Source organism: Thamnophis sirtalis, unplaced genomic scaffold, assembly GCF_051295495.1.
Source record: "Thamnophis sirtalis isolate CommonGarterSnake01/CBP01778 unplaced genomic scaffold, rThaSir2_p1.2 scaffold_9, whole genome shotgun sequence".
Classification (NCBI taxonomy): Eukaryota; Metazoa; Chordata; class Lepidosauria; order Squamata; family Natricidae; genus Thamnophis; species Thamnophis sirtalis.
In genome coordinates, this window is record NW_028261389.1 from 19,678,711 (window position 1) to 19,750,799 (window position 72,089).

General features: G+C 40.4%; 1 long non-coding RNA gene across 1 annotated transcript; it reads right to left on the reverse strand.

The window, feature by feature from the left end:
- Positions 1-10,993: 10,993 nt before the first annotated feature.
- LOC106545806 (uncharacterized) lies at positions 10,994-14,842 on the reverse strand. Its single transcript, XR_001313330.2, has 3 exons — positions 14,395-14,842; positions 11,946-12,204; positions 10,994-11,860 (listed from the first exon to the last, which is right to left on the reverse strand). It is a non-coding gene; the product is annotated as an uncharacterized LOC106545806 (long non-coding RNA).
- Positions 14,843-72,089: the final 57,247 nt, after the last annotated feature.

Consider the following 72,089-nt stretch of genomic DNA (forward strand, 5'->3'; position numbering starts at 1 on the left):
AGGAGTTGTTCCCCCAACTTCCAGCTTCCAGGTCTGCTTTAAAGAGCCAATTATACTTCCACAACAGCCTCATATTGGCTGCCAATCCATTATGGCCAAACTGTCAGAGTTTGCAGCAGCAATCACATCCAGAAAGTACACACAGGTAACTGATTCAGCAGGATTCATTAACTTCTCTTTATATATAATATAACACATGAAGTAAGTATACAATACCAAAAGCAGGCTTTCCAATAGTGGTAGTAAATGCAAGCAAACACAAGCAGAGGAGAGAACCATTTCTGTTTTAGTTCTAGTTTCAGTTCAGAACTGCAGACTAGTTTAGAGCTCAGCACAGCAGGCAGGTTTAGTACAAAAGTTAAGTTAAACCATGCCCTGGCTCCTTGCTGTCTCCTTGTTACTCACACAGCAAATACTGTTTCAGTTTCTAAACAGCCCTCATTGAATGACTCAGTTGCCCTGTCTCTTCATTGGCTGACCTTGTTATTAAGCCCTATTCCAGTACACTGACACAAACTTCTTAGAGCCGACAAAAGTTTAAAAGATTTAATCGGAGGAGAACAAAACAGGATTGTCCAAAGGTTCAACCCACTAGTTACTCAATCAAATAATCAAATTGCTTCATTAGTTTGATTCTTGAAGTATTGAACCACATCATAAATTACAATTGACTTGGGCTTTTTTTCCTTCCAAAGTGATGATTCAAATCATTTTTCATCCTGACACTTTTTAGAATAAAGCCTTCAAAATACAGTACATTAGAAATTCAAACGATATCTGGGTTGTGTCAGATCCCACTCATATGATAAAGCCCTCTGCCTACCTTCTGTCCATCTCCATGATTCATGGTAGAATAGAATTGAACATCACAAATGAACTGATAGAAAAGATATTCCGATGTTGCGATGTGTCTATATCTACATAGAATGGGCTAGTGCAAGCAGTGGTATTCCATTTGACACTCTATCGAAGTGAAATTAGACTTTGAAGAGGCTGGACAAAAAAGTATTTATGCTTTTGAAATATGGTATTGAAAAAAACTCCTGAGAAGAACATCGAAGAAAGCAAACAAATGGATTGTCAAACAAATCAACTCAGAATTTTCACTTGAGGTACAAATGTTCAGAGTCAATTATCCTACCTAGAACACATAGTGCAAGAACTTAGCTAAGGAAAATCTATAATGTTGGGAGAAGCAGAAAGAAAGAGAAGAAGAAAATAGCGAGCAGCAAGGTGAATGGGATCAATTATAGCAATGATGGGATAGATCATCATGGTTAGGGACAGATCATCATGGAAAGAAAAAACATGCAGGTGCTAAGAAGTGACATTGACATAATGGGACATAAGAAATCCATCCATGGTCAAGTCTGCCTTCTATATGGCAGAATGAAGTGTCTGCACTTCAGTGGTGGGATTCAGCCAGTTCACACCTATTCGGGAGAACCAGTTGTTAACTTTCCAAGCAGTTCGGAGGACCAGTTGTTGGAAGAAATCCCATTTTTTCACCACTTTACAGGGCTAATCCTGTAAGGAAGGCAGGAAGGAAACATTCTGGTGTTGTTTCTAGCTTAATTTGTATTGCCCTGCTTACAGAAACTGCCTCTCTTGTTAACCCTTATTACATTATAACAGCTAAGGCGAAGCGCCCATTGACGGAAGTGATGTTGAGTTGGCCACGCCCACCCAGTCACATGATCACCGAGCCACACCTACCCAGCTGGTCATTAGGTCAGAGAACCGGTTGTTAAATTATTTGAATCCCACCACTGCTGCACCTCTATTGTACTTTCAACACCCTTTTGTAACTTTAAGGCTGCCTGAAGAATAATAACTTTCCCAGAAATAAAGAACGTAAGAAAATAGGAGTTGTGGTTACAGGACAGATAACTTCAGCTTAAACATTTAGATCCTGGAAAGTACCATCTAGAGGTCTGATCATATTTATCAACTTGGCATAACAAGAAGAGAGCTACATACCTCCTGTCTTTGGAGTTGTATAACCAAAAGAGGAACTTGGATGAAGGTGTTGCTGCAGCCAGTTATGAGAGTGATTTAATTTTTGGGATCATCCAATTCTACAAATGAAATAGAGATATTTGGGCCATTGAAATCAATTCACTCAACATTGCAGCAATCCAAATTAAAACTGCACCAGCCATCATTTTATCCAACTTTTGCCAGTGCACATCTGGTGAAGGGAACTCCACCACATTAGTTGGACATTAGTTCTACTGTCACTCAATGTATATATCCGCCCCCCTCCAATATTCATTTACCTCTGTCGTTTTGAGCCTCACGTCCATTATTCCATGCTGTGCTTTCTGGAATAATAATAATAATAAAGAAAACATGGCTTTGCTTTCTTCTATGCTATCATAATCCCATATTCCTCATAATTTTTTTCTTTTTAAAACAGATCCAATTCCTGTAGTCTCTCTTCATAGGTTTAGGACACATCTGTATTTACCATTTCAGTTGTTCCCATCTTTATGCTGGTTTGGCTCTAAACTAGCTTTAGGAAAAAAAATCTGTCTTGACTGAAACTTTTTCAAAAGTGTTATTCAGGCTAAACAGCAATTCCCCAAATCTTCCACCTGAAGATTTCCCCTTTAGCTTTTAGCCACAGCTGCACAGACCACATACGGAGAATTGAGATTCAGGAAAGGAAAGGAACTGCACCATAAACACATTGTGAGCACACATTTACTGTAGCAAGAGCTTATTCCATGAGTGTTATTCCATGTCTTGTCAACATAGGGCTGATGGATGCTCCTGTCCTTCTCATGCAAAATTGGGGGCTGCTCACTTTCTTCATAACAGGTCTTCCTGCAGATATATACAGTTTTCCATTCATTTTTTTCAAATTAAGGGGAAACAAGGCATCTTATCAATGTAGTATCTCTTGTCTTAGTGTATGAATATCATGATATTATTCAAATACCAATGGTGTGTATTATGATGTGATGCTGCTGTAGTGTTTATGAGAAAAGCTTCAAATCCTGTATAGACATTTTCACTAGAGCTATATATCCAAATTTTTACTCATTCCATTTTATTTTTGCTACTTTACCTACCTGTCCCATTCTCTCTCTCTCTCTCTCTCTCTCTCTCTCTCTCTCTCTCTCTCTCTCTCTCTCTCTCGCGTTCTCTCTCTTGTTCTCTCTCTCTCTGCCTCCCTGTTTCCATCTCTCCCTCCCTACCTCCCTCCTCCCCTCCTTCTCCTTCTCTCTCTCTCTCTCCCTCCCTGCTTCCATCTCTCTCTCTCTCTCCTCTCTCCTGGCAATGGGCCCTTTTATCAGCCCTGTGCAGAGATATCTTTGACAATTTTCAACCAGATTTGCTTGATGAAAGGGAATTTACTTTCAACATTTCATTCACACCAAAATAAAATTGAGTTATGCACTCATGGAAAGTATAGGCTGCTCTTGCTAAATGGCATATGTGTTGTTGTATGCATATGGGTGTTGACCACATTATTGACATATTTCTATATGATTAGACCAGAATATTTCCAAGCCTTTTGTAAAATAATTGCAAAAAACACAACAGCAGCCCTCTATCAGTTAATTCTGCATTGTGGGAAAATTAACTTTGTTTTCTTAGTGCTGAAGCAACTTTCAGTCGGTTCATTTTGGATGGCCTCTGAGCTGAAGTGTTAGAGAAATGTAAGTTATCATCTTCCAGCTCTGTCACTGAATACTGTTCATGATTTGAAAAGCTTAGTTCTCATTTGCCTTTCACTCAAGATTTAAGAAGCCTTAAGTCAACCAAAACAAAAAAAAAATGAGTGAAGGAAAAAGAAAAAGAAGGGGGAGAACTGTTAGGAGATCATTTCATAGTCCTAGATACTATGGAAAGCACTGATATAATCCTGATTAATATTACAAATTGTTTAAAATTTCATCAAATGTAACAGTGCTACAGATGCAAAACTATGGGAAAAAAAGATCAAGTGGAGTTTGGCTACCAGAAGATTAAAGGAAGTAGGTTGAGGTTGGTGACTTTGAGTTGTTGTTGAATCCTGGCCACTATGTGGATTAATTCATACAGTTTTCTTGGGAAGATCTCAGAAATGGTTTGTCATAACCTTTTCCTTAGAGCTGAGATAGAGAGGTGACTATAGTGTAGTTTACGATAAGACTGGAACTACTAGCCTCCTCATTTCTTATCCAGTATCGTAACCTCTACACCACACTGGTTTTCAGATTGAATTTAGTAAAGGACAAAGAAATCTTGAGGAGGGGGAAGATAATATCATGACAACTCAGTGGAGACTAAGAAGTTCAATGGCAAAGACTGTTGAATTGGAGATTTGGATCTGAAAACTGAAAATTGGTAGCTGTCAGGCAGTGGTGGGTTCCGGATCAGTTGTAATTGGTATGGTGCAATAGGGCCCAGCATCCCCCACATGCATGCAGTGTGTGCATGCATCCTTATCTCCATGACATCTCCACGACACTCTAGCTGCTAAGTGGAGTGTTGCGCAGGCGCTGTACACTCTGTGCGTGTGCACAGAAATGCCGAAGAGCTCAAATACAGGTAATGAGCGCGGGTGGGCGGGTGGGCTCTCATCGGTAAGCGCGTACCAGGACGTACCGCCTGCAACCCACCACTGCTGTCAGGCCCAAAACCAAGAATGACACAGGACCAGTTGAGTTCCTTATTGTTTCAAATCTATAGAATCTATTAAAATACATTTCAGTGTATAAAATCTTGCCAGATTAGGCAACCTACTATCTTCTGTATTTTTCGGCGTATAAGACACACCTTTTCCCCCCAAGAAAAGAGGATGAAAATCTGGGTGCATCTTATACATTGAATACAGCATTTTTGGCCTACTGAAATCCTGCTGAGTTTGCAAAAATGGAAGTGCAGAGGGTTTGGGCTGCTTGAAAAGTGCTCCTGGGGGCTGGGAAGGGCAAAAACTAGTAAAAAACGGCCCATTTCCCCCCCCCCCAGCTCCCAGGAGCACTCTACAAGCCTCCCAAAGGTCTGCATTCCTCCCCTTCTTTTGCAAAAAACGAGACGTGCAGAGAATTTCGGAGGCCTGCAGAGTACAAAAACTTTTTTTAAAACTTACCTCTTCAAAATCATGGTGTTTCTTATACTCCGGTGCATCTTATAGTCCAAAAAATCTAGTATCTACGATGTATTCTAGAAGCAATTAGGGAAGGGCTGTCTTCACACTCTTTCTCTCACACAGGATACCTGTGCTGAGTTGCCTCTTATTCCTCTTCACTGCATCCCATCCCTCTTGGGAATTCTTTTTAAAAGAAGAAGAATCATGCATTCACTCCACTTGTTATCTGTCATTGGTCTTAGATACATTATGTTTGATGCTTCATGATCCTCATCACATTAGTCAATGCATCAAATATGTCCTGCAAAACATAGATTCCCAGTCAATAATATGGCATCATCTGCATGCAGAAGTGTCCCTATGCCCCAATTAACCCCTTTCTAAACTCATTATAAGCTTCTTCCTTATACATTTATGAATGGTACTCTTGTGTGACACTCTGTTCAATGCTGGAACCATTTGCTAAACATTCCATGCATTGCTTGCAAATAAGGAGCTGAAGGCTGATTGCTGAATGCAATAAGAATTGCATATGATGGAAATTCAGCAGCTTGTAAAGAACTTTACATGGGAGGTCCCAGGAGTGGCCATGATTTCTGTTCTTAATAACTTCCTTAGTGTGCATGTTGGGGGGAATATCCTCAGAATAAGATGATGGGGAGACAAAGTTATTCTCTATAGACATTGATATCCTACAATCAGGGGTGAGCTGCTATGGGTTTTGCCTGTGTTCGGGAGAACCCATAGCTAACGTTATGGCAGGTTCGGAGAACCTCCAAATCCAACCTCTGGCTGGCCCTACTCCGCCCACCCCTCCCACTCCGCCCTACCTCTCCCAGGAGTCTCCACGTGGCCCATTTTGGATGTGAGGTAAGTGCAGGGCCTGCGTGAAGGCTTGGGGAGGGGGAAAATGGGCCTCCCGGAACTTCCAGAAGGCTGGAAACAGGCCCATTTCCAGCCTCCAGAGGGATCCGGAGCCCCCACGGGAGACAGTTTTTGCCCTCCCAGAGGCTCAAGGAAAGCCTCCGGAGCCTGGGGAATGGAGAAAATGTCTTCCCACCATTGTGCAGAAGGCCGACTAGGCCACACACACCATGGCAACACCACCCAGTAACCATGCAGAGATCCCATTGCTGAAATTTTTGAAGCCCACCCCTGCCTACAACTGAAAGAAGCCAGAAGAAGTCTATTTAATGTGGATTCTAATAACACGGAAAGTAAGAATGTTTCATTGTTTAAAATACATTTCAGTGTATATACTCAGAATTAACACACTCATTCAAGATGTGTTTTTTTTTTAAATTTGGCACCAAAAGAAGTCGCTCTTTTTCTCATTCTACCAGTAGAGTGGCCTTGTAATAAAACTGGGAAGGATGCCTACATCGCTGTTTCGTAGGCATACCACTGATGTATTATGAAATTAAAAAGTAAATGGGTGCAAAGAAATGTACATGATGTTAGTGGTCCATGGTTTTATTCTGGTTTAGACATAGAGTAATTCCGTCCCTGGATTAAGTAGTTCTGTTCTTTGCCCAAGTATCCAACCTGCTACACATTCGGGTATTTCCATTCTTACCATTCTCTGTGTGCAGAAGTAAGGAGAGTAAGGAGTAATGAGATTCTTAAAGTATAGATGGGGTCTCATGCTTGAGTAGGGGTTGGACTAGAAAACCTCCAAGGTCCCTTCCAACTTTGTTATTCTTTATAAATCTCTCAATTCAGTCTCACCAAAAGAATGGTGATAAACAATACTTGGAAATGTACATCAGGTCTTCTGATAGCAAAATCTCATCTTATTGGCTAGAATCAAGGGGAAGATGACTTTGAAAAAGCTTCCTCTCTCACCATAACATGAGAGGCGAAGACTGGCTGGGAAGGGAGGGATGTGGAGAGGGCAGGGGAGGCGCCCCTCTATGCGAGTGACATCACGTTGGCCATGCCTACCAGGTCACATGATCACCCAGCCATGATCACCCAGTCACATGACCACCTAGACACACACACCAACCTACATCCACAGAACCGGTTGTTAAAAAAAATGAATCCCACCACTGATCAAATGCAATTAATTAATTGCTGTAATCAGATGGTGATATATGAATACAGCCATGGGAAGAGAAACAGAAAATACATGGATCAAAAGGCAATGCATTTCAAAAAGTATAGTTTGTATTATCTGAAGCCAACTTTGAAGTTGGGATCAAAAGCCGGTGACCTTCTTAATGTTCATTTCAATATCCAAGAACTTTGTCTGCGGGTGATAGGCAGAGGTGGATTTCTCCCGGTTTGGCCTGGTTTGGGCAAACCAGTAGTGGCGGTGGTGGGAGGCTCCGCCCACCCACCTGGATGCTTCTGTGCATGCGCAGAAGTGTCCCACACACGTACACGTGCATGTGCGAGTGAACCAGTAGTGACGGGATTTGCAGCCCACGCCCTCGTGACCTCAAGACTGGATTACTGTAACACACTCTACATGGGGCTGCCCTTGAAAAGTGTTCGAAGACTCCAGCTGGTCCAGAACGCAGCCGCGCGAGGGATTGTGGGTGCACCCAGGTACACCCACGTCACACCTATCCTCCGTGAGCTGCACTGGCTACCCATTAGTCTCCGGATCCGCTTCAAGGCGCTGGTCGTTACCTATAAAGCCCTTCATGGCATCGGACCTGGGTACCTGAGAGACCGCCTCCTGCCGATTACCTCCCATAGACCGATTAGATCTCACAGGTTAGGTCTTCCATCTGCCAGCCAATGTCGGCTGGCGACTCCCCGGGGGAGAGCCTTCTCTGTCGCAGCTCCAGCCCTTTGGAACGATCTCCCTGTGGAGATCCGGACCCTTACTACCCTCCCGGCCTTCCGCAAAGCCGTTAAGTCCTGGCTGCTCCAACAGGCCGGGGGGCTTTCAAAATATCCAGCCCCTCGGAAATTGTGACTGTTGTGTATTTTAACATGTTGTTTTGTGTATTATCCCTTTCCCTTGTGTATTGTAAGCCGCCCGGAGTCCTTCGGGAGTGGGCGGGATACAAGATCAATAAAACTAAACTAAACTAAACTAAACTAAACTAAACTGGTGATAGGGTCAACAATGATGGGAATTGAGATCAAATAATGTAGTAAGATATAGGTTCCAAAGCCATGGCTTAAATATATGTAAAATACATAATAGCATGTGAACAATATAAGCATCTTAACATCGTTTTATGATATAATGCAGATAGGAAGATAGGAAAATAAATTTTATAGTTTAAGTTTCAGATTTAAAGTGGGAAAGTTAAAAGATCTGCCAAATTTTGTTGCATTTTTCTCCTCCAAACTAGACTTTTAGAAGGTGATATTTAGTTCAACCCTTATTCAATGCACTGAATTTAAATAAAAATATCTCCCAGAGCTGCCTGGCCTTTGCTGGAATGCATGTAGAAAAGGGGAACCCAACATATTACTGGGAAATTGGTTTTATTGTTGAACTGCAGTTTCAGTTAGATTTTTTTCCCCTAACCTTCAGTTAGCCTTCTTGTAATTTATATCTATTATTCGATGTTCTATATTCCAGACTGAGAGAAAGAACAAATCTTAACCTTTTTCTATGTCATGCCCTTTCAGGAATTTGAAAAGAACTGTTATATTTTCTCTCCTTTTCCTTCCCTCTCCTCTTAATCTTCTTTTCTTAACGCTAAACATACAGAGCTGCTTCATCATTTTTAGTACCAATTATCCTTCAACAGTCTCTGAACTTATTCCAGTTTCTGCAAATCCTTCCTAAAATTAGTGCCCAGAACTGGACACTGAGATAAGATTTAACCAAGTAGAATAAAATGTTCCCATGATTTTAAAATTACACTTCTGTCAATGCAGCCTAAGACTGTATAGCATTAGCCTTTAAGTCTGTACAGTATTAGCCTTTTTCCTCCTAGCTACATCACACTGCTGAGTCACATTCAGCTGTCAATCAACTACTGTTCCAATGACTTTTTCCACACATCTACCATTTACTAAGCAAGTTAATAGGTACAATTTTTAACCATAATATATTTTGTGAACTGTTTTGTAAGCTTCCCAGAGTTATTGAGAAGGGTGGCCGTAGAAATTGGGCAGTCATAGAAATTGAACAAAAACAAACAAACAAATAGGTTCTTCCTGCTAAATTGCATCAGAGCTCTTTCTATAAATTGTATATATAATAACCTTATAATATATAATTCACTCAGGAGCACAGTGCCTTGTGTGGTTAGGATGCTGAGTTGAAGCTTAGCCATGTTCGAGACCCAAGTGCTGCTATGGGATGGGGCGAGCTCGCACCCTTCGCTCCAGCTCCTATTGTGTACATGGAAGGAGCCCCCAACTGGGCATCCCCTGGACAACAGTGATGTCACAGGCTAATCCGGTTAACCCGGAAGTACCTCGGTGCTTCTGACATGACTGCGATGTGATAATGACCTTATTTTGAAAACATTGCATTCTCTGCTCTCATAGTTTACTAGGCCGGTGGGGGGCTCATGGACAGAAGTAAAGGTGAAAGTGTGTGAGGGTGTATTATTGAAAAAATATAACAGAATAAAAGCAATACAAATATTAGAAAACAAACAAGTAAAAAAAAAGAAAAACTGTGAAGAAGAAGAAAGAAAACAAATTAAAAAGAGGAGAAAAGATGATAATGAAGGGGCTTCCAATTATTGACAGCAGTTACTAAATTCATTTATATTATATTTATATTATATATAAATGAATATGTATGTGTTTGTGTATGTATATGTATATATATATATGTATATGTAATTATATTATATGTAATTATATTATATTATATTATATTATATTATATTATATGTAATTATATGTAATTATATTATATTATATTATATTATATGTAATTATATTATATTATATTATATGTAATTATATTATATTATATTATATGTAATTATATTATATTATATTATATGTAATTATATTATATTATATTATATTATATTATATGTAATTATATGTAATTATATTATATGTAATTATATTATATTATATTATATTATATGTAATTATATTATATTATATTATATTATATGTAATTATATTATATTATATTATATTATATGTAATTATATTATATTATATTATATGTAATTATATTATATTATATTATATTATATTATATTATATTATATTATATTATATTATATTATATTATATTATATTATATTATATTATATTATATTATATTATATTATATTATATTATATTATATTATATTATATTATATTATATTATATTATATTATATTATATTATATTATATTATATTATATTATATTATATTATATTATATTATATTATATTATATTATATTATATTATATTAATTATATATCACATTTTCAGTGAGTGGAAAACTGGTGGTACAGTTATGTGAAACCCACCACTGTAATATACCTGTAATGTAAACTAGCCATTTGAATAACAACAAATCTATCTAATTGGCAAACCCAAAATCAATGTTTTATTTTTTACCCACCATAAGCAGGAAGTCCAAAAGTGGTTCCAAGTAGAAACAAAAGTAATTGTGTTCTTTTCTTAAATCTGTCAACTTTTGCAGCCATTCATCGCAGAGGTGGTATTCAGCCAGTTTTGACAGGTTCTAGGGAACCAGTAGTAGAAATTTTGAGTAGTTCAGAGAATCGCCAAATAGGTTGGCCCCAACCCTGCTGCCTCCCAGCTGATCTTGTTTTGTTTCCCTGAACAGGAGAATGGAGCTGGAAAGCAGGTTAGTGGGGTGGGGCGGGAATGGGGATTTTGCAGTATCCTTTGCCTGCCACGCCCACAAAGCCATGCTCATAGAACTGGTAGTAAAAAAAATTGAATCCCACTACTGATTCATTGTCAATGGATAAACTTGAAAGATTAAGAGATAGCAATAGCAATAGCAGTTAGACTTATATACCGCTTCATAGGGCTTTCAGCCCTCTCTAAGTGGTTTACAGAGTCAGCATATCGCCCCCACAGTCTGGGTTCTCATTTCACCCACCTCGGAAGGATGGAAGGCTGAGTCAACCTTGAGCCAGTGAGATTTGAACCGCTGAACTGCAGATAGCAGTCAGCTGGAGTGGCCTGCAGTACTGCACTCTAACCACTGCGCCACCTCGGCTCAAGAAATGACCAACCTTTAAGATTAAGCCCATCTTTTACATTTATAATACAAAGTACTTTTGGCAAAATTGTGGTGGTGGTTTGCTATACCAAGCGGATTTGTTTCCTTATTTTTACTTTTGTTACTACTTTTGAGTGATATTTCAGGTGGCATCTGTCTGTTTTACCAAAAAGTTGTTTTTATTCCTTGCAGGCGTGTGCCAGAAAACCGTGCCTTTTCCCAAGCGATAAAAGGAATTTGGGGTAGTTGATGAAAGCATTTTGTGAAATATACAAAGTATATATCTCTTTTGTTTCCCCCTCTACCTTGGAAATCCCATCCTCAGGGTTGGATTATTATTGTTTATTTGTGAGTGAGTGAGTGTAATATAACATTGTAATATTTTCCTTTGAAAAAGACTTGCATGCATTAGTCAAGATCATTCTTCTATGAAGAATTGGTGCAACTTTACATTTCTGGAGGGCCTTAGAGGATTGCTGGTGGTTTCTAGGATTTGAAACATTTTCCAAGTTCTGCTGTTTTTTATCCAGTTGTTTTCTGAGCTGCTGCTTTTTAATTTCTCTTTGTACTTCAGAGTAATGTTTTAACTTGGCTATTCTTGTGAGCTGCCTGGAAGTCAGTGGAGGATAAATAGGATATCAATCTGTCAAGTAAACAGACCAATAAATATTAATAAATATACATTTCTCCAAAGGGGTAAAACTGTTTGTTTGTGTCTACAAACCCACCTGGAACATCTGAAAGATTGACAGTTTCACTGTAGCCATAACTTTAAAGTTGCATTGCAGCTGAATGACCCAGCACTTGTTTTCATATAAAAGGGCTCAGCATTTGCAAATCAAGGACAGGTGTCTAAGCTGATGCCTCTTGATATAAAGTAGACACTGGTGAACAAGATGGACCAGACACCTGGCTCAAAACAATCATTCTTTATAGCTTTGTGGATCTCTATTGCAAGTGTTTCCAAATCCTTTTAGGCCATGGCACCTGAGGGTTAAAAAACACAAATTTTCAGATCAAGAGGCAAATTAGCCAAATTTGAGTGCTTTTTTGTCATGAAACCTCATCAAGTTTTCATAAACCACTCTTGGAATACTCCATCCCTTTCTGTTCACCACAATATAAAAAGAAAAGATGTTGAGACTCTGGAAAGAGTGCAGAAAAGAGCAGCAAGAATGATTAGGGGGCTGGAAGCTAAAATATACGAAGAATGATTACAGGAATTGGGTATGTCTAGTCTAATGAAAAGAAGGACTAAGAGGGACATGACAGCAGTGTTCCAATATTTGAGGGGCCCTTACCAAGACAAGGGGCTCAAGGTATTTTCCAAAGCCCCATAAGGTAAGAGAAGAAAGAATGGATCGAAACTAACCTTGGAGAGAAGCAACCTAGAACTAAGGAGAAATTTCCTAATGGTGAGAGCAATCAAACCAATAAAATAGCTTGCCTTCAGATGTTGTGGGTGCTGCATCACTAGAGGCTTCCAAAAAGAAGCTGACAACCATTTGTCTGAAATAGCATAGGGTCTCAAGCTGAAGCAGGGGAAGTCTAGAAGACTTCCAAGGTCCCTTCCCACTCTAGTATTGCTCTGTTCTGTTATGTTCTGTGCCCCCAGGATTCCATGGAATACAGCTGACAACCAATCAACCAAATCCTGCAGGAGTAGCCTGTATGAAATTAGCTAATAAGAATGTAAGGTATTCCAAGTAAAAGAACTGAGCTCTGGTATTAATATATATTGAGTTACAAAAAATAGTTTTTCACTATTCATTTGAAAGTGAATTTATATGTCAAGTACATTCAAAGGCCGTGCATTGGAGCCTTTGTTATTTAAAAAAAAAAAAAAGGACACGCTTGATGAGTTCTATTGGTTTTTTTTTTTTTTTAGGGATAGTAATAGCACTTAGGACTAGCACTTACATTTATATACTGCTTTACAGCCCTCTCTAAGCTGTTTAAAGAGTCAGCCTATTGCCCCTAACAATTTGGGTCCTCATTTTACCAACCTCGGAAGGATGGAAGACTGAGTCAATCTTGAGCCTGATGGGATTTGAACTGCCAAATTGCAGGCAGCTGGCAGTCAGCAGGTGTAGCCTGCAGTACTGCACTCTAACCACTGCGACACCGAGTCTGTATTAGAATTGTAGCTGTTTCATGGCTGTACTGCTAACTGGCTAAATACCTTGCTCCTACGTGGGGATGCTGGATGCTTTTACTGCTTTTAATCCTTTTGTTGTTTTAAAATATTTTTAGTATTTTTAATGGTCTTTTTTTTTCGTTTTCAGTTGTTGGCCATCCAGAGTCATTGACCGAGATGGTTGGCTCTAGAAATTGATTAATTAATTACCTTCAACATGCAGCTATCATTAACTGAGCAATGATGACATTTTGCATCACCTGAGGTTATTTTGAAAAGAAGCTACATATAATTCTTTGTTCTACAAAATTATAATTTTAAGGGATAGAAGCACTCTTGCTAAATCTAAAAGAAAAAAAACCCCATCAAGATAAGTTTTTTAAAAGAAATCCTGAGGCCATCTTATAAATTAAACCATAAAATCTATGTTCTAGATTTGGTTAGTACTGTAAAAAAAAAGTATTTTTCAACTATTCCTGCACAAAGAAACATTTAATATTTCACACATGCACTCTTAAAAACATTATACGTGCATCTAAAGAATATATAAAACTTTTAAACCATTAATGAAGTTGGTAGCTTTAGAAATAGGTATTCTTACAGGATCCTGCTTTGATTTAATTTCTCTACTGAAATCTGTTTGAATCCACTTGATTCAGTCCAATCAAAGGAATCGAGATTTGCGTTGGAAGAGATTTTGTAAAAATTTTCAGGCATTGCCTGAAAAAAGTTTAAAATTTTAAAAGTTGCCATTTAAAAAAAAATGGATATAAAAAAAGCATTGCCAATTTATTTCAAGTCCGTTCTTATTGAAGATATCATCAGCTTGATCATAATGTCTATAAATATTCTGTTCAAGTACTAACATATCATCCTTGTAGAGATTTTATAAATGACAAAATATGGGGCAATTCTTCCTCATCTCTCTAGTCATAATAATTTCTCTACACAATACTGTAATTAAGTTTTGAAGGGGTGCTCAGCCTTTTCATTATTTCTAAATGCGGAACAAAATAACCTAATTCTGTCTACATACTTACCCCACGCTGGAAATTCCACTGGATTGGAATTCTAGATTGGGTATTGATGGATAGAGTCAAACCGCTGCTTCTGAAAACAAATCTGATTTCATAGAATGTATTTTAAATCTAAGATGACAAGCTTGTGACCCCTAAATCTCTTTTCTGTAGCCTCTGGAATACACTCCAGCTCTAACTGCTAAAATTAGGAGAAAGATTTCCCACCCTTTTCAGATGGAAGGAACATGGAAATTGTACTGCATACTCTAAAAATGGCTTAATGTTGTTTTCTTTAAAAGAAGAAAAACTATCTGGCCTTTTCCACAAGCAAATTAACTCTGTCTGTCTGTCTGTGCGTCTCCGTCTCTCTCTCTCTCACGCTCTCCCACTCCCCCCTCTCTCTGTGTGTCTCTTTCTCTGTCTGTCTCTCTGTCTCTTTCTTTCTCTCTCTGTCTCCCCCCTCTCTCCCTCTCTCTCCCTCTCTCTCTGTGTCTCTTTCTCTGTCTCTCTGTCTCTTTCTTTCTTTCTCTCTCTCTCTCTCCCCCTCTTCCTCTCTCTCTCTCTGTCTCCCTCTCTCCCTCTCCCTCTCCCTCTGTGTCTCTCTGTCTCTTTGTCTCTTTCTTTCTTTCATTTTCCGTCTCCCTCTCTCTGTGTGTCTCCTTCCCTCTCCCTCTCTCTCCCTCTCTCTCTGTGTCTCTTTCTCTGTCTCTGTCTCTTTCTTTCTTTCTCTCTCTGTCTCCCCCTCTTCCTCTCTCTCTCTCTGTCTCCCTCCCTCCCTCTCCCTCTCCCTCTGTGTCTCTTTGTCTCTTTCTTTCTTTCATTTTCCGTCTCCCCCTCTCCCTCTCTCTCTCTGTCCTTCCCTCTCCCTCTCCCTCTCACCCCTCTCTCTGTGTCTCTTTCTCTGACTCTGTTTCTCTGTCTCTTTCTCTCTGTGTCTCCCTTCTCCCCCGCTCTCTCCCTCCCTCCCCCTCCCTCTGTCTCTCTGTCTCTTTCTTTCTCTCTCTCTCTGTCTCCCTCCCTCTCCCTCTCCTTCTCCCCCCCTCTCTCTCTCACACACACATACAAGACACATAGATACATAAACACACACTAAATTTACATCATTATTCTGCCCACTGCAGTCACTGCTCTTCTCCCCCCTGGCTTCAGATAGAGAATACATAGAATCTCCAGCCCTAGGGAATAATTAAATGAGCCCAGTGCAGATCTACATGAATATTCTTTTCCAGTTGTGAATCTTACTTAGCAATAGAAAAGGTCAGATAGGGGAAGCAATCAGTGCTTCTCCTGAGATAAAGCTTCCATGTTACTTTATTTATTTATTTAATTATTTATTTATTTAGCTACTTACTTACTTACTTATTTATTTATTTATTTATTTATAAGCTGCATAAGGGTGCAGAAGAATAAAAATGAATTAAAAAAAAATCAGGATAACAAATCATTGGCATAATCAATACATAATCAAGAGCTGCTGATAAACACACACACACACACACACACACACACACAAACATGAATTGGCTTATCTACCACTTTGTCCTTAAGCCAGCATTCTCCAACCTGTTGGTCACCAGGGACTAGTTCTGCGGAGAAAGGTTTTTCTGTGGACCAGAGAGGGGCGTGCTTATGTGTGCTGCCTGCATCCTGCAGATGGGGCTTTGATTGTTTGCATGGTGCGGTTGCTGGCATGCCATGGACTGGTGCCAGTCCATGGACTGGGAGTTGGGGATCCCTGACTTCAGCCTGCAACCAAGAGTTTCCCCCTATCTGATCGTCCTTCACAAGGTCAACAGAACTGAGGGCAACTTAATATTGAGGAGGTTAAACAGGAGCCCTGAGCCCCAAAGACTCTTATTCTATAAACTGGCAATAACAAGGGAAGTGCATTCCCACCCAGAACCAAGTGTGGAAAATCTTCAGAATTAAGGCTAGATTACCCCTCCCACCACGCACATGCGCACGCGCGCACACACAAACACACCAGACAAACCAACCAACCTAGTATTCAGCAGGTTCTGACCAGTTCTGGAGAACCGGTAGTGGAAATTTTGAGTAGTTCGGAGAACCGGTAAATACCACCTCTGGCTGGTCCTGCCCCCATCTATTCTCTGCCTCTCAAGTCCTAGCTGATTGGGAGGAAATGTGGATTTTGCAGTATCCTTCCCCTGGAATGGGGAGCGAATGGAGATTTTACAGTATCCTTCCTCTGCCACGCCAACCAAGCCACACCCACCAAGCCATGACATGCCCATCAAGCCACGCCCACAGAACTGGTAGTAAAAAAATTGAATTCTACCACTGACACAAACCCAGTACCAACTGAAAGTGATTCTAGTATCCCTGATATCAAAGGCCACTAAACAATTAATGAGAGGCAAAAGGGATGCACATTACTTATTGTGAAGCCTTGAAAAGTCTTGTCCAATGCAGCCCCAACCCTGTACCCCAGCCTAAACCCAACTGAAAATAATCAATATAATATTTCCTTCGGATCCTTTGAAGCTGCAGCTCACCAACTTTTCCAGCAGCCTTCCGCGAAAAGTAAAAGTTGGAGAATGGCCAAAGATTGTCCAGTCCTGTTGGTTCCATTAAAGTCTTCTTCAAAACTGGCTCCCTTCTTCCCCCCTTTTTTTTTCTTGGTAGTTCTAACATCCAAGCTCCCCAAATGACCCAATGGATTGCCTTTTTAACAAGAAAATACCAAACAGGAGTTAGTTTTCAAATAACGCTGTTGGAAGAAATGACCATCTGGGTTCAGTTCCAAGTGGGAAGAAAGATGCCAGAAACATAGAGACTGCTTGGAAAGATGGTTTAATGGTGGACAGGATCACATAGTTTGAGATCCTGGGGAAAAAAGGCAAGAGAGGCTGAGAGTGCCTGGGTTTTATGCCCTCTCGGGGCTTTTGAATTTGAGCTTGTATTCTGATTGGTTGTCAGACTCCCATGGGGCCATGCAGCGGTAACTTTGTACGTTGTCTGTGTCACAGGCTTGGTTGAGCCTTACTGGGTGATGATGTAAAGAAAGGGCTTTGGGCAATTCCTCCTATAGCTCTGACTGAAGGAGGTAGATCTTTGTTATGTAGAATAGATTGACTCAGGCTTTAATGGCCCATTGACAAAGGTGGGGGAATGGGTTTCTGCCTCCCTTTTAAGGGAAATATTCTGCCCTTTTAATATTTCCTAAAATATTTCATTTTCGTAGGAGAGGGGTGGGTACTAACTTCCTACAATGCCAAATAAGAATCCTGATTTAGGGCAAAATCAGAGCCACTTTCACCAAGTCAGAGGATCAGAACTCCAGGAAGTATGTTTTTTTCCCTGTTAAATCCAGCCAGATATTACAAAGAGCAGGCTGACACCTCTCTCTGATGTGATGCTGCTGTAGTGTTTATGAGAAAAGCTTCAAATCCTGTATAGATAGATTTGCTAGAGCTGTATATCCAAATTTTTACTCATTTCATTTTATTTTTGCTACTTTACTTACCTGTCCCATCTCTCTCTCTCTCTCTCTCTCTCTCTCTCTCTCTCTCTCTCTCTCTCTCTCTCTCTCTCTCTCTCTCCCCCTCTCTCTCTCCCTCTCTCTCTCTCTCCCTCCCCCCCTTCCCTCTCTCTCTTTTTTGATAGTCTGGAAACTAGTGATCCTCCCACTTCGTTAAAGTCCAAAGTGCCATTCATTTTACCTGGCTATGCCTGCATCTTCTAATTACAGGAAACATCTTAATCACTGTGTAGTGAGTGCAATATTATGACAACGCCTTCAAAGAAAACAAATTCTAGATGAGGAACAGAGCTAAACCTCTTGACACAAACTTTTATTCTTTGATTTGCACTCTCTTCCTAGCTCTCCATCTCCCCCACCCCCTCAAAAAATAAATAAAATAAGTAATCCCAGCTGCAATTTCTTCTCATTTGTTACTCTTCTGTGGAGGCCATTAAACACACCCCATGCTTATTCTGTTCTTGGCTTCAGGGCACCGTGCAAAGAAGAAGAAGGAAGAAGTCTTGGGGATACCGCCTAATGGTAATTGGCAACTTTCTCAGTTGGAATACGTGTAGAAATAGCTAAATGCATGTTATAGAATAGCCCACTGGGCTTTTATACAGGAGATCGGAGAGGAAGGAAATGAAATCAGCTGTATTCAAGAAGACCTGGAGATTGCCAAGCCTTCGTTGCCAACTCCCAAGGGTCTCATCTTTGTGAAACCCCCTCCTCTAAAGTCACAAAAGTCCTATTTTTTTCAATGAAGGTTAGAGCAGTATGGTTCCCTAATCTTTGTTTTCTGTGGGGGAAAGGCAGCTGCTATTCTTCACCCCATGCTTTTTTTCTTAAAAGAGAAGGGAATCATCTTCTCTTGCAATGAAGCAACCCATAATCCTTATCAGTGGGTAACTCTTTCTCAGTTTGAGCCAGGTTGTTGGCACTCTGACACGCCTATGGGTGGAAGGCAGAAACTGGATTGCAGTTGTGAGCAACTTCTGCTGTGCCAACCCTCCCTGGATTTATCCAAAGGCAAGAATAGGATTGATATGCATGTATTGCTGTGCTCAGTCAAGGCCGTATTTGTGTGAATGGGAATGTGGCCACTGTGGGATTACTGATCATGCAGGCAAATAAACACAGTGCCAAATTCCTCTTCCAAATTCCTAAAACCTTTGAAAGAGGTAATTTTCTTTTTCTGGAAGTTGAATTCATTTTGATTTTCTTTTAGCGTTGTTTTAAGTTTGCTTCATTATTTTGAGTTGGGAGGATTTTCCACCCCAATTGTACATTCTGGATGCCCTTGATTGTTAAATTTCTTCATGGTGAATTTCAGGATTCAGTTGAACAATGGAAGACAGCAGATGGCTGGACTATGATAAAAATCAGAATATACAGTTCCATTGACCTTCTCATAGCAATAGCACTTAAATTTACATGCCGCTTCACAGTGCTTTACAGCCCCCTCTAAGCGGTTTACAGAGTCAGCCTATTGCCCCCAACAATCTGGCTCCTCATTTTACCGACCTCAGAAGGATGGAAGGCTGAGTCAACTTTGAGCCTGGTGAGATTCGAACTGCCAAATTTCAGGCAGCCGGCAGTCAGCAGAAGTAGTCTGCAGTACTGCACTCCAGCCACTGTGCCACCGCAGCTCATATCTAAAGGAAGTGTAAAAATCCTACTCCCCACTCAAGAATTTCACTGAAATATGTGGCTTTGAAAAATATTGTTTTAAAAGTAATATGAATGACAAGGAATGGGAAACATTGTGATATCAAATAAGGAGACTGCATCTTCCTAAAATGCCCCGTAGAAGATACAAATCTTCAAGGTTCTTTGAAAATTGAGCAGGGAAGGTACAGTCCTTATATTGGAAAGGTGACAAGGTTTTTTGTAAATGAGAGAAACCACCACTAAGATGTCTATGGAGATCCTCAATTATCCCAAAGGTACTTCTCCAAAAAGCAATAGGATTTTCTTGGTTTTTTTCCTTGAAAATGTTTTGCTTCTCATCCAAGAAGCTTTTTCATTTCTTCTTCAGAATTTGATAGGATAGGATAGACTAGAATAGAATAAGAATCAGAAATCAGAATAGAATAGTGTAGAATAGTTGGAAGGTACCTTTGAGGTCTTCTAGTCCAACCCCCGTTTAGGCAGGAAACCCTACACCACTTCAGACAAATGGTTATCCAATATTTTCTTAAAAACTTCCAGTGTTGGAGCGTTCAGAACTTCTGGAGGCAAGTTGTTCCACTGATTAATTGTTTTAACTATCAGGAAATTTATCCTTAGTTCTAAGTTGCTTTTCTCCTTGATTAGTTTCCACCCATTGCTTCTTATCCTACTCTCAGGTGCTTTGGAGAACAGCTTGACTCCCTCTTCTTTGTGGCAGCCCCTGGGGTATTGTAACACTGCCATCATATCCAATGTTCCCTCTAATTTTTTTTCAGTGTGAGCGGAAAAGTATAGTGTTTGAGCGGCACAGTTTCATGCCTGAGCACCTAAGAGAGCCACAGTTTGAACTGCTGTCACGTCTGCTGGACATTTGCGCAACCTTCCAAGCGTCAAGCGCCGATTGCTAGCGAGGTTTCAGCCTGATGAATGCCAGGCATGAAAAGTGCCACTCAAAGACTATACTTTTCCACTCACCCTGAAAAAAAAAGGCTCTCTGCTCAGCTTTTAGATTGTTAGACTGGCTAGAGAGAGACATGGCACCAACAGGGTCCTGGGTCCTGGCATTTTGCAGGCAACCTGTCCTCTCACATTCCTTTGGAATGCAACCCATCACATGTGAATTAGATTTTGCCAATTATCCTATTAAAAGATAATGCTATTATTCTAAAATACGACTAACTCGATATTAAAAACTGTAAATATGTAATGCTGATAAATAATAGCAGTAATTGTTATTTAGTATGATTAAAATCAGTATTGATATATCAATATAATATCTATCGAAATTGACAATATACATTAAAATAACAATACAAATATATAATGTGGAATATAAATGTAATAAATATAATATATAAATGCAACATAAATGTAATAAAATAATTTATCATGAAACTCTCCCCCTTTAAAGTAGTAAGATCAATTAAATAGTCTAGCAAGTTTGGACAATATGCTATATGTTATGTTACTGAAGAATATATATACCTCAGAATCAGATACAACATCCACATCATTTCCAACTGAGTCAATAAAATCATATGCCATGCCAAAACTATTTTAAATAAAGATATGAAATTAATCAAGTATTGCATTTATTTTTCAAAATGAATGTACAATTTTTTTATTATTTAAGTTTTGTACCCTATATTTTCTAACTAACGTTAACTTTAAAAAGATGTTACATCAGACTACAATACAAGTAATTAAATGAAGACTAAAATAAGTGTTTTGGCATATTGAGCTTTTTATATTTTTTTTCTTATATTGCTTCCTTAGTTGAGAACTTGCTCCTCAGCTTACTTACGCATTAACTGTTTGTTGCTTTTATGGTTTATTCATTCACTGCTCCATCTTCAGTTTTTTTCACAGGGGGCAGGGCTTCCTTCCTCCCTCCCTTCCTTCCTTCCTTCCCTCCCTCCCTCCACTCCTTTGGCCACCAATTTTGATCCAATTCTCTCTCTCTCTCTCTCTCTCTCTCTCTCTCTCTCTCTCTCTCTCTCTCTCTCTCTCTCTCTCTCTCTCTCTCTCTCTCTCTCTCTCTCTCTCTCTCTCTCTCACACACACACACACACACACACACACACACACACACACACACGTTCTTTGGGGGGGTTGAATTACTCCGCCTCACTGCGCAAAGTCGGCTCAGCATGTGTTCGGCCCCCACTTACGCCGAATCAAATCCGCAGCCGGCGGGACCAGGGGGTTGCATTTCAAAGCCGCCAGTCCTCTTGCTTCTTCTCTTTCACCAGCAAAGCTCCCGCTGGCGCCTCCGCCCATGGCAGTGGTGCCTCTCCCTCCACGTGGAGCACCTGAGCTGGCTCCCGCGTTATCCCTCCCCCTTCCTCCTCTGCCGTGCTTTTGAGGCCGCGGGAGCTAGTAGGAAAGCGGCGGAGGTGGAGGCGGTGGCAGGGGTAATCCAGAGCCCAGCTGAGGTGGAGTCAGCTGGGCTCTGGGTTACCCCTGCCTTCGCCTCCACCTCCGCCACTTTCCTACTAGCTCCCGCGGCCTCAAAAGCATGGCAGAGGAGGAAGGGGGAGGGATAATGCGGGAGCCAGCTCAGGTGCTCCGCGTGGAGGGAGAGGCACCACTGCCATGGGCCGGGAAGCCAGCGGGAGCTTTGCTGGTGAAGGAGAAGAAGCAAGAGGACTGGCGGCTCATCAAAACAAGACTGGGGAGGTCCTTTGCGGGAGGCCAGTTCTAGCCGCCTGCAAAGGACTTCCCCACGTTTGCTTTGGTAGAAATCTCTGTGCGGCAGTTAGAAACTGCTGCGCGGGGATTTCTTTCCATGTGCGCGGCCGCGCACGCGCGCACCTTAGAGGGAACAGTGATCATATCTCCCCTAGTCCTTCTTTTCATTAAACTAGACATCCAGCAACTGTTTTTTAATATGTTTTGGCCTCCAGTCCCTTAATCATCTTTGTTGCTGTTCTCTGCACTCTTTCTACAGTCTCAACATCTTTTTTACATCATGGCAAAGAAAACTGATGCAGTATTCCAAGTGTGGCCTTACCAAGACATTATTAAGTGGTATTAACACTTCATGTGATCTTGATTCTATCCCTCGGCTAACGCAGCCTAGAACTGTGTTGGCTTTTTTTGGCAGCTGCAGCACACTTCTGGCTCATAGTTAAGTGATTGTCCACTAGGAGTCCAAGATCCCTCTCACAGTTACTACTTCTTCAGATCTTCAGATTTCTCATCCAGATCTTGGATGAGAAGTGAAACATTTTCAAGGCCAAAAACAATAACCACCAGTTGCCTTTTGGAAAAACATCTTTGGGACACCCAAAGGTAAGATGGCTTTTAGAATGCCTTCTCTTGCTGATCACACTTGACAGACTGAAGTATAAGATAAACAGAAAGTACCTGAGCTACTCAGGCCCTAAAATTTGTATACATTTCTCAAATTATGATGCCTATTGGGATTTACCAATTTTAGGCATTTTGCATTTTTGTAACGCTATTGCAATGCAATTCTTATGTCCATATCTATATTTATATCATCTACATATGTCTATATATATCAAAAGGAATGTTAACAGTGTGCATTTTAGGATAATATATGTTTTGATACAATATCTCTAGTATGCCAGAGTAGCCTTTCACTAGATATTTAAGTTCCCATTATTTTCTGCTGAAGTTTTCTTTTAAAAATTACTGATGAGTGCCAAAAGTAACCGACTGAAAAATGAACATGAATGGAACTAATAGGCCAATCCATCTATTCTTGCCCATAGAAATGATTTAAGGGAAGGCGAGGCCCCCTCGATCATTGTGGAAAAGTTCAGTGTAGGAAATCACATTGAGGACATTAATATCCTACAGTTTCTATCCATCTAATTTAATATTATCTCTTTGGATGGGCAGTTACAGCTTTTCGTGGCCAGAGATGTTCCTGTCTCTTGCTCCTAGAAGTTCTTCAACCAGACACCTTCTGTATTCTGATAACGGCCCTATAGTAGGGCATTCATTCTCATTCTCTCCCCACCTCTCTCTCCCTCCCTCCCTCTCTCTCTCAAATTCTCTCTGTCTCTGTGTCTGTCGATCTCTGTTTCTTTCTTTCTCTTATTCTCTCTGTCTCTTTCTCTCTGTCTCTCTCCCCCCCTTTGTTTCTCTATCTCTCCCTCTCTTTCTCTCTCCCTCTCCATCTGCCTCTTGTGCTCATGGGGAATTTCACTGTTGCAGGTGCTTTCCTGCAACTCAGAATTAGATGACTCTCTGATGCCTTCCTACAGCACTCTGCAACTTCCTATCTTCGTTTTACTAATGCTGGGGAGATTTGAGAAGCATTTTTCAGTTCAGCAGAACTGTTCAAGCCGCCACTAGGTGGTGCTGTCCTTGTGCAGCACCTAAGTACTTTCAGTGAAATACTCTTTTGCTGCACTAGAGATAATTATTTTAAAAATTCATCCGAACTAGCCACTGCTCCATAATTCATGCTCTGCACACTGCATGACAGCATTAAAGACATACTGGCTGAGCTTCCCCTCACCCCTTAATTAGAGGCTCAGAGAATTTAGTCATAGATAATCTACATTCCGTCAGCCACCCATAGGCACCACAACAGAATAACCCACGCACTTTAGAGAACACTGATCTCTTAATTAGATGCAAAGTGGGATGACTTTGTACCATAAGTAGGGAATTCAAAGTGTTTGGTTTAATAAATGTTTCCTATCAAATTGAAGATCCATACATAGCTCTCTTCACTGTAAACAGCTGCAGAATCAACAGAAACAACCAAAATTGAACTGCACCTAACAAGATGATCATTTCCCTGGCAGAGTTAGCTGCTTAAAACTACTGCATTAATTTTTATGAACATGTCAATGACACTGCATTAATTAACCCAGCTGAGATAGCCATGATACTCTTCAATAAAAATGTATCAAATATACTGATAGAACAGCAGAACACACAAAAAATCCATTCCTAAAATCCTGAACAGAAGCCATCAAAGAGTAAAATATGAGCTAGATAATGAATTTGAATTGACAGCAAAATAAAAAGGATGATTTAAATAGATGCATCTATTTCAAGGATTCTCAAAGCCAGTGAAAATGTGTATTTTGCTCAAGCATGCAATACTATATGTTTTCCAGCCTCTTGAATGCCATCATCTATAAAAGTTTTGAGTTGCTGTGCTTTGGTGGCTTAGTGTTAAATTAAAAGTAGGAAGACCCAAATTCATATCTCAGATACCAATAGAAGCTCACTGAGCTATTAATCTATTATTTAGGATTATTATGGGAATAACATTGAGTATGTATGCTAGAAATACAGAACATATAATTTTGTGAGTGTGCCAACACACCCACATACATAGTTATACTATACATAGTATAGATATTCATACATAGTCTACTAATAGAACAAAGTTCTATTAGTAGAACTAATAAACACACACTCAGCTGAATTGGGAATAATTAGGATATTACCTTTCATATCCTGGCATTAGTTTTATTTGCATTGTTATCACAAGGCTATGTCCCTCACTCTGTTAAATAATGCCCATTAACCTCACTAATATTAATAAAGCTACCAGGCATTATATTGGGTGCACTGATAATGAATCATTTCTGAATTTTTACTGTACCATGTTACATTGTATAATTAAGGAGAAATAAGAGAATATTTTCTGTTCCGCTTATTTATTATAACTTTACAAGGTTTTAATTTGGAGGTTCAGCTCAATTCACAAATTCTAGCTTATTTCATAATTAAACCAGAAAGTTGAATTCAGTGGTTAAATCAGACTGGGTGCATTTGAATCAATTCAGTGATGCGGAATGCCATTGAAACATACAACTCCCCTTTTAAAAAAATGATTCAGAAAATCAACCAGAATTTATTTCAATGTTCAAATCTAAATGAACCAATGAATCTAATTTAGGCTTATTTATTACAGTTATTTCTTCTTCTTCTGGAAGTATAAGTTCCACTGAGTGGTAATAGAAGGGAGGAGGGTGTGTGGTTGTTTTTCAATAGGCATATATCTAATTTGCTATAGTTTCCTCTGCTGATTAGGCTATACAGAAAGGGCCATATGATATTGTTGTTTTTCTTTCTGTGAATTTTATTCCTTTGAAAGATTATGTTGATTGTTTCATGTGTCTCCTCTAGTTGTTCTTTTTCATTTTGATAAAGATGAGGTCTATATACTGTTGTTGCTTCTTTCAGTGATTTTCTAAAAACTTTTAGCTAATATCACCCAATAAAGTAATTAAAACACCAAGTGAAATTCCCTAATAATTGAATTGATGAACAGGCTCAAAAGGTTTGTTATGTTTTAACTGCAAATCCATTTGATTTCATATATAAAGAAAAGATTTCTCCCCTCTAGAATAGAATAACAGAGTTGGAAGGGACCTTGGAGGTCTTCTAGTCCAACCCCCTGCTTAGGCAGGAAACCCTACACCACTTCAGACAAAAGGTTATCCAACATCTTCATTAAAACTTCCAGTGTTGGGGCATTCACAACTTCTGGAGGCAAGTTGTTCCATTGATTAATTGTTCTAACTGTTAGGAAATTTCTCCTCAGTTCTAAGTTGCTTCTCTCCTTGATTAGTTTCCACCCATTGCTTCTTCTCCTGCCCTCAGGTGCTTTGGAGAATAGCTTGACTCCCTCTTCTTTGTGGCAGCCCCTGAGATATCGGAAGACTGCTATCCCCTAGTCCTTCTTTTAGCACTTCTTTTAGACTGATCTGATTTCAGTCTCATCTGGGGCCATTCTGCACCACCCTGCATGGCTGTCTAAACTATTTATTTGTTACATGCTTCCTTTTGTTCTTGGTTTTGTTCAGTTGGTTACAAAAGGTTTTTGTGCATCTCTTCCACAGTCATCAAGCATAATTCATATTAACTCAAGTATTTTCAAATATTTAGACATGTTACCCTTATACCTCAATTTTTATTTGACTAGAATTATTTAAACGTCCTTCATCATAAAGTATACCAAGATTTAATGCATAACCACATACTGGCATTTCATTTAATATTTCTAAAATCCTCCAATAACGCTGAATCCTTATGTCCTATTCTAGCTAAACCTCCATAATATTTAATAACAAACTTTTCTAATCCTCCTTTCCAAATCACTGTTGGCAATTTTCATCAAGTTTCCTTATATTATACTCATACATATATACAGGTTGTCATCATTATCCCTCCTTTATTTGACTATATCCTGTATCATAACATTTTCCCCCTAATAATCAAAACTTAACTGTATCTAACTTAATTCTTTTTTTATTAACCTTTGTATATAATCCAAAAGGATTTCTAATCCTCCTTTCATCAGTACCATTCAATATTCATATCCAATTATTACTTATCATAACACTACACATTGTATAAATTATTATCATTATCAATTATTTATTTAACTATATCTGTTATCACTAAATTTCACTAATTTTAACTAGTTTTAAGTTGTATTCTTCCATCTATCAACCTGTATCTTTCCAATAACAAAACATTCTTATATCTTCTGCCATAGTATTTTATCTCAGATATTTATACATGTTACCCTTATACCTCCAGTTTTTATTTGACTATAATTGTTTGAACGTCCTTCATCATAAAATATACCAAGATTTAATACATAACCACATACTGGCATTTCATTTAATATTTCTAAAATCCTCCAATAGCACTGAATCCTTATGTCCTATTCTAGCTAAACATCCATAATATTTAGTAACAAACTTTTCTAATCCTCCTTTCCAGATCATTGTTTGCAATTTTCATCCAGTTTCCTTATATTGTACCCATACATATATATAGGTCGCCATCATTATCCCTCCTTTATTTGACTATACCCTGTATCATAACATTTCCCCCTAATAATCAAAACTTAACTGTATCTAACTTAGTTCTTTTTTATTAACCTTTGTATATAATCCAAAAGGATTTCTAATCTTCCATTCATGGGTACCATTCAATATTCATATCCAATTATTACTTATCATAACACTACACATTGTAAAAATTATTATCAATTATTTCTTTAACGATATCTATTATCACTAAATTTCACTAAGTTTATCTAGTTTTAAGTTATATTCTTCCATCTCTCAACCTGAATCTTACCAATAACAAAACAATCTCGTATCTTCTGCTTATTGTTATTCCCATCCATGCAGGAATGCAAAACCTGTTTGCCTGATTCCTGTGTACCAGTGCCCGACTTTTGCTTTTGGAAGATTGTTCCCTTCATGGGATTCTCCATTCTATTCCTTCACTTTCCCACCAGTCTGTCCATGTTGCTGCCTTCATTCCCCTGCCAGGTTCCCTCATTTCACCCTTTCACCCTCCACCCTATCGCCATATTTTACTCTAGCATTGTTGCTTGGATGCTGAGTTGTGCGGTGGCCTAGAGGTGGAGCCCTCACCCTCACAATCAAGGCGCTGTGAGTTCGATCCTAGGTAGAGGCAGATATTTTTCTCTCTGGGCATATTGAGAATATATCTGCTGAATATAATTCTGCCTTGGTGACAAGAAGGGCATCCGGCCAGTAAACACTCAGCTCCATTCAGTTGCCCAGACTTAACTCCGTAAAAGATGATGATTGTCGCTTGGATGCTACAATGATTAAAAACAAAAGAAACACATTGAGGTCCATAGAAATTCTGTGGCTACGAAGAATTGATGGTTGAAGTTCATGTTTAAATGAAAAGGTAGCATTCTTTGAAACATGGTACTTCTCTGCCTGTTTTGAAAGATAAAGTTGTTTATTTTATATAGAAGGGCAAGTTTTACAGTACCATGGGGAGGGGGAGGGAAGCAAAGGGAATGTGTGTCAACCAGCCAGTGCAGAAATCAAAAGCAATTTAAGAGTGAACCGGAGGTGTGAGTCTTTAGGTCCATTGTGTTCTGACCCAGGCTTCCTTAGAAAGCAAGAAGCAAAGTTTTGGTCCCAACAAAACCTCTTTTATTTACACGACTGTGAATTCCTTTCATTCACAGTCAGCAAGGCTTTAGCAAACAATCTTTCAGAGGAATGTTTATCCACACGCACCTTATCTCGTTTGGAGCACTAGAAGATAACTAGTTTCCCAACACAGGGCAAAGCAAAACTTGAGTCTCTTATAATCACAAACCAAACTTTGTATTCTTGACACCATCAAATAAACAAATTGTTTCCTGCAAAAGCCCACTCCCCATTCATTCCTCTTTTGTTTCTGCTGGGAGGGGCCAATCACCTCCAAGGTGTGGCTTTACTCTTAAGTCAACCCTGCTTTCTTAGTTCTTCTTGTCTTCTGCATGCTCTGTGCATGCACATACTGGGAACAGGCTCCAGCTGTTCCTCTGCCTCGCTGCTGTCTATCTCCCTCTCTGCCTCCGATACAGAGCCTTCATCTGAGCTTTCTTCAGCCCTCAGGACTGGCTCATGTTCCTCCCCAACCTCCACACTGTCTGACTCTGCTGTCAGCTCTGGTGGCTGTTGGTGGGCCAGTGTTGGATCAACTGAAGAACAATTAAGGAAGTGGCTGACCCACTGAGAACACAACAGCCTGGAAACTTTGGATGAAATGGTCATATGGTTTCAATGGGTACATTTGTCCAGAGATGATCAAAGTAAAAGACAAGGCAAAAAAAAAAATCTACTGGGAAAAAAAAGATACAAAGGAGGGATTGCACAGAAATATACACAACTGTGCCGGAAAAATCTCCAAACCAATGATACCCACTAAGAGACCACCACTAAACTAGATCCAGATTCTCTGAAAAGTGCAGTTACTGTTAAGTACAAGGGCAAGAGTTATTGCAGAAGTCCCTGAGGTATGGGGGGGGGGGGGGAATCAAGCAAATTGAAATGCAGGCTGATAGCAGGCTAGAGGGGCTAAATACTATGACTATGATACAAGTGTGAGTTTACAAGAACTCCAAGAAGTAATTACTGCCAAACAATCCTGGCAAAATGATGTCCACCGAGTCCCAAAGAGCTGGAAGCAAATGAATGATTTAACAATTGCAGCAACAATCTACTGTTAACAATAGTATTTGAGGGATTCAGTCTGCACTGTCCTGATATGAACTTTTTAGACTATTTCTTAGACTAATGTGCATCATTGGGGCACAGTTATACTTTTGATTTTATACCTCTCTGCATGCATGGTGACATTCCTGAGTCATAAAACACTTAGGATGATACTACGGTTGCTTATAGCCAAAAGGTCAAAAAGCAATTATGCATTAAAATTAGAAATATGTTGCACTTCAAGTCAAAAAAGGTGTTTTGCAGCAAGCATGGGAGCATCATCTTAAAGAAGCTGGATTTGCACAGGGCTGAATTCCTAAATTCCAGGAAAGCATCTCTTTTGAAAGAGAGATACTAATACCACTTTCATGTCGACTCTAAAGCATGTTATCTCAGAAGGATGGAAGGTACCCCAAAAATAATTCAGTCTAAGAATATGCTTATAAATTGTTTAGAGGACTATACGTACAGTTATTATAATGCTGAAGATTTGCTGCTTGTTAGATCACCCTAAATCCAGAGGTGGTATTCAGCCGGTTCGAACCAGTTCGCCCGAACCAGTAATCGTGGGTGGGTCAGCCTACACGTCCCGGCTTTATGCTATCCTATTTAGGCACATGTTTGAGGCCAGACGCATGTGTGGAAGACACACGGGGGAGCAAAGCATATGCACAGAAGGCTGGGTGCAGGTGCAAAAGGGGCGTGCGCATGGCGAACCAGTAGTAACAAAGTGTGAAACCCACCGCCTCAATCAACTCAATATTTTTCTCATTAGCCTGACCTGTATATTAAACTAACTTGAGTTTAAATTTTATATGGTGGTTTAATTATTTTTGCTCACCAGTGCCAGTTACGGGGATGCATTCACCTGTATATAAATAGCTCGTGCTCATTCCTTTTATTCAGGCACAACTTATGATTAATCCATTGATGTATATCATCATCATTCATCAACTGACATCACAGTTTATCATTATCACCCCTGGTGTACTGAGTCTACCAGGAAATACTAAGAGGTGATTCACATGTTCTTGTACAATCATCCTGCTAATGATGTGAGGAGGGGAGGTAATATTACCTTGCAAGGAAAGTGGCATTTTAGCTGCCAAGTTGTTGTTTTTTTCCTGAAATTTGTTGAAGCATCTTTTATTTTGATGGAAGTCTGGATTTAAAATTCATTCTGCTAGAAGAAACTCAAAGATGATAGTTAAACCTGTGAGAATTGCTGTGTTTTGTATGTTGCCCTGCAAAGTAATCCTGTACACACAGGACATCTTGTCAAAGCATTTAATGTTGCTTCACAGAGTCCGGTAGCTGGGGGGGAAAAGTGAATCTGACTATTGTGCAGAGAAAAGGCTAACCTCTTTTCCCTTCAGGATTTACTCTATTCAAGAAAGTTTAGGTGACAGTGATGGACACTACAATCTAATAGTCCTGCCTTTTAATGCTAAATCAGTTGGTCATAAAAAGATCTATTATCCAATAGATTTTTGGATGAAAGTGCTGTTTGGCATGAATTGAAGAGACATGAATTGGGAGAGTTAATATCCCAGGAGTACTCTATATCAGTGGTGAAATCTAAACATTTTCCCTACTGGTTCTGTGGATATGGCTTGGTGGGCATGTGACCGGGTGAGCATGGGCCAAGTTGCCATCACTTCTTTGCACAAAAGAACACTTCACACAAAAACAACACAAAAGCAACACAACTGGCTCACACACAATGCAGCAGCAGCTGCACCTCACACAAAAGAGCCTCTTCCACAAGCAGGAAACTCACAGGGCCACAAAGAGCTCAAAAAGCAACTTTCACACTTTGCACAAAAACAACACAACTGACTCACAACATTGTGCAACACACTCACAATGCAACATTGTGCAACTCGCACACAATGCAAAAACAACTGTACCTCACAGAAACTGGCCCCTGCAATATAGATTGCATCACATTAGGGTTAAAAGGCAGAAAGGTGACTTGGTTTTAGGCTACAAGGATTCCTTATAACTTATAACAGTTCGGCGGTTCGAATCCCTAGCACCACATAACGAAGTGAGCTCCCATTGTTTGTATCAGCTTCTGCCAACCTAGCAGTTTGAAAGCATGTAAAAATGCAAGTAGAAAAAATAGGAATCACCTTTGGTGGGAAGGTAACAGTGTTCCATGAGCTTTCAGCACTTAGTCATGACCACGGAGACGTCTTCGGACAGCGCTGGCTCTTCAGCTTTGAAACGGAGATGAGCACCGCCCCCTAGAGTCGGGAACAACTAGCACATATGTGCAAGGGGAACCTTTACCTTTAACCAGGAGCTTGTTCTGACACACCACTGGTATATCTGGGTGCTAATACTGTATATTGCAGAGATTGGCAATCTATACTTTTCTATACGCTGCACAACTACAATGCCTAGCATCGTTAGCACTGGTAATATTGATGGGATGACTGAGATTAAAATATACTAGCCAGCATTTTGACAGGCACTGACTTTTCATTTTGTGGAATTTATGTGACACCGCTTTGCAGAGTCTAAATTTTGGCACCTGGGCAACACAATGTTAGATGATATTGGCTTCAGCCAGCTGGCCTTTCTAAAAAGATCTTTTCATTGACTTGATTTTCATCTTGACTGGGTATATACCTGATTGAATCAGACACTTTTGATATGCCAAGAACACTAATGCTGAGCTATGGAAATCTTTTTCTCTCTCCTGGCCCCAGTTGCTAATGGCACCTGCCTTCATGAAATCACGATGCTGAACACTTCCTCCCCCCCACCCCGCCCCAAGAAATAAGCCAAGAAAATTCTCAGTGCAATTATTTAAGGAATTTTTGCATTATTAAACATTATTAGAGAGGGGGAAGCATCAGAAGCCTTCTGAGGCATCAGAAGAAATAAAATAACACCTGTCTCTTTATTTTCTTTAGTCTACAACCATTCCATAAATATCAATATTGCCCAATTTAGCTTTATACTGGTTAATTAAATCAATCAGAGAATACAGAACAGATGTTTTAGGAAGGTATACAAGCTCAATGCCTCTCTGGGCATTGAAAGTCTTGCCTCATTGCCATCATTATAGGCAACTGTTGTGGCCCAGCAGGATCCGTTGGAGCTGCAAACAGACTCCGACAGCAAGGGGCCTTATGAATCGACTCTGGAAGATGTGGAGGACCCTGGACAGGGTTCTGACTCTGAGCAGGGATCAGAGAGGCTGGTTGGCCACCAGGAGGCGCCTGAGGCATGGAGCAGCGGTGAAAGCCAAAGGGAGTGTGCTCCTGACTTCAGACCTTGGAGCAGTGGGGAGGAGACAAGGGAGTTGGTCCTGGACGCCCAGCAACGGTGGGCAGATCAACGTAGAGAACAGCTACACAGGTACAGAAGATAATTGGATCCAGGTGGTTGTAATTAGGCTCCTCTCAAGATAGCATTTAAGGAGAGACTCTGGGAGGAGTCTGGTTGCAGGATTCAACTTAATTCTCAACGCAGGAGAAGTTGTTATCAGTATCTGTTGGAGTCTGGGTTGCTGTCAAGGTTCTTTATCTGTTCGTTGTGCTTGGGCTTTCAGCCACCAAGATTTATATTTCCTACTAATAAAGTTTTGTGGCATTCCAGCTAAGCTTGCTTGGCAATCATTACTGGATGGAGGAGGGGATCAGAACAGGCAACTGTTAAAGTTTGATTATTTGGTGATTTATAAACCTCTTGAGAACATAAAAAGAGTCCTGATAAATCAGGCCAAAAGTCCATTAACTCCAGCATTCTGTGGCACCCAGAAGCTGACAAGCAGGAATAGGAAAATGACAGTCTTCTTCCATTGTTAGTGATGTTGTCTTCCAGCCACAAGATAAACTAGCAGCAACAGAGATCAGTCCTCTATGAATACATCCAGTCCTTTTTTGAAAAAAAACAACACACCATTGAAATTAGTAGCTGGTCCCTCCCCCAGATATTAATTATGAGTGATGTGAAAATATATGTTCCCTGCTTTTTTATGAGCTTTCTATGGGTGCTCAGAAATGAATAAGCTGGTGTGCCATTTAAAACTCTCAAAGTCAGTTGGATAGGAATTATAAATTAATGATGTCAACTGCATATAAAGAAAATCTTTATAAAATGTTTTACAGATGGCATTTTTCACCCACAAGGTTGGCAAAGATGTTTAAGGACAGGTCCACTAAATGTTGGAAATGTCATCAGATACTTGGTTCATATTATGATATGTGGTGGACATGCCCCAAAGAAAAAAAAATGGACAAAAACAAACACATGGTGGGGAAAAAAAATGATAAAGCAACATATAGATTTTAAAACCAGGAATATTTTTGTTGGGCATTTTACTGGATAAGTATAACAAGAGGAATACAAATTTGCTTTTACATGTATTAACTGCAAGTAGATTTGTATTTGCACAACAATGGAAAAGTGAAGAGATCCCTACAGATGAAAATGTAATTAAAAAATAGTCGATTGGGCAGAAATTGATAGACAAACACTTGCAATTAAGGAAAAGGAAGAAACTGAATACTTTTTGACATGGGACTGATTTTATCAATGGCTAGCTAATAAAAATAGAAATTAGAAAAATGTAGATAAAAGGAAAGGACTAATGATACAAGGGAGGTTTGTTAAAACGGATAAGAAAATATTGTTGTTATTATTATAGAACTAATACTAATGTAATGAATATTGTTGCAAACACTTTGATTATTATTTCCTAAAAATATTTGTACCCAGACAAATCCAGACAGTGTTTAACTAAAAATGGAATCTTTAGCTGTTATAACATAAAATTTTATTAAAGTATTTTTAAAAAAACCTCTCAAAGTCAGCCCTGGTGTGAGTGAGTACTCTTAACAAGTACTCACTCCAGTGGTGGTTTCCGGATCCCGTTGCAACCGGTACGGTGCAACAGGGCCGGGCGTCCACCACATGCATGCACACAGCATGCCCACAGTGTGCACATGCGTACTTACCACCCACGACGCTCTGCAACGCTCCAGCTGCTCGGTGGAGCATCACGCAGGTGTCGTACACTCCGTGCGCGGAAGCCCCGATCAGCTCAAATACAGGTAAGGAGGGTGGGTGGGCCCCCTCCGGAGCACTGTACTGGAACAGTACCTGTTGCTCCCAGCAGGGACCACCCACCCTCCTTACCTGTATCCCACCCACCCACCCACCCTCCTGCCCGTATCCCACCACTGTGGGCTTCAAAAATTTTAACAAGGGGTTCTCTGCCCTGTTGCTGGGTGGGCGCGGCCATGGTGGACAGGACCTAGTCGGCCACCTGCACCAATGGGGGGCATTTTTTCTCAAGCCTCTGGGAGGGCGAATACGGCCTCTCCAGGTTGTGGAGGCTCTCTGGAATCTCGTAACAGGCCCATTTCCGGCCTTCCTGAATTTCCGGTAGGCCTGTTTTTCATCCTCCCGGAGCCTCTGTGCAAGTCCTGCACTTACCTGCATCCAAAACAGGCCACCTGGGGACTCCTGGGAGGGGCGGGGTGGGCGGGGCCAGCCAGGAGTGGGATTTGGGAGTCCTCTGAACTGCAGAGAATCTTAGCTAGAGGTTCTTCTGAACTCCTGCGAACCCCCAGCAGCCCAGCCCTGGGTGTAATATCTGTATGTTCTGTATGAGCAGCTTTTCTGTCAGGTGTAAAGTCAAGATTGAAAGATCTTGTCAGACCTTTACAAGAGCCTCACCCTGAGCTTCTGCAGGTGAAGAGGTGAAGATGTCCTTAACAGACAGACAGCCACATTTCCTTTATCTCAATGTTAACACGGGGTATTTGAAATGAAAAAGGAATTCACACCATCTTAGCTTTCTTGTCCCTGGGCTTCTGCAGTGAGTGACACTAATCACCGTAATATGCTAATTTGTTAATATAAATAAAACGTTAGGAACTCAAACTGTTGCTACTTGAAGGATAAAAATAAATAGCCCCACAGAAAATAAGATGAATCTTTTATCAGTTGCAAAGTCAACATGGGTATTCTCATTGGAAATGGCATTCATTGCTCTCTGGGGCTCTTGGACATTAAGTAAGTGATTATGATATATAATTAATGGGGCTGTGGAGATTGGAGGAGAGGATCACTTATAGAACATCTACTCTTTAATTTCATTGGAGATGCAAATGCTCCCTCGAGGGGAATCAAGGCGAAGAAATAATTTCAAGTTTAACATTTTCTTTTGATATGCATATCAGTTGTTTTTTTTTTTACTCTTTCCATCTCTGCTTAATTGGCTTAAAGGGTAACTCTTCCCTGAAAATTGAATCTGGCTTCACAGGGCCTCTTGTTTATTGTCTCTCTGTAACTTCCAAACAAATTGGTTGCCTTTCGAGTGGAGCCAAAGATTACAGATAGCGTTTTTTTCTCCCTCTTTTGTGTTAGCATCACCAACTCACCCTGGGATCATTAAATCAAGCTGTGTTCTTTCCTGTTCATTCTTCTCCTTGTTTTTATTTTTATTTTTCTTTGTTGTTATTTTTGTTTAAATGCCAACAAAGTATGCAGTTTTGTACGCCAGACAAAAGGAAATCCAGCCTCCATTTTTTAAAATTGCTCGCTGTGGTACGTAAGCGTGTTTGAAGCTAATTTTTTTGCTTTTCAGCAAAGATAGACCTGTGTATTAAAATAAAACAAAGTTATGCTATGAAATTTTGGGGAGTGGGTTTTAGGTCTCTCATGGGATGTACCATCAAATATTTCACATGTTTTTCTGAATGATTCTAAACATAATTAAGCCATATATCAAACATTTCAACAAGGAGGAATGGAAGTCATGATGCATATCGACAAAGGACACAAAATTAGAGAAGATTGTTATCCACTTGTGTCTGGCTTCTTCTTGATGGTCGTAAAATATGTTTTCTACCCCCTTGTGGATATGTTGATATCATATGTTGAAAATATGTTGATATGAAAAGAGCTACTCCATTCTTTTACTGGACCTCATCATGGGGAAAGGAATTTTTGGAAGAAATTTCCATCTGGGTTCAGTTCCAAGTAAGAAGAAAGATGCTGGAAACATGGAGACTGCTTGGAAAGATGGTTTAATGGTGGACAGGATCACATAGTTTGAGGTCCTGGGGAAAAAAGGCAAGAGATGCTGAGAGTGCCTGGGTTTTATGCCCTCTCGGGGCTTTTGAATTTGAGCTTATATTCTGATTGGTTGTCAGACTCCCATTGGGCCATGCAGGGGCAACTCTGTAGGTTTTTTTTTTTTAAATTTTATTTGTATGCCACCCTTCTCCAGGAGGGACTCAGGGCGGCGAACAACTCAAAGGGGAAAGGGAACATAAACAACAGTACACATAATTAAAATACACGAAAATCACACAGCCATACCAGTCGAGAGGGGAGGGGAACTCATCAACCCCAGGCCTGCCGGCACAGCCAGGTTTTGACGGCTTTCCGGAAGGCCTGGAGAGAGGTGAGGGTCCGGATCTCCGCGGGGAGTTCATTCCAAAGGGCCGGAGCTGCTACAGAGAAGGCCCTCCCCCGGGTAGTAGCCAGATGGCATTGGCTGGTGGACGGAACCCGGAGGAGGCCGACCCTGTGTGATCTGACGGGTCTTTGGGAGGTAATTGGCAGCAGGCGGTCTCTCAAGTACCCAGGTCCAATACCATGAAGGGCTTTATAAGTTACGACTAGCACTTTGAAGCGTATCTGGAGACTGATCGGTAGCCAGTGCAGCTCGCGGAGGATAGGTGTAACGTGGGTGTACCAAGGTGCACCCACAATCACTCGCGCGGCTGCATTCTGGACGAGTTGAAGTCTACGAATACTCTTCAAAGGCTGTTTGTGTCCCAGGCTTGGTTGAGCCTTACTGGGTGATGATGTAATGAAGGCTTTGAATAATTCCTCCTATAGCTCTGCCTGAAGGAGGTAGATCTTTGTTATGTAGAATAGACTGACTCAGGCCTTAATGGCCCATTAACAAAGGTGGGGGGGTGAGTTTCTGCCTCCCTTTTAGAGGAAATATTCTGCCCTTTTAATATTTCCTAAAATATCTCATTTTCCTAGGAGAGGGGTGTGTGCTAACTTCCTACAGAAGCATTATGCACCTTGAAGTCTAACATGGGTTGCTTTCAAGATAATGATTTGTGGGTATCCTCTCATTCAGCATCATCTGCTAGCAGGAAAACCAGTCGTTGATCAGTTTTGAATATGTGGCAGAGCAGGGCTAGGTGTTCTTTTAAAAATCTTCAGTTGCCTTTTTAATACATTTACTGCTGCTTCCCATGGTAGGAAGGCTGACTGGCCAAAGATTGAACTCCCCTCTTAGCAGAACCCTGCCTCTGCTACTACTACTTCAGTGTCAGATGGTGAAAGGATTTACTAGTGACATCACTGTTGCCCAGAAGACACCAAAGCTGGCAACTCCTTTCACATCCCATGAAGATGTCCACCAAAGAGGTCCCCATTGATTTACTTGAGGTTGCCTGTTTTCGAACTGCTGTGTCAGCAGGAGCTGGAGTGTGTGACGGCAGCTCACCCCGCCGTATGGCAGCAAAGGGTCTCGAATATGAGCCTGTCAATCATCAGCCCAGTGTTCTAACCTTGTGAGCCACAAGGCTCACTGCTAAAGATGAATGAGCTTAGGAAGAATTGGGAATCCTGCACTGAACTGCTCTGTCTTCATGTAAGGATTGGCTTCCGTATTGCAAGAGCTAGAAAAGCTTGTAGATCAGAGCATTAAGCCTGTTCTTATTCCCCCAACTCCCTCTTTTTCAAGTTGTCATACTAGCCCAAAATAAATAACACTGTTGGAAAACTTGGGAAAGAATCTAAATTCTTAAAAATAAAATCTTCTAAAAAAAGTAAACGTACTCTTTTGAGCTGCACAATACAGGAATAAATCAGGAAGAATCTACCAGCCACTTTTCCACCTAATCAATGTTATTAGAAGGCATAAATGTTTGTGAATACAAATCTCTTTTTTCAGCTGTCTGGCAACTGGCAACTGAGTCATTGGCAACTGTTTTGTTCTTTGGCTTGCAGCAAAACGTTTCAAATCCAAAAAGGAAAAAAAACAACAACAAAAGAAAATGAAAAGAAGAAGTCCAGTGCCATGATTCAACTTGGAGACAACTCTACCTGGATGAGCCTTTATTGATTATATTTTTCTGATGAACACAGTTCCCCTACAATGTAAAAATGGACATAATCACTTTCTTAGTAGTACATTTGTTCTGGACAGAATTCTTTAGTCCTTCCTGCCAACTCGAGCCCCAAAGATCTGGAGAATTTGGTTTCTCTGCTGAAAGTAAAATCTAGGGATTAGTAACATCCACAGGGTGGTGAAATATATGGTCCATCTTCTATTTTATGTGCATTGTTCCAAAAACATAGAGCTTAGATTGCAAAAAAAAAAAATCTTAAATAGGGTTCCCCCAATACCTTGCAGATCACCTCCTTCCTAGAGATTTTCTATTCTTTGAAACCTTTCCCTTGATGCAATTTAGATTTGACCCCATGTATCTAAAAAGAAAGCTGAATCAAAAACTGAGGATCCTGACTCCCGTGGGGCTTATAACTTCTTAACCATAAGGATTTCTATTTATTTATTTGTTTGTGTGTTTGTTTGTTTGTCAAACAGGTACAAGAAAACAAGTATAGGTATGAACATAAACATGAACAAAGGAAGTAAATACAGATAAATGGGGACAGTAAGACAGGGACGGTAGGCACGCTGGTGCACTTATGCACGCCCCCCTTGTGATTGTTGTTTAGTGAAAAATATTGGGTGGGAGTTTTTTTTCCAGGAATGGGTAAGTTTTAAAAAGGTGAAAAATGTGTCTAAGAAAAAACCTTTTTTCCGCCACCTTCAGCAATGAGCTAAACATCAGAAATATTTCAAATTGCAGTTGGAGATATGGGAAGGATCAAATGGAAATATATGTTCTTTATGGCAGGGGTCTCCAAACTCTGGGCTGTGGTCCATGCCTGTTAGGAACCAGGCCCTGCAAGTGACACATGAGCAAAGTGTCATCTGCACATGTGTGGGATCTAGGTTGTACATGAAACCATCCCCCTCCTTTAGGCCATGGAAAACCATTTTTCTTCTGAATCCAATCCCTGATGCCAGAAAAGTTGGGGCCCGCAGCTTTATAGTGTCAAGCTATGTAAATCTTTAAAGATAGTTAAATACAGGGCCAAATATTGGACCCAGACATCCTTTTTTTTTAATTTCTAGAATGTTCCTGACGTATCATCACTTTTGGGATGTTGTAGGGAAATAAAACAGTGCCTAATTTAATCCAGTCATCACATCAAGGTAATTTTATTCAAGGATACTAACAGGGAAGAGGTTTTACTAGAGGGCGTCCTCAGCAGTGGTGAGATTCAATTTTTTTTTACTGCCGTTTCTGTTGACATGTCTTGGTGGGCATGCCGTGGCTTGGTGGGCATGGCAGAGGAAGAATACTGCAAAATCCCCATTCCCTCCCAATCTCACTAATCTGCTTTCCAGCTGTACTCAAAATTTCTGCTACTGCTTCTCCAGAACCTGTCAGAACTGGCTGAATGCCACCTCTGATCCTCAGATATCCTCAATAAAAACATCCCATCAAACATGAACAACTTTCCTCGAAATTTTATGAACAGCTTTTCTTGAAATTTTACCAAACAAATATTTGGTTTAGAGCAGGATTTACCAAATTGTGAGTTGAACCTCCCCTGGGCAGTTGAAGACAAAATCCAAAGAAGGTGTGAAGAACTTTCTTGTAAACACTGTTACAAAAAAATCTACCTTTCTCCCCTTCAAAGAAATGTATTGCTTTCATCGTTCATTTACGTTCATTTTGTTCCTTGGATTTTTATGGGAGATTTGTACATATGATTATATTAAAAGTAGATGTGATGGCAAAAAGTTAGGAATCCCTACTTTAGAGGCTGAAATCATACATTTACATATATCTTTCTTTTAGAGCATCTGCTTAGTTAGCTTTTATTTCTGATATGTTAAAAACCAAAGTGTATTTTTTTAAAAAAAAACACTATGCTTTTTGATGTAAAAAAAACCCACAGGCATCGTATGCTGAAAGCTTTGGTTGATATGCTTTCTACAAATAAGGACATCTGATTCCTGACTTCATAAAGCAAATTCAATTGCCAATGTTTTCAAGTGATATGAGTAAAAGAATTGCCAGATTCTCAGGAAAAGCAAGTTTTGTTATCTCCCCGGATGAAAGATGCATCAAAAGGGTCATGTTGAAAGAATGTTGAAAGACAGGAACGAGTAAAAGCCAAGTAAGCTTTTAGATGGTGACTATTAACTTTTCTTTTAGTTGCTACCACCAAGAATTTGATAACTGCAGGGTTTGATCTGAAATTCTTTTTGAACTAAGCACTTACAAAGGACAGAATTTCCACCTCGTTTGTTTCATTGATGGAAAATAGAGGAAGCACACAGGGTGGTGCGAATATAAGTACGTAGGTCACCACTAATCATGGGCCACCTCTGAGAGAATTTTTCCTGTTCTTGGTATGGCAGAATGGCCTCCCTTTATGCAGCAGGGAAATGTGTACGATAGAACAATTTACCTCAGTAAGAAACAATTGTGGAAGTGAGTTTTTTTTTTTTTTAATGAGGTGGCAGGTCACACAAAAACATGTGAGGGTAAAATAGTTCCTGGTTCATATTTGCATTATTCAGTTTTCACAAAATAAGATGAAATAAATCAAAGCAAGATGGGCAACAAATAAATCTAATAAATAACGTTTATTAATCAAATTAATAAGTTAATTCAAATTCTTTTTGGGATAATTTCATTTTTTTTATTTTTTATTTTTCAAATAAAAACATTGAAAAGATTTCATAATTATTTATAATAATTAAGTTAAATTTTGATTTGTTAAATTAAGCCAAAAATTGTCATCATTTTCCCCCTTTGGTTTATACATACATACACACACACATGCACACACACACAGAATATATATATTGGTATGCCCAAATATGGGAGGAAGCCCACTACTTCCACTCTCTGTCCATCGGCTCGTCACAAGAGACCATCCAGACAGAAACCCAATATTTTTACTGTTGCCTTTGTTACATTTGTGTTGTATTTGTGCTAATAAATAAATAAAGGGAGACTAGTATAGATCTATTTCAAGCTATTTAGCTCTCATCAGCTAGCCATACCTTTACTGGGATTAGAACCTGTGCTGTATTACATTTTAGGCAGATGTGTTAACCACTAAGCCACAAGGTCCTTCTCCATTATCAGCTGAGCCAGGGAGATAGGTATATATTAAGTGTTACAACCCCTGGTATGCCCAAATATGGGAGGAAGCCCACTGCTTCCACTCTCTGTCCATCGGCTCGTCACAAGAGACTTTGTGGGTTGTAATTTTGGTTTACAAATAACAAAGGCTGAATTCAAATATCCTGGTAAACCATAAAGAACCCAGCTGCTGTGTAAGAAGAATGAGTGTCAAATATATCCTACATGGGTTATCAACCTAATACCATCTGCATATTTCAGTCTAAAACTCCCAGTTTGACAATTAGCCCTGTCTGCCCTGACAAAAATTGTATAACATCCAGTTGCTTGGTGTTAATATAGAGAGAAGAAAATCAACGAAGGGATATTTTTCTTCAAACCAACCAAGAACCTTCCAGGAAGATTTTCTTGGCAAGGCTGAAGGGAACATAAGAAAGAAAAGCTACAGATAAAGCAAATGAATTGGATTAAAGTGATTATGGGAATATTCTTGGAAAACCTACAAATTACTCCAGAAGACAGGTTGAAAACGGTGGGCACCTGTTCATGCAGCGCCATGAGTTAATCTGAGCCATTGGCATCTAACTACCATAATCGCTTAAATGAGAATTTTCATTTGGAGAAATTAACACAGCTGAAATGGGCCACTACTGTGGAGGAACATGTACAAAACGATACAGGTTAGAAACTGATTTTTTTTGTTTTCATTCCTGTAGCACAATGATGGCGAACCTTTCCAGCACCACGTGGCTAAACAGGAAGGTACTGTGCATGCACACGCCGGAGCACCGGAAATACGAAGATCAGGCAATGCACATGCCTATTTTTGGTCATTTTTTTGGTGGTTTGAGGCTGTTTTCAGGCTGTTTTTGGATAGTTTTCAGCCCATTTGGGGAAATTTTAAGGCTGTTTTGGGGCATTTTCAGGCCTTTTCATGCCATTTTCAAGTATTTTCAGGGGCATTTTCAGACTGTTTTCTGGCACTTCAGTGCCTGCGAAGACCAGCGACCAATGTGCATGGGTGTACCAGAAACCAGAAGAGCAGCAGGTGATGGTGCACACCAGTGGTGGGTTTCAAAAATTGTTCGAACCTACTCTGTGGGTGTGGCCTCCTTTGTGGGAGTGGCTTGCCACCCATGTGACTGGATGGGAGTGGCTTGCCACCCATGTGACCGGATATGAAGATGCCGACGACACTTGTCACAAGCACCTTAAATTACCTCACACACAACACTGGCATGCATAAGAATATGATGTAAACTTGTTTTTTAAAAGGATCTTTGGTTTGCGTTAAAACAACTTCAACACACGCAATGTTCTGATTGCACCACAAACGCAGTGGTCATCCTTACCTTTCACAGAGGCACTGAGTTTTATAAATATGAGCATGATAGTGTAGAATAATCATATCCAAGGACCAGTGGTGGGTTTCAAAATTTTTTGGAACCTCTTCTGTAGGTGTGCCCTGCTTTCCGGGTCCACTGGTGGAACCTCTTCTAACCAGTTCGGTAGATTTGATAAACTGATTCTACCGAATAGGTGCGAACTGGTAGGAACCCACTTCTGGTGCACACGTCCAAAGAGAGGGCTCTGCGTTCCACCTCTGGCACATATGCCATAGGTTCGCCATCACAGCTATAGCAGAATAGACAGAAGCACATGCTTTGCATATAGAAAATCTCCAATTCAATCCTGATAATACTCAGATAGAAAAGTTCCTTATAGAAGCTCTTATAAAGGAGCTGTAAAACAGTTGATATACTGGGCTAAATGGACCATTGATCTATCTCACTGTAAGATAACTGCCCATTTTCCTTGGGTCCTCTTCAGTGGTGGGATTCAATTTTTTTTTTTACTGCTGGTATGGCTTGGTAAGCTTGGCTTGGTGGGCATGGCAGGGGAGGGATACTGCAAAATCCCCATTTCCTCCCGATTAGCTGGGACTCAGGAGGCAGAGAATGGATGGGGGTGAGGCCAGTCAGAGGTGGTATTTACTGGTTCTCCAAACTACTCAAAAATTCTGCTGCCGGATCTCCAGAACTGGTTGGAAACTGCTGAATACCACCTCTGGTCCTCCTTAATTACTTGTGTGGAATTTTTTTAGCACTCCTGACAATTCTTTGGTTGGAAGAGGAATCGGATTATGTTCTTCCAGTGAAATTAAACAGAAACAGGCTTTTGAACTTCTATTTCAATTGGAAGTCTCTATTCCCTCCAGAGTAATAATGAAGGAATTTTCAAGTTCAAGTTTCACCATGAAAATTAGGATTCGCATGTACGAAAATCTCCACAATGGAAGATAGTATGGGAGGTGGAGAATATTAGAATGGGCTAATTCTTCTATTGATTTTTTTTGTGCTGTCTCACTTCTCGTTTGTTTCTACCCCTTATTTAAGCTTGAGGTGGTACAGTCCATAGCTTACTTTCAAGTAATATATCATGCTGAAGTGGTATTAGTATCAATTCAGTTGCTACCTGTTCTCCAAAACTTTTGATGGACATAAGATTATTTCACATTTTGTAAACAATCTTTATGATAGAATTTGCATCGTCTCAGAGGGCTGGAAAGAACATCTGGCTTTTAAATCATGGAAAGGGGAATGCTTTTGAAGTCAGTCTCTTGCCCCAGGTTAGGAAACTAAAAGAGTCTCTCTCCAACCTGTTTAACTACACCAGAGAGTTTCCTGTAGCCTAAATTTTAAGGCCAGATCTTTTGTAATTCTCATTAAAACTGTTCACATTTTATGCTGGTTATAGAAATGGTAAGATTTATTGTTGTGGATTTATTTCCCACTGGTATCATGTTGTGATTGTTTTTGCTCTCTAAGTGTTCCAGTTCTGGATGATGAAACAATCTGCTTTCATTACCAACATTTGTTTTGGAAAATCTTATAACTTTCTGGAAGAAGTTAACGATCTCATGCTATATCACCTCTTTTGCACATAGTGGTTTTTAAAAAAGACGGTTCTTACCTCATGTGATATATATTCCTGCATTTAACCTGCATTTAACCTGTATTTTTGCATAAGCTTTCGAGTTTGCTTAGGGGACATTTTTCCTGACACAGCTGAACTTGCCTCCTTTCCAGATGTTTAGAACTGTTAATATGCAAAATGCAATGAATATGTAGATCAGGTGCCTGTTAGGAAACAGACTGCTAATTACTTGCTGTCATTAATGGCAAGTAACCAATAATCTGCTGTGTTGAGTCAGCTAATCAATTGACTGGTAGGAATTAGGTTGCATTCTCCCATTGAAACAGCAGCTAGAAATTTACATTCTAGACTAGTTCATTAGAACAAAGAATATTTGTAGCTCTGGGCAGGAGTGGGCTTCAAAAATTTCAGCAACGGGTTCTCTGCCCGGTTGCTGGGTGGACATGGCCATGGTGGGCATGGCCTAGTTGGTCTTCTGCACAATAGCGGAGGGGGGAGGAGGAGCATTTTCCCCTTCCCCAGGCTTCAGAGGTTTTCCTCAAGCCTCTGAGATGGTGAAAACTGCCTCCCCAAGACTCCGGAAGGCCTCCAAAGGCCAGAAACGGGCCTGTTTCTGGTCTTCTGGAACTTCCAGGAGGCCCATTTCCCCCCCTCCTTGAGCCTCTGCATGGGCCCTGCACTTACCTCGCATCTAAAACGGGTCACGTGGAGACTCCTGGGAGGGGAAGGGTGGGCGGGGCTATCCGGGGTGGAAATTGGAGGTTCTCTGAAGCAGTCATAACGTTTAGCTATGGGTTCTCCCAAACCTGGGCGAATCCAAAGCAGCCCATCCCTGACTCTTGGTTGATATGAGGTGTCCTTGATGCTCTCCGAGCTTAGTTGTTTTCTTGCAGGTATTTCATTACCTAAACTAGATGACTTTATCAGTGCTAAGTTTATTCACTGGGTAATGAAACATCTGCAAGAAAATAACCAAGTTCAAAGAGCACCAAGGGCCATATATTAGACTAGTAGAGCTAGTGTAGTATTTTATGCAACAATCTAAATCAGGGGTCAGCAAACTGTGGCTCTGAAGCTACATGTGGCTCTTTCCTCCCTCTGCTGAGGCTCCGTCACCAATCGACGCCACAATTTTGAGAGGAGCTTCTGGGGGGGGGGGGGGGGGGAGAAGCACAGTGCACCAGGAGAAGACTCTATGGCAAGGGGAGGGTTTTCCAGTTGTCTCCACAATTGATAGGGCTTTCGTTTATGACAGGTAGAGGAAAAAGTACACCGGGCTAGGAGGAGACTCTATGGTGGGGGAACTGAACTTCTAGTCAGCTCCAGAATTGAACAGGGAGCTTCCGGTTAGGACCTATGTGGCTCCCGTTGTTTTCTTTTCTGTGGGAAATGTGTCCAAATGGCTCTTTGTGTGTTTAAGTTTGCCGACCCCTAATCTAAATCATTACTGAATGCCAGCAAAGGTATAGGGTTTCCTGTTTTAGCGCGTGTTTGGACTAGAAAACCTCCAAGGTATCTTCCAACTCTGTTATTCTGTTAAAGCAGTGGATGGTTTTTTTTTTAATCTAGTGGTCTGTATATTTTGGATCAACCGAGTGTTATTCTGTTAGTTGTAACAAGTGGTGGTATGCTGCCGGTTTAACAACCGGTTCAGTGATCGTTTGCTTCGTGTTCCACACATGTCACCTGTTTTAACAAAACTTACCTTCCATGTTACTTCTGGGAAGTAACACAGCTGAGGCACGGCAATCCGTTCTGATGCACAAATCAACTGAGATGATATAGGTAAGTAAAATGCAGGGGTGGATGGGCAGGCCAACCTGATCATCAGAGTGAACCGGTTAGCTCCCAGCTGATCTTTGGAGCAACCAGTTCACCCAAACTGGTCCAAACTGGCTGAACCCCACCCCTGGTTGTAATAGGAATTGATTAACCAACTTGTCATTCAAGCCTGACATTGGAGGCTAAGAGAGTGTGACTAGCCCAACAACGCCCAGCCTGCTTTCATGCCTAAATGTTATGAGACTACAACTCTTGTAAGAGCTCAGTGTTCTTAGCCTGGTGCCATAAGACCAAGTTGGCTCTAAAAGAGGTGCAGAAATATTGTTAATTAAATAATTTAAACAGTTAATCGTTAAAATATTTTTAATTTTCCAATTAACACTGTCTTTTTAAGCATCCCAATAACCAAGTGGAGTACCGGTAAATTAAAGTAATGATGATGACTATTGCTACTAAGGTGGAGCCTGTGCCTCCCTGTCAAATTAAAAAACACAACCCACCGACACATGCATGCATTTTATTTATTAAATCCAATCTGGTTGTTAAAGACACTGGTAAAGACCTTCAGGTAAATATGAAAGGAATTTGTATGTGCATCTAATATATTAGCACTACTGTTGACTTTGAGTATACCATGAAAATCAATAGTGCTGCTGGAGAGAGATTTGTCTGTCTTGAAGCCTGATCAAATGTTTGCTTAACCTGTATTTCTGTGCTTTGCTTTGCACAATTTATTTCTACCATTGATTCCAGTTTTTCCAAGTATATAATGATTTTGGTCTAGACATTGCATTGCATTGCATTGCATTGCATTGCATCATCATTGAAAGTGTTTCCTTCTTAGCCTTTTTATTGTCTCTTTTAGCAGTCAAAGTCATCACAATCAGTCTTTCATGACACGGACTTAATGTTTTATCTAGCTATGGATGGATGCTAGGGGTGAACCTCACATGGCTCACAAGAACTGGGCACCTTTGAATATGAAGGGGGACAAGGGGTGCCCTTATGCCACCAAAATAAGGATATCATATTTCTAATACTAAAAATGAATGGCAAACCTTTACCCTAAATTCCTATACGTGGTGGTCTCATCTGCTTTTTGGCTGAGAGTCCAACCCCAGAAATGGTTTTAGTGGTTTTGAATTTGATGGGGGATCTGAATTCAGCCTATTTCAGAAATTCCAAATCAATTAATCAGTGGAACGCCTTGTCTCCAGAAGTCGTGGCTGCACTATCACTGGTGGTTTTTAAGAAGAGATTGGACAGCCAGTTATGGTGTCGGGTCTTCTTCTTGAGCAGGGTGGGTGGGAGTAGAAGTCATCCAATGTCTCTTCCAGCTTTATTGTTCTGTTAATCAAAGAGAACTTTATTGGATGCCATAGGATATTTTCAACATAAAAAACAAGGCATGTTTTGCAGAGAAAGCGTTTGAATGGAATTGGTCTTTTTTGTTTAAGGTTCTGGAAATTATGCACTTTGACAACAATTTTATTCAAGGAATTAAGTCAATATATACATCTCAGATGGTTCAAATTATGATCAAGGGTGATCTAACAAAACCATGTTATATCCAGAAGCAGGCAAGATTAGGTTGTGCTTTGTCCCTTTGGCTGTTTTATTTTGGCTCCTGAAGCATTGACCAGTCATGGCCCATGAAAGGAGAGAGGAGAGCATATGGAAAGTTCTATTCGGTTAGTTGCCTAACAACAGAGTAAAGAATCAGACAGTGGCAGTTTGCTGCAACAACATTCTGAGGAGTGACGGCCTACAGAACAGACTTGGCTCCCTCTCTGCTCTTAGCAGGAAAGGAGGGTTAGCTCAAATGTGATCCCTGTGTATTAATTTCACATTTGAACATTCGATCCTTGGACTGGCTGACAACCCTCACTCTGCTCTTAAGCTTTGGACTGAGTGTTTTATTCTCGTCTTTGGAAAACATGCTTTGTAGGATGAAATTCACCCCGAACATCCAGTTTCAGGAATGATTGGCAGAAATTCTGGAAGACTTCGCAGAAACCGAGGATCCAGACCCAATTCAACAATTCAGCTGTGCTTGCGGGTACTTATAACAACAAAATGTCAGTCTGAAAAGTCACAAACCTGTTGTCATGGAGATATGTTCAGGCAAACCAAGCCCAAACATCATGTCCTCCTTCATCAAAACACCTCGAGGTTTCAGTGTCATGACAGATACAGTAGAACCTCTTGTCATGAACGCTTCTGACCATGACCAAATCGGGTTCTGACCAAGAAATTCACAAAAGTTTTCAATCTGGTCACGAACACATACTTGGGTGGTGATCAACCATGGACGCTGCCAATTTCCCCTTCCAGGCCATCTTTTTGTAAGCACCAAGCAACAACGTCCTCATGTGGCCATTGCATTAATTTTGCTTTAATTTTGGTTGGGTTTGGGTCATGACCTAATCAGGTTGCAACCAAAATTATGGAACGAATTATGCCTATTCCAGCTCTATTGTTTTGTTATTTATTGGATACCTTGGGATATTTACAACATAAAAAACAAGGCATGTTTTGCAGAGAAAGCTTTTGTATGGAATTGGTCTTTTTTGTTTAAAGTTCTGGAAATTATGCACTTTGACAACAATTTTATTCAAGGAATTAAGTCAATATATACATCTCAGAAGGTTCAAGTTATGATCAAGGGTGATCTAACTAAACCATGTTATATCCAGAAGCAGGCAAGATTAGGTTGTGCTTTGTCCCTTTGGCTGTTTTATTTTGGCTCCTGAAGCATTGACCAGCAATGGCCCATGAAAGGAGAGAGGAGAACATATGGAAAGTTCCATTCGGTTAGTTGCCTAACAACAGAGTAAAGAGTCAGACAGTGGCAGTTTGCTGCAACAACATTCTGAGGAGTGACGGCCTACAGAACAGACTTGGCTCCCTCTCTGCTCTTAGCAGGAAGGGAGGGTTAGCTCAAATGTGATCCCTGTGTATTAATTTCACATTTGAACCTTCGACCTGTCGACTGGCTGACAACCCTGACTCTGCTCTTAAGCTTTGGACTGAGTGTTGCATGCTCGTCTTTGGAAAACATGCTTTGTAGGCTGAAATTCACCCCGAACATCCAGTTTCAGGAAGGATTGGCAGAAATTCTGGAAGACTTCGCAGAAACCGAGGATCCAGACCCAATTCAACAATTCAGCTGTGCTTGCGGGTACTTATAACAGCAAAATGTCAGTCTGAAGTCGCAAACCTGTTGTTATGGAGATATGTTCTGGCAGACCAAGCCAAAACATCATGTCCTCCTTCATCAAAACACCTTGAGGTTTCAGTGTCATGGCAGATACAGTAGAACCTCTGGTCATGAACGCTTCTGACCATGACCAGATCGGGTTCTGACCAAGAAATTCACAAAAGTTTTCAATCTGGTCATGAACACATACTTGGGTGGTGATCAACCATGGACGCTGCCAATTTCCCCTTCCAGGCCATCTTTTTGTAAGCACCAAGCAACAACGTCCTCATGTGGCCATTGCATTAATTTTGCTTTAATTTTGGTTGGGTTTGGGTCATGACCTAATCAGGTTGAAATCAAAATTATGGAACGAATTATGGTCAAGACCACAGGTTCTTCTGTACCATACACACCCTCCAATTCCCTCTAGTGCACAAATCAACCAATGGCTGTCCATTATGATGTGATACTGGAGCTTGGGCTAGAACACCCAAGCATGTTGGGTGTTGAAACATTATTTCCTTTTTTACTAATTTCAGAACAACTAGAACACCTGAAAACGTCTTGGTTGTTTATCAAGTTGGACTTTACTATGGTTGTTTATCAAGTTGGAATGCTTCTACTATGTTCATTATACCAAAAGTTCCTTGACTCTAGAGTGTGATGGAGTAGAACCATTGCAGGTCATGAGAGCATCTCAGTGGGTGGAGTTCTTTCTGCAACAATGGCTACCTTGAAGTCACACCATTTTAACAAATGATTCCAAAAACGATTGAGGATTTCTCAATGTCCGCCATGTGTCTGCTTTGTTTCATCCCTCTGGTGAATTATCATCTAACTTTACCATCCTATTTTGCCTGTGGGGAAATCCTTTGGACACATCTGTGCCAGGAACATAACACTGGTTAATGTTCTCAAGTGGCAACTGACCCATGTCAAGGGTGGAACAGATCTATGTGACTCTCTCAATTATTGGAACAGTTCAGCTATGAGCAAGGAGGCTGAGGGAGGGTTGTTCTGTCTTCCTATCTTCTCTGTGGGCAGGGCTTTTAACTCTTTCATGAGGACATGTTGAGAGACTACTGATTCGTTTCATAAAGTTTAAGGGAAAAGGGAATTACTGTCTCCAGAAGAACCTGAGAGAGAGTCAATTTTATCTCTGGTGCTTCAGAAGACAGAATCAAAAAATGGAAGGTTTTCAGCTGGACATTAGGAGAAGATTCTAAAGTGAAGGGAGAGAATATTAGATAATTGATGGCCATGATCAACCTTGTGATCAACCATGACCACTGCCCATTTCCCCTTCCAGGCCATATTTTTGTAAGGGCCAAACAACAACATTCTCATGTGGCCTTTGCATTAATTTTGCTTTAATTTTGTTTAGGTTTGGGTCATGACCAAATCAGGTTGCAACCAAAATTATGGAACAAATTATGATCATGACCAGAGGTTCTTCTGTACCATACACACCCTCCAATCCCCTCCAGTGCTCAAATCAATCAATGGCTGTCCACTATGATGTGATACTGGAGCTTGGGCTAGAACACCATTGAAACATTATTTTATTTTATTTTTTATTTTAACTGCAGCTATTCTTCCTGTAAGCAAAAGTTACAGTTTTTTTCCAATTTTCCAAATCTTTTTTTATTCGTTGCATAGTCTTATTATAGTTGTCTTCTTTGATTGTTGGACATTTTCCTGTTAACCAAATTCCTAAATATTTCACTTTTTTTTGTTATCTGCATGCCCATTATTTCTTCCGATTCTCTTCCTTGTTTTTTAGTAAGATTTTTTGGGTATGATCTTTGTTTTGCTCTTGCTGATTTTAAGTCCTGCCACTTTGCCGAATTCCTCTATTTTTTTCTATTAATTTGCACCCCATTTCTAATGGTTCTTCTAAAATGAATACTAAGTCATCCGCAAACGCCTGGACTTTATATTCTTCTTTTTCAATTTTTAGTCCTTTCATTTCTTGTCCCTGTTTAATTTCCGTTAGTTGCCCTTCTAACGTTAAAATAAATAATAAGGGTGATAGGGGGCATCCTTGTCTTAAGCCTTTCAAAATATTATATTTCTCTGTAACTTCTGCATTTATTAGTACTTTTGCCATTTGAATTGAATATATTGATTCTACCACCTTCCTAAATTTCCCTCCGAATTGCCTGTTTTTTAATTGTGTAGTAATGAATGGCCAATTCAAGTTGCCAAAGGTCTTTTGGACGTCCAAAAAAATCAGTGCAACTTGTTTCCTGGGCTGTGCTTCATAATATTCTAGTGTGTTTATAATTATTCTCATATTATTTTTTCAATTGTCATTTCGGTAGAAATCCATTTTGATCTGCGTGAATAGTTTCATTTAGTATTTTTTAAAATCATTCCGCAATTACAGATGTAAATATTTTTTAGTCTGTATTCAATAATGAAATGGGTCTGTAATTTTTTATTTCTTGATGGTCCAAATCTTCTTTGGGTATAAGTGCTGTGTATGCTTAATCCTCTTTCACATGGCAGGACACCTATGGGAAAGATATGCTAACTAGGTTTCACTGGGTGACAACATCTAAGCGAGGGGGCCCAGAGGGACCCCCCCTATCTGACATGGACGGATGGGCATGTACCCTCAGAGAGAGGCACGTATCCTGGATCTCTGTATTTGTGGCTTGAAAAGTGATGCCCAGGACTTTGTATTGTGCCTAAGAAAAAACCAGAAAGTTTCCACAGCAAGACTAGCTGTACAGCGCATTTCATGACTCCAACTGTGAAAGGACCAATTTGTGACAGACTGTGAGCATTCCTCTCATTCCAAGCATGGCTGCAGGAGATAGCTCTGTGCCAAGGCAGTTACTAGCCGCTCCTGGAATAGTAGTTGTGAGTCCAGAGAAAACCCAAACTGCCTAGCGGCTGTCTCTTGGGGAGTGCATAGCCCACTGAGAGCCAGGGTTGAGGTGTGTGGACCCCGTCCCTCCCTATGGTGAAATTCAAAGCCTCCAAGCACTGCGCAAGCATATGAATAGCATAGTCTGAGTGTCCAGAGTTTGTTGCAGCTCCTTTTTAATCCCAACAGTAGATGAAACCATTAGGTGAGGTCATTCGGCAGAAGTGGGTGTAGTACAGTATTATGTGGCCCTTTGCGAGCTCTTTTCTTTCAGCTTAACCTAGAATGAAAGGAATGGAAGGCTTTCTTTCCTGGTGCCCAAATATCAGCTTTTTTGCTGTGGAATTAGCAAGCCAGCCCAGAACTCTGGTTTCTAGAAAAACGTCTTGGGAGGAAGGCAGCTCCTGGCATGGAGACGATGCACTCCGTTTCACGTGGGGAGAGCAGAGCCTGGGTTCTTCCCTCACAGACCAAGTGGCAAGGGGCTTGTGCTCGTCTCCAGCATCTTTCCTCAGACAGGGAGGTCACTGGGCAGAAAACCAAGCAACGCTTCCTATCCTTGGCATATGCCATAGTGTGACTTGATGGTTCGGGAGTGCTGCTTTGGGCTGCCGATGCAAGGCGAGACCCATTCTGGTGGTCCGCCCCAGATAGATACTTCAGGACCTTCCTCTTTCGATTGTGGAAGACTTTTGTAGGATATCTCCTTGTCCGTTTAGGGGGTTTCTCCTATCCGTGGGGGGATTTGCCTTATCACCCCAGCATCTACAGAGTATCCCCTTTAATCTGTTGACCCCTTCAGGATCAACAGTGCTCAAAAAAGAGTCCAAACAAAGGAGTTAGAGTTAGAAGTTAGGAGAGCTTCCGTCCCTCCACTCTAAGCACAGTGACGTCACCACAGGAAGTCCCGTTCTTCGGGTTTTCTATTGATTCAGCAAGCCATCCCTTTTTTTTCCGGCTTCCACGAGACTCTGACCTGAACTTTAGTAGATGTTGAATGCCTATAATAGATGCTTGAACCCATCCCTCCACATCTAACTCGCACGTTCCTGGCCCTTTTTCCTGGAGATGATTTATTGATGTCTCTAGCCAATCATTCACATCCTCCCTGGCTCCCTTAGCACATTCCTCCGGGAGGTTGGCGGCAGATGCTTTAAGCCATTCTGGCAGGGTGTGTTTTGACCATTCAGAGAAATCCTCTTTTAGGAGTTTGAGGGATTTCTGCAGCCACCTCAGAATATTTGACCCGGGTTCCTTTTTTTTTTAAATTTTGTCTACCGAAGCTTTGAGCCATTGTGGATTCAATTGATATTCCACCATTTGAGTCTTCATTTTCTCTTCAGCTTCTGTCTTGTCTTCCATGTGCTGTCCGTGTCTCAGTAAGTTGCAGCGGCATATCTTCAGTAGTTCCTCTCTGAAAAAAAATCAGAATGTTAGCTGTGAATCTGGGCCAACAACAAAGTCTTCTTGTTTAGATACTTCAGGACCTTCCTCTTTCGATTGTGGAAGACTTTTGTAGGATATCTCCTTGTCCGTTTAGGGGGTTTCTCCTATCCATGGGGGGATTTGCCTTATCACCCCAGCATCTACAGAGTATCCCCTTTAATCTGTTGACCCCTTCAGGATCAACAGTGCTCAAAAAAAGAGTCCAAACAAAGGAGTTAGAGTTAGAAGTTAGGAGAGCTTCCGTCCCTCCACTCTAAGCACAGTGACGTCACCACAGGAAGTCCCGTTCTTCGGGTTTTCTATTGATTCAGCAAGCCATCCCTTTTTCTTCCGGCTTCCACGAGACTCTGACCTGAACTTTAGTAGATGTTGAATGCCTATAATAGATGCTTGAACCCATCCCTCCACATCTAACTCGCACGTTCCTGGCCCTTTTTCCTGGAGATGATTTATTGATGTCTCTAGCCAATCATTCACATCCTCCCTGGCTCCCTTAGCACATTCCTCCGGGAGGTTGGCGGCAGATGCTTTAAGCCATTCTGGCAGGGTGTGTTTTGACCATTCAGAGAAATCCTCTTTTAGGAGTTTGAGGGATTTCTGCAGCCACCTCAGAATATTTGACCCGGGTTCCTTTTTTTTTTTTTAATTTTGTCTACCGAAGCTTTGAGCCATTGTGGATTCAATTGATATTCCACCATTTGAGTCTTCATTTTCTCTTCAGCTTCTGTCTTGTCTTCCATGTGCTGTCCGTGTCTCAGTAAGTTGCAGCGGCATATCTTCAGTAGTTCCTCTCTGAAAAAAAATCAGAATGTTAGCTGTGAATCTGGGCCAACAACAAAGTCTTCTTAGTTAAAATAACGGGAACTGCTTTGGTGTCAGGAAACTCTCACTCTGAAAGTATATAAATATTGTTGGGCACCTGGGGATGGAGATTGAAAAGTCTCTTCTATACCTATCTTCCCATTCCATGAGACTAACTCCTAGATTTGTATATGTAAAAGTATAAGAGCCATAGTTTGTTAATTTCTTTCTAAAGTAAGGAGAATGTCAGGTTTTTCCAAGCTTTCTAAGATAAGGAGACCCTAATATGAAATTCTGGAAGAAATAGTTTGTGGTGTCTGTCTAAAAATTTATCACCTGAACAGTATTCCTTCGTACGCCCTGAAGATCTCATCTTTCTCATCCGTAAGTTGGATATTTTTGAAAGTCAATATCTCTGTTTTGTTTCTGAGCTCTTCACTTTCTTCCGTCAGTTCTGAGATCACTGCTCTCTTTCTGTAAATTATGAGGACCAGAGAGATATTAGCCCTCTTAATTTGTTACTTGAATTACTAATTATTATTGCATTCCATTATAACTATTGCTCTTCTCTTACTCAGTTATACATATATACATACATACACAAATGGAATACTTCCTTTATCCAGTATATCTGGCCTAGGGGATCTAATAAATAAATCTGAATTTGAAAGAAAAAGTCAAATCGCTATCTAAATATTTCTCACCTATTAAGTTCTTCCTTGAGATCATTATTCTCACGTAGGAGCTCTGCTTTCTCCGCAGCTTCTTTCTCAGCCTTGCAGCGGAGTCCCTCGTTCTCTTGCCTCAGTTTCTCCAGCTGCCCAAGTTCCTCCGAACCGATTTTTCTGTAAAATATCAAGAGCAAAGTGTAATTAGCTCCCTTAGGTTTTTTTATTTGAATTATAAAACTTGTTTAAAATTAAAACTAATTGAAATAGCCGAGAAAGGAAGAGAAAGTCAGGGTGGCTATCTAAATCTTTTAACCTGCTCAAGTTTTCTTTATAATCTTTATACTCTTCGGCCAGCTGGTGGTTTTTCTGAATAAGGTCCTGAATTTGGACTTTGAGCTGATCTTTTTCTCCCATAAGTTTGAAGATTTCCATTGTCTTTCTGCAAATTATGAAGTCCAGAGAGTAATTAGGCCCTTGGTTGTTGTTTTTTTTACTTGAATTATCAACCTTTTGATACAATTACAACACATTCCACCCTTTTTTCCCAAGCTTTACTAGAACATAATTTTCCATCGCTTGTTTCATAAAATGGCCAGTCCCATTGCCAATGGAGAAATGATGAATGTTGTATTGAAAGTGTGAACCGAATATGGTTACACAAAAATTTGATGAACTATGCAAAGACTTACGTATAACTCTGGTCCCTTGCTGCCTTCAGATCTCCTTCTAGCTTTTCAGTTTTTGTCTGAAAAATCATGAGAAGAATTACATGAATTTGTTTTCCATAAATTCTCTCATGTCAGTGTAAAGAAGATATTCGTTGAAACATCCTCTTTAGGTAAAAAGTCTGGGGTGTAGATAAGCATATTTGTGCATATTGAAATCATGCATGTCAAGATGAGCACAAATGTGCAACTCCCGATTTATTGCTGTAGATGTTCAATACAGGCAATAAAGGTTATTCACACCGGGATAGAAAAAGAAAAATTTAGTGCTAGTTCATTTGTTTAGGAAACGCAAAACACGGTGGTTCAAACAAAATCTGAATCATCTACATTTTATTTCACTGTCATTGGTGTTGTATGTGGCCAAAGAAACTAGTTAATGTGGCAAAGAAGGAACCAACCAAGAATGAGCATGAACTCTGACAATTGCCATTCTTGAATAGAAGTTACAAATAAACTAGTTTGTATTGAATAGATGTGTGTGTGTATGGATTTCATCCATATAGTAGAAATATAAAGAGAACATATATACTCTATAAAATATGCTGCACGTGCATTATTCACAATTACCAATTGTGAAGAAATCATTTCTTTTCATTTTTCTCATAAATATATTCTAAGGTGAGCTACAAGTATACATTATATACCTCAGCACGTCTCCGTTCTTCGGTGGTAGATGAGAGAAAAGGAAGTCTTGATCGTTCCACCTGCAATGACCAAAGACCCTGTTTTTAATGATTCTCAGGGACTGGCTGGATGAGTCCCCGCAGTTTTCCTAGCAAAGTTTTTCAGAAGTGATTTGGTGTTGTTTTCTTCCTAGGGCTAAGAGAAGCTAACCGGCTCAGGGTGACCCACTTGGCTTTGCTTCTAAAGTGGGGCAAGAAATGTCAGTCTCTGAGTTTGCAGGTTGATGCCTTAACCGTGGCGTAACAGAAACCACAATTAATATTATTTCTGTCTGTCTCTAACTACCTAATCTGCCTGTCTGTCTTTCTTAAATTTCTATACATTCCATCCAGTGGTGGGATTCAAACAATTGAACAACCGGTTCTCTGTCCTAATGACAAGCTGGGTAGGCGGGGCTCAGTGGTCAAGTGTCTAGGTGGGCGTGGCCAATTCAATGTCACTCACATCGATGGAGGCTTCGCCTTAGCTGTTACAATGTAATAAGGGTTAACCGGAGAGGCAGTTTCTGTAAGCAGTGCAATAAAGATTAGGCTAGAAACAACACTAGAAAGTTTCCTTCCTGCCTTCCTTACAGATTAGCTCTGTAAAGCGGAAAAAACCAAAGTAAGATTTCTTCCAACAACCGGTTCTCAGAACTGCTTAGAAAGTTAACCACCGGTTCTCCCGAATAGGTGCGGACAGGCTGAATCCCACCACTGATTCCATCACACGTTTACTGTGACAGCCTATGAACAAATATCTTCTCTTACCTCTTTTTGGAGACACCTGATGTTTTTTCTTAATTTCCTCAACCGATCGTTTTCCATCGCAAAATCAGTGATGGAAACTAGAAGGTAAAGAAATAGGTGACAAGGCAGAATAGCTTTGGCATTTTTATTTCAAAAATCGGAATGTAAACTTGAGCGACAATGTCTAGAATAGGACATGATTGGTTAATTACCTTTGCCTTCAAATTCCTCTACTCTGATCCTTTAGGACAAGCATTGCCCTTCCCTCCCCAGCAGTTTCCCCTTTCCTTTTTTTCTTTCAACTAAATATTGGGCATTTCTATTCCAATTGATAAGGTCCCATAACCTTAAGCTACTTTTCAATCTCCTATGACTTGCAGGGGAAGTTTATGATCTTTTTCATGAAAGCAGATGGATAGACAATTCAACATGTGGGAGACATTCCTGTTCCCCATTCGATTTCCACCCCTTCAATTGTTCCTAGAAGCTACAACCTACATATCTAAACCCCACAGAATTCAATTTTCCTATTTATATGTGGCCCATCTGACCTAAAGGCAACACTAGGCAGCTAAATGAAATAAAACATTAACAGATCATAACAGGTAACATCAAAACTAACATTGCTTTAAAAATGTAAATCCTACAATGTAGGGGATGCAGCCGTAATGGGATTCAAATAATTTAACAACCGGTTCTCTGCCCTAATGACCAGCTGGGTAGGCGGGGCTCAGTGGTCATGTGACTGTTTGGGTGTGGCCAACTCAATATCACTCAGGTCGATGGGGGCTTCACCTTAGCTGTTATAATGGTAATAAGGCTTAACCAGAGAGGCAGAGGTCTTCTTGATACGCTATATTTTTTCTATGATTTATCTGCCTTTAAAATGGGGATTGGCAACAGGATTTTACAGACATCCACCAACGTGTCTGCCCCCTCCCCCCAAATTTCACTAAATACTGAAAGCAAAGATGTCATCAAGGCTTGGTGCAAGGTTGGCAATGACATCTCAGCTCTAGAAGTGTGACCTGTGACCCACTGGACCATAATTCCAGAAGTGTGTCCTTACCCGAATCCGCTGGTCCTCCACACGTTAGCACCTCAGCACCTTAGCACTTCACCTCCTCAGCACTTCAGCTCCTCAGCACTTCAGCATCTCCGCACCTCAGCTCCTCAGCACTTCCGTACCTCAGAACCTCAGCACTTCAGCACTTCCGCACTTCAGAACGTCAGCACCTCAGAAGTCAGCACTTCAGCACCTCCGCACTTCAGCACCTCCGCACTTCAGCACCTCAGCACTTCCGAACCTCCGCACCTCAGCTCCTCAGCACTTCAGTGCCTGAGCACTTCAGCACCTCAGCACCTCAGAACCTCAGCACTTCAGCACTTCAGCACCTCAGAACCTCCGCACTTCAGAACCTCCGCACTTCAGCACCTTAACTCCTCAACACATCCGCACTTCAGCACCTCCGCACTTCAGCACCTCAGCACTTCAGCTCCTCAGCACTTCAGCACCTCAGCACTTCAGTACCTCCGCACCTCAGCTCCTCAGCACTTCAGTGCCTGAGCACTTCAGCACCTCAGAACCTCAGCACTTCAGCACTTCCGCACGTTAGCACTTCAACACCTCAGAACCTCCGCACTTCAGAACCTCTGCACTTCAGCACCTTAGCTTCTCAACACTCCCGCAATTCAGCACCTCAGCTCCTCCGCTACTCAGCACCTCAACTACTCAACGCCTCAGCACAAGGATTGGGATCCTGGATATATATATATATATATATATATATATATATATATATATATATATATATATATATATATATATATATATATATATATATATATATATATATATATATATATATATATATATATATATATATATATATATGTAGCAGTCAAAGTCATCACAATCAGTTTTTCATGACATGGCCTTAATATTTTGTCTAGCTGTGGATAGGTGCTAGGGGTGAGCCTTATATGGTACATAAGAAATGGGCACCTTTGAATATGAAGGGGACAAGGGGTGCCCTCATGTCACCAAAATAAGGATATCATAGTTCTAATACCAAAGGCAAATGACAAGCCTTTACCCTAAAATCCCAATGGTTCCTCATATACATGGTGGTCTCATCTGCTTTTTTTGCATTTTTATAAAGCAGAAACAAGAAAAAATTCCTACATGAAGGTTTTCCTGGGAAAAATGTATCCACCCTTGTATCCCCTTTAGCCGAAGAATTCAATTTAATTCAATATTTTATCATCCCAGTTGTTGAAAAAAAATGAAAGAACATCACCAACTTGCCACATAGGAAACACTGTAGAAAATACATTTCCCCCCATGTTTAAATTTGCAAGATGAGATCTAATGGAAGAGAATCTTTGTAGCTCAGGGTTTAAATGTAGACTCCTTGGTGCTCTCTGAGCTTGCAGACATTTGATTACCCAACATCATCATCACAGGGACATGCAGTCAGGGGAGGCGGGGCCTCACCAGCGTCATGAGGAAAAGAAAAGAATAATTAAAAGGAAAAAGGCTGAGGTAGTTGCTGCCAGAGTCACTCTGCTTAGTGCTTAACTGCAGTGGGAGGCGAGAGAACTACGGGCCTCCTTTACTCTAGCTTTATGATCACTTGAGCAGAGTTAAGCAAGGGTTAAAAGACGAAAAATTTCTTATGTAAAGGAGGCACGTGTTCTCTCGCCTCCTGTAGAGGGCATTTTTAGAGGCTTTTTTTTCTTTTCATGAGGGCAGGCAAAAGCAGAGTTGAAATCCTCTCTGAAACAGCTGGAAAAGGTGCGTGTGTGGGGAGGGGGGAGGAATTCAAAAAGTTTGATTGCATGCAGAACCACGTTGCCTTTTCAAACACACACACACACCACTGGATAAAAGTATATAAGCCCAGCTTCACTGATTACAAGTTTGAAAAGGCAACGTGGCTCCACTTGCAATCAAAGGCTCGGATCGGAAGGCAGCAGGGGAATGGGGGGGGTAGGGCAGGGGAGTTGCTTTCAAGCCTTTGGAAAATATATCCAATCCAACTTCTGTGTTTGTGTTTGTTTGAGAGTGAGTGAGTGAGTGAGTGAGGGATCCAACTTCTCTGTGTGCATGTGTCTGTTTGAGAGAGCAGGGGAGGGAGGGAGAGAGGGAGGAAGGAGGGGGAAGGAGAAGAAAAAGAATGGGAAAACTTATTTTGCAAGATGGAAAAATGCTGTCGCTTTAAATTGGAATAGAGCATACCTGGCTGTGGAATTCTGGGAGTTGAAGTCTACAAGTCTAAAAAAATTGCTGCCTCACCAGCTATAAAGCTCACCGCACGCCACTGCATCATCACCATCAATATGACGGTTTGATCCCTATTCGTATACAGTACAGCTAGTTCTTGACTTATAACCATTTGTTTAATGACCATTCAAAGTTACAACAGCACTAGGAAAAGTGATTTATGATCAATACACTCTCAACCATTGCATGATTCCCATGGTCGTGTGATTAAAATTTGGGGCTTGGCAATTGGCATTTAATTATAGAGGTTGCAGTTCCCCAGGTCATATGATCTCCATTTGCAACTTATTCTTCCAGCTTCTAACAAGCAAAGTCAATGGGGGAAGGCATATTCGCTTGTTAACAACATTGTTATCACTTAAGAACCATGGCAAAAAAAAAGTCATAAAATTGGGTTTGAATCACCTAACAACTGCCTTTCTTAACAATAGAAATTCTAGTCTGAATTATGGCCATTAATTGAGGACTGCTTGTAATTTCCTATGTCAGTGTTGGGGGTATGATTTTCTCCTTGCTTAGAGTATTCTTTTCGGTTTGGTTGTTTGGTGTTAATACTTGCTTAAAAGGGTGTAGACTACTAGAGAGGATTGATTCTAATCTTTTTGTTTCCTTCTTAGCCTTTTTTATTGTCTCTTTTAGCAGTCAAAGTCATCACAATCAGTCTTTCATGACACAGACTTAATGTTTTATCTAGCTATGGATAGGTGCTAGGGGTGAACCTCACATGGCTCACAAGAACTGGGCACCTTTGAATATGAAGGGGGACAAGGGGTGCCCTTATGCCACCAAAATAAGGATATCATATTTCTAATACTAAAAGTGAAGGGCAAACCTTTACCCTAAATTCCCCATGGTTCCTCCTATACGTGGTGGTCTCATCTGCTTTTTGGCTGAGAGTCCAACCCCAGAAATGGTTTTAGTGGTTTTGAATTTGATGGGGGATCTGAATTCAGCCTATTTCAGAAATTCCAAATCAATTAATCAGTGGAACGCCTTGTCTCCAGAAGTCGTGGCTGCACTATCACTGGTGGTTTTTTAAGAAGAGATTGGACAGCCAGTTATGGTGTCGGGTCTTCTTCTTGAGCAGGGTGGGTGGGAGTAGAAGTCATCCAATGTCTCTTCCAGCTCTATTGTTCTGTTAATCAAAGAGAATTTATTGGATGCCATAAGATATTTACAACATAAAAAACAAGGCATGTTTTGCAGAGAAAGCTTTTGAATGGAATTGGTCTTTTTTGTTTAAGGTTCTGGAAATTATGCACTTTGACAACAATTTTATTCAAGGAATTAAGTCAATATGTACATCTCAGAAGGTTCAAATTATGATCAAGGGTGATCTAACAAAACCATGTTATATCCAGAAGGGGGCAAGATTAGGTTGTGCTTTGTCCCTTTGGCTGTTTTATTTTGGCTCCTGAAGCATTGACCACTCATGGCCCATGAAAGGAGAGAGGAGAACATATGGAAAGTTCTATTCGGTTAGTTGCCTAACAACAGAGTAAAGAATCAGACAGTGGCAGTTTGCTGCAACAACATTCTGAGGAGTGATGGCCTATAGAACAGACTTGGCTCCCTCTCTGCTCTTAGCAGGAAAGGAGGGTTAGCTCAAATGTGATCCCTGTGAATTAATTTCACATTTGAACCTTCAACCCTTGGACTGGCTGACAACCCTGACTCTGCTCTTAAGCTTTGGACTGAGTGTTGCATGCTCGTCTTTGGAAAACACGCCGAACATCCAGTTTCAGGAAGGATTGGCAGAAATTCTGAAAGAGTTAGAAGAAACCGAGGATCCGGGCCCAATTCAACAATTCAGCTGTGCTTGCGGGTACTTATAACAACAAAATGCCAGTCTGAAAAGTCACAAAGTTTTTGTCTGAAAAATCATGAAAAGAATTACATGAATTTGTTTTCCATAAATTCTCTCATGTCAGTGTAAAGAAGATATTCGTTGAAACATCCTCTTTAGGTAAAAAATCTGGGGTGTAGACAAGCATATTTGTGCATATTAAAATCATGCATGTCAAGATGAGCACAAATGTGCAACTCCCGATTTATTGCTGTAGATGTTCAATACAGGCAATAAAGGTTATTCACACCGGGATAGAAAAAGAACAATTTAGTGCTAGTTCATTTGCTTGGATTTTGCTGACCTTTCATTGGGTTCTCTTAGTAGCTAGAATAGATTTAGATGTTAACTGAGAGGTACTGGGTTAATTCCGTACTGTACTTTTAAAAACTTGGTTGTTGATTTAATTGGTTTTATCATCCTAATTGAGATGAACGTTCTGGCTTAGATTCACATTTGGAACAAATTATAAGCTATGGGACAGCATGTTTTGAACTAAGACAGAGAAGTAGAATTGGGGCAAAATGTATAAAAAAAACATTATTAGCCCTTAGTTATTTCCAAAGAGACTCATATATTCATGCACTAATTTACCTTTAGGATACAATTTAGAATGGAACAAATAATGTTATACCATCAATTCAGCTGAGTGATAATTATCCTTTAATGACCTCTGCCTCTAATACTTTAAATCCACAATTTAGTTTTGAAAGCTTATTTAGAAATGCATAAGGATCTCAAGGCTGCATTTGAACAATGAGAGAGAGAGAGAGAGAAAAAATCAGTATGTAGCTTTGTTGCATTTCTTCCCCTCTTGGAAAATATAACTAAAACATTATCACTATGAGAAATTGTGCTATATTAAAATATTATCATAACCAAATAAACAAACAATCCAAATGAAATACCACCAACAGAGAATGAATCCTACAAGTAACAAGATGATAAGAAACTTTGATGATGGAAACAAAAAGCTGGCATATACATTGATATATAAGCACTCTTTCAGTGACATTATAGAAGATTTGGAAGGAGATGATAATGATGATGATGATGATGATGATGATGATGATGATGATGATGATGATGATGATGATGATGATATCTGTTCGATCAATTCTCAGGGATTTTACAGACCAACTCTATCCATATTTTCCAATCTTATAAGATATTTTACAGTTGTCCCAAAGATGTTTTTTTCAAAAGGCAACTATACTTTGTTTTTCAACAAAAACTAAGTCCAGTTGCCTTTTGGAAAAGCACTTTTGGGACAACCATGATCTGGATGACTGAAAATCTCCATAGGCATACTGTCAATCCTAAAGTGGACCTGGCTTAGGCCATCTTTGTGGCTTCAAGGTTGCCACAAGGCAGTAGAGAGGATAGGGAGGGTGGAATATTTAACTGGGGTTTTGGAGTCAAAACAAAAAGTTTTCCTGTGGGAACCAAGGTCATTCCAACAGGTGGCAGAGAGAGGAGGAGTGAAGGAACCAAGCAACTGGCCAGCACCTCTATTGGACAATGTGGCCAATGACTTGGGAGAAAGGGAAAACTTTCATTTTTTAATTAGGTGAAAACCATGGGAAATTTCAGAGTCGGTTTTCACCAGTTGTGCCAATACTGTGTATCCAATAAACTGTTCTTTGAGGAATCTGCCTGTTTCAGAGTTCTACTTTTCAAGGGTGCATGGCTTAGAATGCTGACATATACCTTACAGTTGTTTCATGCTCTAGCTGCTGTTGGCTTTGATGGTGTTTAGCCACCGTGTTTTGGGGGCAGCCCTCATTTCTTTTTACAGCTGGCCATTCTGAGCATAACTGCCTTTTCCAATACGTTTGAGTGCATGGCATGGCCAAATTAAGTAAGGCAGAGTTCTGTGATTTTTGCCTTCCAGTCATAAGACTGGTTTTATATGCTCCAGTACTTGTCACTTTGTCACCTTTGCTGTCCAAAGAATGAACAGGAGCCTTCTCCAAGTCCATAGCTCAAATGAGCCAATTTTCCTCCTGTCCAGTTTTTTCATGGTCCAGCTTTTGCAATCACAGATGTCTATGAGAAACACAACATTGTGGATTAGTCTGCATTGAATTGCCAGACTGAAGTCCTTTGCAAGGAATTATTTGGGCTGCAGTGCAGTGAGGTAAAGATAAGAGGTGGTATGTAATGTCAGAAACATCACAATTTTTTAAAAAAGATTTATTTACAAAAGGTGTCTCGCCATAATCTTATGATCTAGGATACCTGAAACCAGAATTTAGCACTGCTAAAGGGACACCCTTTGCAAATAAACATTAACTCTGGTTCTTTGTAAGGTGTTGGACAATATACCACTTCTCATCCTAGAGCTTTATTTCTCTGCACTCTTAAGCTGCATGCATAATCTCTCTGGTCTGATAAATTTCTGTCTAAATTCAATTTCTTATGTTGCTTTGGCATTTTTCGGTTGTTCTATTTACTTTATAATATTTATATGGTCACCAAGACCAACTAATGTGATTCTGGGTAGCATACAAAAATCCCTAAACAGAATACAAAAAGAAATAACAAATATCACTTTAAAAAAAAAACCCTAAAACAATTACGTCACATTCAGAATGAAAAATATGTTGTATTTCACCAAAAGGGAACTCTCCTCATCCTGGTCCAAATGCTTCAGGAAAGGGATAGATCTTAGCTGCATTTCTAAAGGGGAGATGCCTTTAGATCTGGAGGGATGGGCCTCCATGAATAGTCTTGTCTCCTGAGTCCCACGTGGCAATTTTTATTTATTTATTTTAGTTTATTATTTCCTCAAGCATGTATTAGATCAGTGTTTCTCAACCTTGGCAACTTGAAGATGTCTGGACTTCAACTCCCAGAATTCCCCAGCCAGCATTCGCTGGCTGGGGAATTCTGGGACTTGAAGTCCAGACATCTTCAAGTTGCCAAGGTTGAGAAACACTGTATTAGATAACATATAAGTACAAATATAAACATGATTCTGGATACATGAAATGGATATGAATAAAAATAATCATTAGGACAGGGATGATGTGGACGTTGGTGTGCTTATGCATGCCCCTTACAGAATGGGGTGAGGTTGACGCTTGACAATCTTAGGTTAATGTTTCAACAAAGGAACTAACTCTTTAAGGTCCCTTGAATTTCTGTCCAGTTTGTGTTTACTGTGATCCTGAATGATGCATTCCCTTGTTACTTTAATTCTCCTGGACTAGTAAAAGAGGAAGAGAAGGAAAGAACACTTTTACCATTTTTCCTGTGACTTGGACCAAAGAAGGAAAGTGTCAAAATTTGTATCAAATATCTCTGGGTTTTTTTCTTTTGAGAAGATTTTAATATTGGGAAAGATGGAAGGGAAGAAAATATGGTAGTAACATGGATAGATCCAGTAACAATACTGCTAGGTGTAGTGTTGGAAAACCTGAAAAATCAGCTTAGGGACAGATCATCATAGAGAAAATCTGGTATTGGGTATGTCTAGTTTAATGAAAAGAAGGACTAGGGGTGACAAGATAGCAGTGTTCCAATATCTCAGGGGTTGCCACAAAGAAGAGGGAGTCAAACTATTATCCAAGGCACCTGAGGGTAGAACAAGAAGCAATGGGTGGAAACTAATCAAGGAGAGAAGCAACTTGGAACTAAGGAGGAATTTCCTGACAGAACAATTAATCAGTGGAACAACTTGCCTCCAGAAGTCGTAAATGCTCCAACACTTGAAGTTTTTAAAAAGAGATTGGACAACCATTTGTCTGAAATGCTATAGGGTTTCCTGCCTAAGCAGGGAGTTGGACTAGAAGACCTCCAAGGTCCCTTCCAACTCTGCTATTCTATTCTATTCTATTCTATTCTATTCTATTCTATTCTATTCTATTCTACTCTACTCTACTCTACTCTACTCTACTCTACTCTACTCTACTCTACTCTACTCTACCCTACCCTACTCTACCCTACCCTACCCTACCCTATTCTATTCTATTCTATTCTATCTGTGTAGTTGCTAATGACCAACTGAAACAAACAGGCAAAAAATGCTGCATGCCCATCCTTGTGATTTTTTTTTCATCAATATGTTTGACAGAGGATATATGTGTCTATCATTATTATATACATAAAATGTCGTGAAGGTGAATGGCCAGTGTCTACAGAGGAAAGGAAAATTTTTATAATCAGTTGAAATGGAGGAGTTTTACTTAGCCAGAATTGAAGACCAACACCTAAAAGGAACCACAAGACAGAAAATACTTTTTTATATATAATTGTCTTAGCTGATGGTTAAGGATGACACTATGTTCTTACTTTCCAAAATGATATGTAGTTTGTGCTTATGTAAGCTGAGTGTGGACATTTGCCCTTAGACAACATGACTGCCTGATCCTTTTATAATTTGTTCCTCAACTATTTTTTTGTGGCCCTACATCACTATAGGTCTCATTTTCTGCCCTCCTGTTAGGGTTGTCTAATCCGTTCAGTTATTTTGACAATATTTTAGAAATGGTTTGCCATTGTCTCCTTCCTGGGGTTGAGAGAAAGTGACTGACCCAAGTTCAGTTGGTTTTGTGCCTAAAGCAGAACTAAAACTCATGTAGAGGTCGTATTCAGCCGGATTGGACTGGTTGGGGTGAACCGGTAGCTGCAACGATCAGCTAATCCACCCACCTTCCCCTGCCCTATCCTGTCTTTTATTTCCTGCTCTCTAGCTCATCCCAATTGTGTGGCACAGCTGACTGCCCCCCGCATTATTCTACTTACTATTGCTGACTTGGAAGGTTAGCAACTGAGCTTCTAAATGCTCCATTTTCAGCTTTAGGCGCATATGCACATGAAGCAGGCACCCAATGAACTGGTTGTTAAACTGGCAGCATCCCACCACTGAACTCATGGTCTTTTGGTTCTAGCCTGGTGCCTTAACCACCATACCAAACTGGCTTTCTTGCTATGAAGAAAAATAAGGATGTTAGTTTGGTGTGCAATAGAAACTTCTTTTATTGGAAAAAAAAATATGAATTTGAAATAACTCTGAAAAAATACTATCTAGCTATCTCTAGACAGTCATATCATATTTATCATCTCAATTGAGATCTCTGCCAAATCAACTGTTATCAAAGCACAAACATAGGAATCATATTCCTAGGAGCTGCGGTGGCATAGTGGTCAGAGTGCAGTACTGCACTACTTCTGCTGACTGCCAGCTGCCTGAAATTTGGCAGTTCAAATCCCACTAGGCTCAAGGTTGACTCAGCCTTCCTTCCTTCTGAAGTCGGTAAATGAAAACCCAGTTTGTTGGGGGCAATAGGCTGACTCTGTAAACCGCTTAGAGAGGGCTGTATAAAGCACTGTAAAGCAGTATATAAATCTAAATGCTAATGCTATTGCTCTCATTATATAAAAGAGCACACCAATCCCAATACTTTCACAAGGAAAGAAAATGTGAACCTTACATCTTTTTAAAACTATTTCTTGGCAGTTCTTGAAGCTAAGGATACATTGCATGTCACACTTGAAAATTTTAGGCTGGCTCTGCTCAGCTGGAGGTTGGAACTTAACTGGTTCTATCAACCCATTGAATGCAGTATGATACAGGAATGAATCTGTATGACAGTTCAACCTAGCACTTTATGTTTTGCTATTGTACGTTTTATGAAAATCTTCTTGGAAACTTTGACCCATGCCTACTACTTTCATTCCTAAATATTCTAAATATTGGTTGCCGATAAGAGCTTTAGCTTTAACAAAGTTGATTGGGTTTCAGAACAGTTTTTGTCTCTCAAATTCCCTTGCTCCTTCTTGTTAACCTTAAACTCTTATCTCACAACCATCATTTTAATTGGACCAGAAATGATTTCCCCCATACCTTGTGGCAGGAATTACCATAGTTTAATTGTATTTTGGATGACTAGACAACCTAGTTAAAACTTTCTTGAATTAAATCTTACCTTTATTGTAATTTACTATTTTGTGAGAGGGAAACAAACATTTCTAACTCCAACTCATTAATTCTAGGACAAACCAAAGATAAAGAAAATCAGGATTCTTCTGAGAGTTGGAGAGTGATCAACCCTTACTTATTTGCAGTAATGAGGAAGATCCCTGATGTGACAAACTACAATTGGGGAAGTGATGCAGATTATAGGACAGAGGGAGAATTATGCATACCTTCTTTTTCATTGCCTTGGAGAAATAATTTTAAAAGCTAACTTTGTAGCTTAGGAGCTCATTCTTTAGTGGGTTCTGTAGGTTCTGTATAAAGATGCCATCCTCTTATGTTACAGATAATAAATACATGAGGCCCCACGTGAACTAAACAGAGAGTTTATTTCAAAGAATTTGGAATTCTGTCTGTCAAGTTCAAACCGCTCTCTTGCTGTTGCAACTATTATCGCTTTCTCAGCTTGCCAACGAACCCAAAGAGGAGGGAAGGGTGAGATGGACTGTAGACTCCAGACATCAAGCAGACAGTCATGAGAGCCAAGGACACTTCGGCAGGTGTTTGCCAAAGCCAAAGACTTTTTCTCATAACAATACAATGAGACTCAATTGGACAATGTGGCCTGCTCTAATAGGGGGAGGGAGAATCTACGCTTTAATTATGTGGATTTGTGGGGGAATTAGTTAGATCTGGTATTGTCCTCATCAGTGCTGAAATGATGTACTCAATAAAGTTTTCCATTCGGAGATCAAATTGTCTCACCCATGCTTGCTTTGGTCCTCAGTCAGAACGTTGACATTGTCATACTAGAATAGCTTCCACTCACAAAGAATAGGTTGTGTTTGTAGGCCGGGAATCAGAGTGGATTTTTTTTTTTTTACGTGCAATTAAGGTGCCTCAAGTCTTTATATCAGGATCCAATTTTTAAAAAAGTATTTCTTAGCTAAGTTATTTTTTTTTATATGCAATCAATTTGCCTCAAGTCTTCCTCTTGAAATTGTTCCTCCGTCTAACATAATATAAATGATAATATTATAATAAATTTTATATTCTTGATGTATTGTCTGCCAAGTTCCTGTACGTATTAGCTCAGCTTCTCAAAACCCAGAGAAGCATTTATTTCATTTAGAAAGACTACTTATCTTTTGGCTTCCAGCATTTAGTAGTTTTCCAAAAGCTTCCAACATCTAATTAATACCAATATTTAAAAAAAAATACCCTGCATTTATCCAAAATATTTAATATTTTTCCCCTTTCCTGAAATATCTCCTACTGCTGTATGCTAGAGTTGTGATGAAATCTGGATGAGTTGTCACTTTCTTCAGTTCAGATAAATAAAAATGGTTGCTGCAATGTAGCAATAGCACTTATACTTATATACTGTTTTACAGTGCTTTTACAGCCCTCTCTAAGCGATTTACAGACTCATCCTTTCCCCCCCAACAATCTGGGTCCTCATTTTACCCACCTCGGAAGGATGGAAGGATGGGTCGACCTTGAGCCTGGTGGGATTCAAATGGGCAAACTGCAGGCAGCTGGCAGTCAGCAGAAGTAGCTTGCAGTACTGCACTCTAACCACTGCGCCACTGTGGCTCCTGATACCACATGATGATGTGCTATCAGGTTGTTGTTTATTAGTGATCTAAAGAGACACATAGAACCCCTCCGTGATCTGTAAGGCTGCCTTACAGATCACAGAGCAATATCTTTCTGCCTGAGATGCAGTGCTGCATTCTAACCACTGTGCCATAGATATCAATACAAATGCCATTTTGGCTTCAAGGGAAAACCTAAATTCATACTATATCTTTAAAAAGAACCTTAAAAGCTCTGCATTTGGTGCAGTACCGAGGCATACCGGGGCCTGCTGGAAGTCCTAGGTACCATTCCTGTATTGTGCTCTGGAGGGCCCAACCACCCGCTTGCCATCCTTACCTGTATTTGACCCAACTGGGCCATTTGCACATGTGCATGGAGTGTACGACGTCTGTGCAATGCTCCGCTGAACAGCTGGAGCGTCATGGGCGGTGGGTGCACAGGTGCGAACGTGGTGGATACCCAACCCCGTCACAGCGTACCGGTTGCGACAGGATCCAGAACCCACCACTGATTCAGTGGTCATTAATGCAGATATGTTAAAAAAATATAACAGATTCACCACTTGATGAATGCAAGTTCAAGTTAGTGGTTACCACAGAACCACCACAGGAAGAGTTTCCCCATCTTTTTCCCCTATTTTTTTATTCTCTTACATACCATTTTAAGTATACATTCAAATAATTGTTATTCTTCTTTACATTTGTCATTCTAACACATTTGTTATTTCATTTAATAGGTTATAATATACAGTTTGGGTTGCTTTATTTACCATCCCTTCCGCCCAGGGGTGGGTTCCTGCCAGTTCTAATCTCTTCTATAGAAGAGGTTCCACAAATCTACCGTGCTATTTAGAACTGGTTCCAGCTCCCTCCCCCCGCCTGTCTGCACCACGCTTGCCCCGCTTGCCACTCACTGATTGGATGGCTCACCAATCACCTCACCCGCCTCAAAGAGTCTTATCTAAGCCTTAAAGTCTTAAAGCTGTCTAGTTTGAACATCTCTGGGTTTTTTCCCTAAAGGGTTAGGGATGCAAGGGTCTTGTAACTTGACAGCTTTAAGATTTGCACGCTTCAATGCCAGAGTTCCTGAGCCAACATGACTGGAGGAGGAATTCTGGGAGTTGAAATCCACAAGTCTTAAAGCTGTCAAGTTTGAACACCCCTGGGGTTTTTTTTCTAAAGGGTTAGGGGTGCAAGGGTCTTGTAACTTGACAGCTTTAAGACTTGCGTGCTTCAAATGCCAGAGTTTCTCAGCCAACATTTTGGTTGCTAAGCAAGAACGTTGTTAAGTGAGTTTCACCACATTTTACAAGTTGGCCATGCCTACCCAGTCACATGACTGCCAAGCCACTGCCACCCAGTCACATGGCTGGCAAGCCACTCCCACAAAGCAGGCCACACCTACAGAAGAGGTTCTAAAAAAATTTGAAACCCACCACTACTTCCACCTGTTCTTACACCACCTTATTTTCCCTTACTTTTCTCCCTCCCTCCCTTCTCTACTTCCTTCCTTCCTCCTCTCCTTCCCCTTCCTTCTTCCCTTACTTCTCCCTCACTCCTACTCTTCCTCTTCCCCTTCCTACCCTCTCTGCTTCTCTTTCTCTCCCTTCCATCCCCCGCTCCTTATCTTTTTCTTCTTCCCCCCTCCTCCTCTCATTGTCTCCTCCTCTCTCCCTTTCTTTTTCTATTGTTGTAGGTGTCTCCTTCAAATCTCAGTTTATGTTTCCTTGGGATGGTATTTCCGCAAACCCACCTTCTGACTGAACACTTCATAACGCAAAGTCCCCCCTCCCATGTCACATTTCTTATCTGTTCACATAAAATACATTTCAAAT